Raw genomic sequence first — 66,466 nt, 5'->3', positions numbered from 1 at the left:
CTTCTGTGTGTGTGTGTGTGTGTGTGTGTGTGTGTGTGTGTGTGTGTGTTTGTAGAAGGAGCTTGTTATCTATCGGAATCTAGAACCTGGCTTCCATGTAATTGGTCAGGAAAGAAGAAGAGAAGGAACAAGGGGAAGAGAAGGGCAGCATAGCCGTACCTCAGGCCTTCTAATGGGTGACTAAGCTTTTTGGAGCCTCATTTCCTCAGGTGAAAACAAGAGTCTCAGCATCCACTTCAAAAAGTTATTTGGAAGATTCAGAAAGAAAATTGACAAGTTTTTCAACTACTAACTTAACTAACTGTGTTTCGCTTCTATGCTGGGTCTTGGAAGTTTTCACCTAATATCTGAGTTCCCTTGCTGAGCTTCCCTGCCTTCAAACTACTTTCTGAGTTTCCCTCTCCACCTTTTTGCCATCTCCAACTTCGTTAGTCTCCTCTTCAACCTGGGCAGCAATCACTGGAGTCCAGCTTTGGTAGTCAGTTCACAGGTAAACACCACAGGCACAGAGACTTGATCTGTCTGAGCCACTGTCTATCTCTGGGCTTTGGTGAGTTTGGCACACGGTAGGCCTTAAATATTTGCTGACTGCATCTATTCGAGGATCGCATCACACACATGCCCTGTATCCTCTCCTTCCTTCCCCATTTTTTTCATTCCTACAAGCCTTCAGGCTGCCAGGTTCCCTCAACCCTCATACTCTGGGGGTCCACGTGCATCTAACCCGGAGTGTCAGTTAACTTATTTCTGAGAGCTCTTCCTCTGCTAGCCCACCCTGAGCACAGTGCCAGATTCATTCTCCTAAACTTTGACTGTTCTTCCTTACTCCGTGCCTGAAGGGCTATGTAAAGCCATTATTTTGGCTTTCTGAGCCCTGCATCAGAGAGGCAGTTGGGTTAGCAAAAAGCCTTGCTGTCCATCAAAACTGATTTCTACATGTCTTTGTGTTCCCATCTCCTAGCCTCAGATTCCTTGTCTGTGGAATAACACTTATTCTGGAGTGTGATGGGTGCATCACATAGCAGTACCAGTGAGCAGTAGCCAAACCTTCATGCTAAGGAGTCTGCGCTATTTCATTTAACTCTCACATCAGCCAGGCAGGCGCTTTGGTTCGCATTTTACAGATGAGGAAATGAAGGCTTATAGAGGTTAGTCAGGCAAGAAGTCTCCAGTTTATCATCTCGGCACTTAGGAGACCCTGTCTGGGAAAAAAAAAAAAAGTGGTGTTGCTGGAGTCTATGCCACTCTCCTGCCCTGCTGCCTGGGACATAGTCTCCCTGTTGTAGGAATGCAGTAAACACGCATTAATATCTATGCTGAGCCTAATCTGGTTTGTGCCTTGATGTGAGTTGGCGCATTCTCTCTGGTTTCCCACTGCGGAACCACTCTCCTGATGTTGCTCTTTCCATCTTTGCCTCTCCTGACAGCATTGGGCACAGTTGATCTTCCCCCTCCTTTTGAGGGTTCCTCCTTCACTTCTAGATGCTGTCTCCAGGAAGAGGAACAGTCTCTCGGCTTCCCTTTCTTTGTGACTGTTGGCAGAGGTTGGGCCTGGGTTCTTCTCACTCTCTGCACCCTATCAGATTGGCATCTCCACACTCACAGAATTCAGTCATTCCACAGTTTGTCCACATCCATATCTCTCCTGAAGCCCAGCCTGCAGATCCAATTTTGTGTGGGACGTCTCCATGGGGAGATCTCAACAAGTACTTCCCAAATGGCTTTTCTTCTTCAGGACCCTAATAGCACCACCTGACACCCAAGTCAGAACCCCAGGAGAGTGTCGAGCTTCTCCATTCCTTCAGCCTTCCTGCAGAGCCCTCAGCCAGGTCCTGTCCGCTTCGTTTCCTCCCATCTTCCGTATCTCTGTTCTTTCAGCTCTCCCCTCACTAACCTGTGTTATTACTGACTCCTCATACCTGGTCTCCCTCTTCCTCCAGATTCGTTGCCCTCACCATCCTGCCGGGGCGCTCCACTCAGCTTCCCTGCAATTTCTCCCCCTGTTTTTCCTCTTCTAAGTTGCAATGCTGCATGGAGTATGTATAGTCCTGAGATCAGATTAGGGAGACATTAACTCAGGAAGATTGTTTTGCTCTGAGCCTCCATTTCCTCACTGGGAACTGGAAGCCGGGATTCCTTCCTTGCTGGGTTGTTACGATGATTAAATGAGATACTGTCTGTGAACTGCCTGGCACGGGGCCCAGCACACAGTGAAAGCTCAGAAACAGACCCTCCTCTGCTTTCCTCTCCCTTCCTCAGCCTCTCCCTGGAGTGCCTCTTGGAAACACATCCTTGGTAGGACAGAGCCAGGCCTTGGCAGTGCCCTGTCCATTGCCTGGGGTAGGGGTGGGTGGCGATTGTCTTGTGGATGTCCAGAAAGCTACTCTAACAGCCGTCCTCTCCCACCACCTCTCTCCCCGTTCTGCTCCCTCCCCAGCAGCCCTGGTTTGACTGTTCCTGCTTCCACTCCTTCCTTGGTTGTAGAATTTGCTCTCTGATGGGCCTACTTCCTCCATCCTCCCACCAGAACTCTCACCTCTCCTCCTTTCTTTATGCCTAGCCTGGATCCACATCTCCCTCTGCTTACTGAGGCTTCTCTCTTGTTCTTCCACTTCTAGCTCAGCTGCCGTTTATAGCCCCCCTCCTCACCACTGTTGTCTTTCTGGCCCTGCCCATCGCTGGCCCTGGGACAGGAAGTTGAGGGAGGAGGCCTAGGCAGTGCCAGCTCTCCTAGCATGCTTCCCCTTCGGTACCTCTGGGCCACTCCTATACTTCCTCCTGGAGAGATTCTTCCTTCCCTTGTGGTCCCTCTGGTCCTCCCCACAGCCCACCTTTCTTTCCTCTCCCATGTTTCAGCTTGCTCCCAGGCCTTGTAGACACACAAGCTGGGGACAGAAGGGGGGAGCTCTGTTAGCAAGGGGGGAATTGACATCACGTTTCAGGCCCCAATGAACAGTCTTGCCCCTCCCCCTCTTAATGAGAACCAGCTGTGGTTCCAGAGGCCCAGATGTGGGGATAGAGGGGGGAGAGCGGGATGGAGTCAGGACCAAGTAACAGGACTGAGGACAAAGTGAGGGCATGTGGTGAGGCAGCACTGGGTGGAAGAAGAGATGTAACAGAGCTTGACAGGAGGCAGGACAGACTGGTGACAGAGGCAGAATAGATAGGACAGACCTGGAAAGGAAAGAAAGGAGAATCGGGAGGAGGAGCATGTGTTAGGGAAAAGACAGTGAGAAACACTGGGCAGATGGGAGGCATGGTGCTCCAGAAGAGGCTGGAGAGAGGATGAGACGGTCTCCAGAGAGAGTCTGGAGTTCGAGTTTGGAACTGGAAGCTGTGGAGCAGGAAGTGATGAGGCATAGTCCAGACAGAGGCCCTAGGGACCTGGAGGTCACAGCTGCAGCCACAGAGCTGACCACGAGTGCCCCGGCAGCATGTGTGAGAGCATGCCTGCGTGTGGGTGGGTCTGCAAGTGTGTACGCGCGTGCCTGCTGTGTCAGTCCCCATGAAGTAGTCAGTGGGTTTGCCCGGGCAGGGAGAAATGTGTGTATGCGTGTGCTTGTGTGTTTATTGAGAATGTGTATGTGTCTCTATGTATGAGATCCATGCAAAAGTGGCTTTCTCTGTACATGTGGGTTATATATGTCTGAATCAATATATGATTGTGTATGAAAATGGGTTTCTGAACGCATGTGTTGAGGGGTATCTATTTATAACCTGGTTGTGTGTTAAAGTAAATCTTTGTGTAGAAGTGCATGTTGAGTATGTCTCTAGCATGTGAGCAGACTGGCCATGAAAAGCTCTGTGTGAGCCTCTCTATCAGTGTTCTGAGTGTGCTAGCATGTGTAGGGGCCTGTGTTCTGTGTGAGCCTTTGTGTATTCAGAGTTGAGAGTGCCCTGGGGGAGTCTGCAGTGGCTAGAGGTCTATATTAGGTAAGAAGAGGTTGTAGAAGTCTGTAATTTGGAAGAAGGGGCTATTTTTACACAGGGGATCCACCTGGGCCTGTATCCCTCCACTCCAAGTCTACTTCATGGGAACTTTTACCTCCTACGATTGACTTATTCTATCAATTCAGAAAATTTGTTGACCGTGTATTATGGCCATATTCCATATAAATGTGAGTAAGACAATCTTCAGTCTCTTGTACAAATTGAATAGAAAGACAAATCTTTGCAGAGTGTGATAAGAACATGGAACTCATTGTGCATGATCTTCTCTCACCAAGATCTACTTACTGCTTTCTGTCCAGTGACTGATGAAATGAAGAGAGCTGCCCTTAACCCTTACCAGTCTCTGCGCTTAGATCCAACCATTTCACAAACTAATAATGAGACTGGATTCAAAATCTTGCTCTTTAAAAATACTGTGTGTATGAATGTGTGGTATATGCACACGTGTCTGTGCAGGCACATGTATGTTTGCATGCTCTATCACTCTCCTTCTTGTTCTTTTGAGACAGGGTCTCTCACTGGACCTGGAACTAGGTTGGTGGCCAGCAAGCCCTGTTTCTCCTCTTGTCTTTGTTCCCCACAGTTCAAGACTTAGAGGCACATGTGTATTTTTTTAATGTGGGTTCTGAAATCTGAACTCAGTTTCTCATGCTTGTGCAATGCTTGTCCTGCAAGCACTTTTACACACTGACCCATCTCTCCAGGCTCCTTACTCACTCCCATGTTTTTTACTGCCTTATGAATATGGGAGAGATGGGACTTACAAGTGTAAGTTAAGGTCACGAACACACCTATCTTCAGGGACTAGGAAGTCAGAGAGAAAAGCAAAATCCATAGAGACTAAAGGGCACACTTCTTTAGCCGTAGGACAGATAGAACCCAGGGTCGTGGGTTCATGTGTTCAGGTAAGTCATCTGAGTTCACACACCTATAGGCATTTCTCTGAGTGTGTGGGGGGGTGAGGGGTGATGTGGAGCATGAAACCCTGACCACTCCTTCAGCACTGATTGCCTGCTTGTGATATACCTCTACTAAATCCTGAAAAACCAGAGACAAGACCTGCCTGGCCTTCAGGAGCCTCCAATTCAGTGCAGGAGTAGACACATGAACACATCAGAACTGTTGAACAGCTTATTGGCTGTAATTGAAGCCCAACAGAGTACGCTGGTGCATGAGGGCAGGGGTGGGGTATGCCAGAGAAAAAAATCCTCAGGAAGTTTAAACTGGATCTTGAATTTTTAATAACAGATAGCCCCATGGACAAGATTTTTGGGAGGTATCTTAGTCTGAGAGAATACCACTTATAAAACAAGAAAGAATCGAGGGGCATATTAACATAAAATTTGGGAATGCAAGATGTGGTGGGAGAAACTATAAGCAGGGAACATGGAGAGACTGGCAGAGCTCAGGGTGTGAAGACACTAACAAAAATCAGACTTTATGATGTGGGTCAGAGATATTCTGCCTAGAGCAAGTCACTCCTGAAACTTCAGCCACAGCCTGTGCATATGTGTGTCTGTGCATATGTGTGTCTGTGCATATGTATGTGTGCATATGTATGTGTCTGTGCATATGTATGTCTGTGCATATGTGTGTCTGTGCATATGTATGTGTCTGTGCATATGTGTGTCTGTGCATATGTGTGTCTGTACATATGTATGTGTCTGTGCATATGTGTGTCTCTGAATATATGTGTCTGTGCATATTATGTCTGTGCATATGTGTGTGTCTGTGCATATGTATGTGTCTGTGCATATGTATGTGTGTACATATGTGTGTCTGTGAATATGTATGTGTCTGTGCTTATGTGTGCCTGTGCATATGTGTGTGTGTGCATATATGTGTGTCTGTGCATATGTATGTGTCTGTGCATATGTATGTCTGTGCATATGTGTGTCTGTGCATATGTATGTGTCTGTGCATATGTGTGTGTGCATATGTGTGTCTGTGCATATGTGTGTCTGTACATATGTATGTGTCTGTGCATATGTGTGTCTCTGAATATGTGTGTCTGTGCTTATGTGTGCCTGTGCATATATGTGTCTGTGCATATGTATGTCTGTGCATATGTGTGTGTCTGTGCATATGTGTGTCTGTGCATATGTGTGTGTCTGTGCATATGTATGTGTCTGTGCTTATGTGTGTGTCTGTGCATATGTATGTGTCTGTGCTTATGTGTGCCTGTGCATATATGTGTCTGTGCATATGTGTGTCTGTGCATATGTGTGTGTCTGTGCATATGTGTGTCTGTGCATATGTGTGTCTGTGCATATGTGTGTGTCTGTGCATATGTGTGTCTGTGCATATGTGTATATCTGTGCATATGAATGTGTCTGTGCTTATGTGTGCCTGTGCATATGTGTGTCTGTGCATATGTGTGTGTCTGTGCATATGTATGTGTCTGTGCTTATGTGTGTCTGTGCATATGTGTGTCTGCATGCCTTTTGAGGTAGAGGCGCAGCACTTTACTGCTGTCAGGAATCAGGAATCAGTGAGAACCCTCTATAGACTAGTTAGGAAAGCATATGGATCTCTCTGGCGAAGTGACGACGGAGCAAAAAAGGGTCCAGGTCAGAAGCAGGGAGATCAGAAAGGAGCTGTTGCAGAAATAGAAAGGTGAGCTGACAGTGCTTCAGCTTAAGACGGCAACCATGTAAATAGGCTAGAACTGAGGCATGCCTGGGGGAAGTAGCCAGGCTTTAATAACAAAGTAGAAATTAAGACTGAAGAAAAGTAAAAACAAACAAGCAAAACCCAAATAGAGCTTCTAGATTTTTGACTTTAAAGCATGAATGGATGATGTTTCTATTCATGGGAAAGAAAACAGGTGAAAAATCAGACTGAGGTGACGGCTACTACTTCCAGAGCTGGGGATTGAGAGATCACTGACAAATAGATTAGACATAAAAATGATTGATGTGGTTGAATCAAAAGCACAAGAGTGGGAAAGCTGCCAGTCAGACTATGAGGATAGCAAAAGACGGCCTAGGCCAGAGTCCTGAAAGGACTGGACAGAGGAGAAGAGCTTGTAAGGAGGATGGGGAGGTGGACAGGGAAAGCGTGGACAGAAATGGTGGTAAGGCCCAGAGGAGTAGGCTGCAGGATTAGTGGTCAGCGGTGCAGAATGATCCAGTAAGAGGAAGCAATGACTGGCTCAGTAGGAGAGATGTCACGGAGAAGGGAGCCTCTCCATGGAGGGAGGGAGGTGACCCAGAGGGCAAATGAAGCAGCCTTACAGGGAGGCGGAACTTGGAATGGTCCCCATTCCATCCTGCAGCTGCCTCCCATCAGCCTCTGCTCCACCTTGTCACTGACTCTGCTCTTGCTCATCACCCATAGGCTTCCTTCTCCTGGAACTTTAGCCACTTTAGAAACCCTTGTTTGCTTAGAGGGTTCCCAGAGGCACCTCCCCTCACTGGTTTTATTTCTCGGTGTCTGACACCTAAGGATACTTTGTCCAGTTGGTTTTCCACCAGGAATTTGCCCATCATCCTTAATATCTCCGTCTTCTCATCCCCTGCCTTTAAGCAGCCATCAGGCTCTGATCATTCTTCACTGCTTGCTGACCCTCATCTAAATTAGCATGGAAACACTGCCATACCAGTACTCCTTCCTGTCCTATCTTCATTATGCTGTGTGTGAGGCCCTGCTTCTGTATACACTCTGCACCAACACAATACCTCACCGGTGGGCAATGCTTCCCAGCTACCCCCAGATATCACAGCCCTTCTTCTAGTGTGGACTCTAAGCTCTTCCGAATTCTGTTCACTCTTCCAGAATTCTTCTTCCCATATCCCTCGTCTCTGCCCACCATTGTGTAGCTAACACCTGGTAATTGTTTGGCTCTTGGACTTGCATGTTACTTTGGCTCTCCATGATGATGTGAAGTCCCTTCCATCCTCTCCTGCTTCCAAGACTTCTTCATAGCCCTATCATATTTGTAACAACTGTTCAACTCCTGGTTATAAGCTCCATGAAACCAGGAGCCATTCCCTTTATTCATTGTTTGTAGTTGGCACTTCACTCTTGTAGATTAGAAGGTGAAGTGGGGCTACGGAACACAGGATATTTAAATACCAGTAGAAGCTCTAAAGGATTGACATTTCAAGCATGGTTACCACATGCATGGCTATTGAGGCTAGAAAGGGAGTATTAGTCCTCAGTGCAAAGAAGAAATGTAAGCGAAGGTCAGCCGTTTTAAGTTTAGAAATAGAAAAGGAAAGTTTGTAGGCATTTAGTCCTGAAAAATAGGAGATGTTATAATCTGCTTAGAGACAAAGTTCAGGTTTTGCCAGGGAGCAGACTTGAGGAGGCTCAGGGGAATCCTGAAGTAGATTCCCAGGGAGGGATAGAAATGGATGAGCTGCGGCTGGAGCCCCTGCAGTTCCTGTGCATGTCTAAGATTTGGTGTGTTCAAATTCCCAGTCTCTCTGACCTCTTAATCCTCCCTTGTAATGACCTTTTCCTTCTGCTTTTCTCTTAGGTCAGGGAGCCTGAACTGCAGCTAGAGCCCAAGTTGGATCTGATCCAAACCCTGAAATCAAGCTGGACTAAGAGTCTACTGTGGAGCTGGAGCTTCAGCTGGACTGGCCCTGCCATGCAGAAGGAGCTGAGTGTTGCACTCTCCTGCCCTGCCATGAAGAGCCTCAGGACTCTGTTACCATTGCTGGTGCTGTTGGGGGCTACAGTGCCAGGGAGCTGGGGCCAGGCTGGGAGCCTGGACCTACAGATAGATGAAGAGCAACCAGCAGGCACACTGATTGGAGACATCAGTGCGGGGCTTCCACCAGGCACAGCACCTCCTCCCATGTACTTCATCTCTGCCCAGGAGGGCAGTGGCGTAGGCACAGACCTCGCTATTGACGAGCACAGTGGGGTGGTCCGTACAGCTCGAGTCCTGGACCGCGAGCGGAGAGACCGTTACCGTTTCACTGCAGTCACTCCCGATGGGGCCACCGTGGAAGTTACAGTGAGAGTAGCTGATATCAATGACCATGCGCCAGCTTTCCCTCAGGCTCGGGCTGCCCTGCAGATACCTGAACATACAGCTCTTGGTACACGCTACCCACTGGAGCCTGCCCGTGATGCAGACGCCGGCCGCCTAGGAACCCAAGGGTATGCACTCTCTGGTGATGGGGCTGGAGAGACCTTTCGACTGGAGACACGTCCTGGTCCCGGTGGAGCTCCAGTGCCTGAGCTGGTAATTGCTGGGGAACTGGACCGGGAGAACCGCTCACACTACATGTTGCAGCTCGAAGCCTATGATGGTGGCTCACCCCCCCGGAGAGCCCAGGCCCTGCTAGATGTGACACTTCTGGATATCAATGACCATGCCCCAGCTTTCAATCAAAGCCGATACCATGCTGTGGTATCTGAGAGTCTGGCCCCTGGAAGTCCTGTCTTGCAGGTGTTTGCATCTGATGCTGATGCTGGTGCCAATGGGGCTGTGACTTATGAGATCAACAGGAGACAGAGTGAAGGTGATGGACCCTTCTCCATTGACGCACACACAGGGTTTCTGAGGCTGGAGCGGCCACTGGACTTTGAACAAAGGCGAGTTCATGAACTGGTGGTGCAGGCACGGGATGGTGGGGCTCACCCAGAGCTGGGTTCAGCTTTTGTGACGGTGCATGTGCGAGATGCCAATGACAATCAGCCGTCCATGACTGTCATCTTCCTGAGTGCTGATGGCTCCCCCCGCGTGTCTGAGGCTGCCCCACCTGGACAGCTTGTTGCCCGAATCTCTGTGTCAGATCCAGATGATGGTGACTTCGCTCACGTCAATGTGTCCCTAGAGGGTGGAGAGGGCCACTTTGCCCTGAGCACCCAAGACAGTGTCATCTATCTGGTGTGTGTGGCTCGAAGGCTGGATCGGGAGGAGAGGGACGTCTATAACTTGCGAGTCACAGCCACGGACTCAGGCTCACCCCCCCTTCGGGCTGAAGCTGCCTTTGTGCTACATGTCACTGATGTCAATGACAATGCACCTGCTTTTGATCGCCAGCTCTATCGTCCTGAGCCTCTGCCTGAAGTTGCGTTGCCTGGTAGCTTCGTGGTACGGGTTACTGCCCGGGATCCTGACCAAGGCACCAATGGTCAGGTCACCTACAGTCTGGCTCCTGGCACTCACACTCACTGGTTCTCCATTGATCCCACCTCAGGCATCATCACCACAGCTGCCACATTAGACTATGAACTAGAGCCCCAACCACAGCTTATTGTGGTAGCCACAGATGGAGGCCTGCCCCCTTTAGTCTCCTCTGCCACAGTTAGTGTGGCCTTACAGGATGTGAATGACAATGAGCCCCAATTCCAGAGGACTTTCTACAATGCCTCACTGCCTGAAGGTACCCAGCCTGGAACCTGTTTCCTGCAGGTGGGTTGGCCCTGCCCACAGTGCATGGGCAACAGTGGGTCTGAGGGTCACAGAGGACCCCAGGACAGCATCCTAGCTTTGCAGGTGTTGACAGTGACTTAAGCTGAAGGGTTTGGTCCTGTTCTGTGAGTTCCAACGTCTGTGTAGTGTAATGAGAAGATGGGTGTAGAGTGCAAGAGTTGAGAAATCTTGGCAGTAATCTTGATAAGATATGGAAGAAGAGTGTTATGTAGTGTCAGGAAACAAAAGAAACACTCCGCAAAGTCTTTAAACTGCAAAGATGGAGTTTTTGTACACCCACATGGCTTCTGTTTCACAAGGGACGGACCAGCATTTACAGAGTGCTCTATGCTTAGGCCGGTGTCACACTCTGCTGGAAGAAGCCTCTATCCCTTCCCTTGGATGGGAGCCTTGATGGGACACATGGAGTCAAGGGCAAAGATAAGAACAATCTAGTAAGATCCTAGTGTGCAGAGAGGGAGGACCTCACAAGGGATGAGGAGAGAGATGGTGAGAACAGGAGCCTAAGCATGCAGTCTGAGACCATATTGCAGAAATCTTGGGCCACCATGTGTTACTGCTTTTCCTGGGAAAATAACTTTGAACTTTGAGTTAGGAAGGGCATGATTAGATTATTTGTTTGCTTTTGGTTTTAAAGTAGCTAACTGTCTTTAAGGTTGAAGGGATTGATGTGTGGGCACTGTAAGCCCAGCAATGTGCTCAGAGCAGAGAACAGGGGAAAGAGATATTCCTGTTCTCGGGCAGGAGATACAGCAGTAACTAGCACTGTAGCGGGTGGCACATGCTAGATGTGCGCAGAGACACCTGGCCTACAGAAAGCTGTTGGATAAACACCACGATGTTAAGCCTACAGTGTTCGGGCTGGTCTCAGTTATAGAGATGAAAAGGAGTTTCTGGGAGAGAAGACAAAATAGTTAACAGGCTAGATCACAGGCTTTGGCTTTTCTTAAAAATCATAGGAAGGCCAGCTTGTCTTTTGGAAAGATGGCTTTGTGACCCCATGAAGTATAGCTGCCATAGAGAAGACTGAGGGCAGAGAGGTCTCATCAGAGACTGTAGCATCTTCTCAGGGGCTGCCTACTGGCCCAGACTTCTAGGCTAGTGCCTGGGTCTGGCTGATCTCTTGCCTTCTGGCCAGATTCTGGATATTTGCCTGCTTCTGCTGTCTGGCTCCACCACCCACTCTCACATGTGTGCACTCTCTTGGCCAGGGCCAGTGGATTATTGCTTCCAAACTTTTCCTCTCCCGGCTAGTTTCCGAAGCCCAAGAACAACTCTCCAGGTGGTTTCCTAGAGTTTTTGCTGTTAGAAACAATGAAGGAAAGACAAAAATGACCACTGGGAATTCATAACTGCTACAAAGGCTTAACATTTGATTTATGCAATGTACATTTATTAAACATCTGCCACATATGCCAGTCACTGTATTAGGGATACAGAATGTAGTAATGAATAAGCCCAGGTTGAAATAAGCCTTAATTTACAAAGAAATAGCTTGTCGCGTTAAGAAAACTTCCATAGTAGGGTAGTAAGCAGTGCAGAAGTTTCCCCAAAGCACAGGGACTTGAATGGAGAGCTAAAGAATAAGAGAGAGTTCGTGAATGATCAGACAGGTGAAAGGTCCCAGGCCAGGTGACACATACAGAGGAGTGAAAGAACCTGACTTTGTTAAAGGGCTCCGAGTAGTTCAGTATTGCTGAAGCTTGAGATGTGAGATGAGAAGGTGAGACTATACAGGAGGCCAGCCAATCAGAGCCCAAAGCAAGCCAAGCAAGCCAATGTTTTCCCTATGTAAAGCATTGAAGCTATTTATTTACTTATGTGAATTGGTGTCTTTACCCAACAGACTTCTGTGTGAGGGTGTTGAATGCACTGGAGCTGGACTTACAGACAGTTGCGAACTGCCATGTGGGTGCTGGGAATTGAACCCGGGGCCTCTAGAATAGCCAGTGCTCTTCATCACAGAGCCATTTCTCCAGCCCTAAAGTTTTCTTGTTTTTAAGTACAGGAGGAATATGATCAAATTTATCTCTCAACTTGTTGTCAGCATAGGGTAGTGGTTTACAGCTGGGGGCTGTTTTACATTCCAGAGGAGACATTGAGCAATAGTTAGACATCTAGTATTGTTAGAAGTGATGAGATGCTCCCAGGATCCAGTAGGTAGAGACCCCGGGATGCTGTTAACCATGATGTAATTCACAGTAGCATCTAGCATTAAAAAGGGGGGAAAGGGGAAGAAAGAAAAAAATCTAGCCTAAAATGTCAGGAGTATGGGTTGATGGGTCAGATATCTTTAAGAAGGGGATCAGAATAGTCCAAGGGAGGGATGGCTCAGATGGAGAGACACTCAATGTAGGGGTGATAATGACGACTTATCGAATCTCAGGTTGATTGATATTCCAGGCAAGGGAAAAGGAAGAACTAACTTCTGGCTTAAGTAAGTGGATGGAAGAGTCAGCAGGCTTGAAAGGATCATGGGTTTAGTGTTGGACAGTTTAGATTTAAGGCCACTGTGGGACATGCAGGTGGAGATGTTGAACAGGCATCTGGATGCACAAGTTTTCAGCCTAGGGGAATGGTCCCCTAAGCTTAGAGCTTATTAGAGATAGTTCCTGGGGCTGGGAAACTGAAAGAGGCCTGCAGGATGAAAAAAAAAAAAAAAGGCCAAGGAAAGAGTCCAGGGAACAGGATGAACCAGGAGCCAGTAGGAAGAGAAGCAGATTATTATAGTAGCAAGAGATCAAAACAGGAGGCACACCAAGGAGGGGTGTCAGGATGGGACCATACAGTAATTTTAGAGTCTAGTAGGAAGGTTCATAAAAAACGGTCTCTCTTTTGTCCTTGAAATAATGCTTCTGCTGAGAGCCGGGGTCAAGTGCAGATATGAGAAGAGGCAATGAGGTTTCTAACAGCGTGGGAGCATGGGAGAACCCACTGAGAACAGTCCGCATTTACCGAGAAACCCCTGAGCAGGGGTTCAGGAAATTCACTTTGTCTTGGTCATTTCCAGTCAATGGCCCCTGAGCCTTTTAGGGCTCACTTCCTGACAACGCCCCCCCCCCCCAACTGCTGTTTATTGCTTTTCTTTTTCCTGCAACAGAGTCAGGGACGAGGTGTTTGACAGCTCCTGAAGGTAGCTGCAGCTGTGCTGCTCCCTGTGGGGATAGACGCAAGGGGGAAGTCCGTCTCCTGGGATATCTGGGCCCACAGCCACTGGAAAGAGTTGGAGCTGTTTCCAGGGTTCAGCCATGGCAAGGTCTTAATGTCTCTCAGGAGGATAAACAATGGCACAGATCATTTCTGTCAAGGGCCTGGGCAACAATCAGAAATCCCTGGCCAGCTTTCTTTCTGAGCACATTTTCTGGCTGAGAAGGGGAACTCTGCAGCTTCCTCCTGCAGCATATCATGACCCTGAGGTCACTCTGCCCACAAAGAGCACTTTGTCACTGCCTGCAGCAGTCAGCCACCAGCTAGCCCACTATGGAGGGCCTAGTGTGCACCCAATGAGTAAAACTTAGCGTGAAAGAAAGTTTTGTTACAAAGCAGGGTGATACGATGCCTATTCATTCTATGTACAAATGTGCACAGAGCCTGTACAGTGTACCTAGGCTAAAAGTGCACAAGCCACATCCAGAAATCCCAGAGCAGACCCTGTAGTGATGGGATTCAACGGTGCAATGAATGCTCTTTGTAAAGATCAGACATATATGCTGGGATTGACTAGGACATACTAGCTGGGGGAGGTAGGAGGATCCTGAGTTTAAGGCCAGCCTGAGCTGCATAGTGAAATCCCCATCTTAAAACAACAGGACAGGACAGTTGATGAGGCTAGCAGTTTCCTGTGATCCTCTGGAATTAGGGGCTGCTGTCCTTGGCACTTGACTTTGTACTTGGTCCTCATTATATGCAGATTTGCTACTCTCTGTAAAATGTATTTGTTAACCCCCCGTGTAGAGACGAGTCACCTGATCTGTAGGTTCCTACGGTGAGGCTGAGGCGGGTAACTTTTTGCTTCCTGTCACAGTTCTCATCCTGTGATCAAGTGAACTTGATTGAGTTCCATTTCAGTGACACTTTTTGTGGCATGCTTGTGCTTTTTACTAGTGATTCTGTCACTCAAAACAACCCCCAAGTAGATCAGTAGTGTTTTACTGAGTGCAGTAGAAGGCTGTGGTGTGCCTTTTAGAATAAAATGCATGCTTAGATGAGCTTTGGTCAGGCATGAGTTTTAGTACCTAGGTGTACTGTGGCTGCATTGTTACTGTATTGTGTCTGGGAAGGCAATGCTAATGAATCAACACTATATATTAAAGTGCCTTCAAACACACATCAAATAAGGTTACCCATTGATGAGTGCAGCTGTGCTGCTGCCCACAGGGATTCATGCTGAAGAAAGTCTGTCTCCCAGGATATCTGGGCCCACAGCCACAGTAAAGAGCTGTTTCCAAGGATCAGCCTTGGCAGGGTCTTATTTGCTATTTAACAAAAAAACAATTGTAACCAGAGCCTCCCAGGAACCTAAGTGGTGGGATCTGGCTTGGGCTTGGGTTTCAGCTCAGGTTCTAGTCCTCTGTGCATCTCCATTTAGCCCTTCCTTTTCTGACCAGCAAGAGGGAGCATCACTCACCCCAGCCTCTCCCCAGGTGACAGCCACAGATGCTGACAGTGGCCCATTCGGCCTCCTTTCCTATTCCTTGGGTGCTGGGCTTGGAGCTTCTGGATCTCCCCCATTCCGCATCGATGCCCACAGTGGTGATGTGTGTACCACCCGGACCCTGGACCGTGACCAGGGACCTTCAAGCTTTGACTTCACGGTGACGGCTATCGATGGGGTAAGTAAACAGACCTTGGCCAAGGAGATTGGGGTAGAGTTCTTACCAAAGTTAGACAAGGCCTACTGACTGATGGCTACATGTCCCACCAGGGAGGCCTCAAGTCCATGGTGTACGTGAAGGTATTTGTGGCAGACGAGAATGACAACCCACCTCAGTTTTATCCACGGGAGTATGCTGCCAGTCTGAGTGCTCAGAGCACACCAGGCACAGCTGTGCTGAGGGTACATGCCCATGACCCTGACCAGGGACCCCATGGACGACTCTCCTACCACATCCTGGCTGGCAACAGTCCCCCACTCTTTGCATTGGATGCACACTCAGGTGAGGATCCTCCTATCACCAGGACCTGCTACCAGCCTCCTTTCCCCACTTACCTAAATAATATATTGTCTCCTATTTCCAGGACCTTCCACTATTCATTTCTCCGTCTACTTTTGCTTCTCTTCCTTCTCCAGGGCTGTTGACAGTAGCCTGGCCCTTAGGCAGACGAGCTAGTTCTGTGGTGCAGCTGGAGATCGGGGCTCAGGATGGAGGTGGCCTGCAAGCAGAACCCACTGCCCGAGTCAACATCAGCATTGTTCCTGGAACCCCCACACCACCTATATTTGAGCAACTGCAGTATGTTTTTTCAGTGCCAGAGGATGTGGCACCAGGCACCAGTGTGGGCATAGTCCAGGCACACAACCCACCAGGTATCAGAGAGCCCTGTACAGTCTTCTGATACCATCTCAGGGTGACCCTAGAACAGCATACCACAGGGAGCTCTAATACAAAACAATATGGCACACGAATACCACCCTAATGCCAGCCAGTTTCCCTACCAACACCTGCCCCTTTCTGAATATTCTGTGAAGCACAAATGTGGGACCTGGCCTTCTTGAGATTAACAGGTGACCCCTACCTCTTTCCTAATGTCTCTCTCTTTCTTCCTAGGTCGCTTGGGGCCTGTGACCCTCACCTTATCAGGTGGGGACCCCAGAGGGCTCTTCTCCTTAGATTCACCATCCGGGCTATTAAAAACACTTCGCCCTCTGGACCGGGAGCTTCTAGGACCTGTCCTAGAGCTAGAAGTTCAAGCAGGCAGTGGAATCCCCCCAGTTTTTGCTGTGGCTCGGATCCGTGTGCTGCTGGATGATGTGAACGATAACTCTCCTGCCTTCCCTACACCTGAAGACACTGTATTGTTGCCACAAAACACTGCTCCAGGGACTCCTGTCTATACGCTTCGAGCTCTAGACCCTGACTCAGGAGCTAACAGTAGAGTCACCTTTAGTCTACTTGCTGGGGGTGATGGATTGTTCACTGTGGACCCTACCACAGGCCATGTCCGCCTCATGGGACCTCTGGGGCCTCCAGGGGGACCAGCCCATGAGTTGGAGGTGGAGGCCCGGGATGGAGGCTCCCCACCACGCACCAGCCACTTTCGACTTCGTGTGGTGATACAGGATTTGGGAATCCATGGGCTGGCTCCACGATTTGACAGCCCTACCTACCGTGTGGACTTGCCCTCGGGCACTACCACTGGAACTCAGATCTTGCAAGTGCAGGCCCAGGCACCAGATGGGAGCCCTGTCACTTACCATCTTGCAGCAGATGGAGCCAGTAACCCCTTTGGCCTAGAGTCACAGAGTGGGTGGCTGTGGGTACGGACGGCACTAGACCGTGAGTCCCAGGAGTTGTACACTTTGAAGGTGATGGCTGTGTCCGGTTCCAAAGCTGAATTAGGGCAACAGACAGGCACAGCCACAGTGAGGGTCATTATCCTCAACCAAAATGAGCACAGTCCCCGCTTGTCTGAAGGGCCCACCTTTCTGGCTGTAGCAGAAAATCAACCCCCAGGAACCAGTGTAGGCCGAGTCTTTGCCACTGACAGAGACTCCGGTCCTAATGGGCGTCTGACCTACAGCCTTCAACAGCTTTCAGAAGACAGCAAGGCCTTCCGAATCCACCCCCAGACTGGTAAGCACTTAGACCTCACAGCCTCATCTTCAGACTGGCAAATACCCAGACAGGGTCCCTAGCCCAGATGTTGGCTGTAAGGATCAGGTAGTCCCCAGGCTCTGCATCCTTAAACATCCCATCACAAATCTCCATCTTCACTTCCAGGAGAAGTGACTACACTCCAAACCCTGGACCGAGAGCAGCAGAGCAGCTTCCAGCTGCTGGTGCAAGTGCAGGATGGGGGTAGTCCGCCTCGCAGTGCCACAGGCACTGTGCATGTCGCAGTGCTCGACCTCAATGACAACAATCCTACCTTCCTGCAGGCTTCAGGGGCTGCTGGTGGGGGCCTCCCTGTACAGGTATGTAAAGCACCAGGACCATGTTCTGAAGTAGTATAAGAGAGATGGGGAGGGGTCTCCCTATCAAGCTGTGAGTATAGGTAAGAGAGACCACCTCCTAGAACAGGTATAAGACAAAAGGAAAAAAAAGTTGTCCCTATGTATAGATGGATGAAAGCCAATTCTGGATTATTTTAAGCATTGGAAGAAGACGACTGTAAGTGAGTTGTGTTCCCACAGGTACCAGACCGAGTGCCTCCCGGAACACTGGTGACAACTCTGCAGGCCAAAGATCCAGACGAGGGGGAGAACGGGACCATCCTATACACCCTAACTGGTATGGGAGCAGGATGGAGGGAGCCTGGGAGTGATCAGAGCTCTCATGGCCCGCTTTGCTCGAGCTGCCAAAACTTCATCTTTCCTCTCTGCTTGTCCCCAGGTCCTGGCTCTGAGCTCTTCTCTCTGCATCCTCACACCGGGGAGCTGCACACAGCAGCATCCCTGGTTAGAGCTGAGCGGCCTCACTATGTACTAACTCTTAGCGCTCACGACCAGGGCAGCCCCCCTCGAAGTGCCAGCCTCCAACTGCTCGTGCAGGTATGACTGCCTTCCCTAGAGTCCCCTGGTCTGGCCTCAGGGTCCCCTCTTATAGATCCATATTCTTGAGATTCTCTCTTTGTCAGTCCACCCTGACCACCCTTCCCTAAACCAGCATGGCACGCTTTTCCACGGATCCTTCTGATTCAGTTTCCCTGCTCTGCAATGCAATAGGTGCTTCCCTCGACTCGTATGGTGGAGTCACCAGATCTCATAGAAGCTGACTCAGCGGCCGCAACAGTGCCTGTAGTACTGACAGTGACAGCAGCTGAGGGGCTTCGACCTGGATCCCTGTTGGGTTCGGTGGCCCCGCAGGAGCCAGCTAGTGTGGGCGTATTCACCTATACTCTGGTTGGTGGCGCGGACCCCGAGGGCACCTTCGCGCTGGACTCAGCCTCAGGTCGCCTGTACTTGGCGCGTCCCTTGGACTTCGAGGCTGGGCCGGCCTGGCGCGCGCTCACAGTGCGCGCCGAGGGGCCGGGAGGCGCAGGCGCGCGGCTGTTGAGAGTGCAGGTGCGAGTACAGGACGAGAACGAGCACGCGCCCGCTTTTGCGCGCGACCCCCTGGCCCTGGCGCTACCTGAGAACCCCGACCCCGGTGCCACGCTGTACACTTTCCGTGCATCGGATGCGGATGGCCCAGGTCCCAACAGTGACGTGCGATACCGCTTGCTGAGGCAGGAGCCTCCGGTGCCCGCCCTGCGCTTGGACGCTCGCACCGGGGCGCTCAGCGCTCCTCGTGGTCTGGATCGGGAGACCACACCCGCGCTGTTACTGCTGGTGGAAGCCACCGACCGGCCAGCCAATGCCAGCCGCCGCAGGGCAGCACGCGTTTCGGCGCGCGTCTTTGTCACGGATGAAAATGACAACGCCCCGGTCTTCGCCTCCCCATCAAGGGTGCGCCTCCCAGAGGATCAGCCGCCCGGGCCCGCAGCGCTGCACGTGGTAGCTCGGGATCCAGACTTGGGGGAAGCTGCCCGTGTGTCCTATCGCCTTGCGGCTGGAGGGGACGGCCACTTCCGGCTACATGCGACCACTGGTGAGAGTAGGGCCCGGGATGGGGAGGCGCAGAGGGTGCTGAAATGCGAGGAAAGCTAAAGCTGGCTACCAACCACCTTACTGTTGCCTAGGAGCGCTGTCCGTGGTGCGGCCTTTGGACCGTGAACAACGAGCAGAGCACGTACTGACAGTGGTGGCCTTGGATCATGGTTCCCCGCCACGTTCATCCACTCAGCTCCTGACCGTCAGTGTTGTTGATGTCAACGACGAGGCACCCGCTTTCCCTCAGCAGGAGTACAACGTCATCCTTCGTGAGAACAGTCCACCTGGCACTTCTCTGCTCACTCTGAAGGCAACTGACCCTGACCTTGGTAAGACCTGTGGGAATGAATTTTGGCAGGGATGGAATTGGGAGTGAATTCTAAGAGGGATGGAGTGAGGAAATAAAAAGTATACTTACCCTCTGATCGTCCTCCGTGCTGCCTCTCCTCAGGGGCCAATGGACAAGTGACTTATGGGGGTGTCTCTGGCGAGAGCTTCTCTCTGGACCCAAACACTGGAGTTCTCACGACTCTGAGGGCTCTGGACCGGGAGGAGCAGGAGGAGATCAATTTGACAGGTACACTGACAGAACCTCCAAAAGCTAGAGGGTTTGTATACAACACAGCTCCTGTTACATTTTGGGAGCATCAAGGTAGACTGTCAACACTAGTTCTCCAGTGCATATTGTCACCACCAGATTATACTGCAGCCACTCAGCAGAGAAGTATATCTGTATTAGCAGAGAGGTTAAGCGACTTGCTCAAATTCACAGGATTTAGAAGTATCAGGGCTGAGAGTTGAGTACAGGCCTTGATACCTAATTTACTGTCTTTCCTGTCACATAGCCTCCAACTGAAGCTGTATCTTGCATGTAGTCAGCATGAGACATAGAAAGGAAAGAACGTTTTCTGCCATGTGTTGTGTATGTCCATGTATGTGCCCCAAGATAGATGTTTTCTGTTTTATACATGCACCTGGTGAACATGTGTGAACACTGTGGTAAGGGTTTGTCCATGGCACCGGGTAGGATACATCTTGCTGGCTTTGTTTCTCCACAGTATATGCCCGGGACAGGGGCTTGCCGCCGCTGTTAACACACGTCACAGTGCGAGTGACTGTGGAGGATGAAAATGACCATACCCCAACTTTTGGAAACACCCACCTCTCCCTGGAAGTGCCTGAAGGCCAGGACCCCCAAACCCTTACCACACTACGAGCCTCTGATCCAGATGGGGGACTCAATGGACAGCTACAGTACCGAATCCTTGGTGAGAGGCGTCCAGGGCCACAATAGTGCCTTGCCTGACAGCACCTACTTGCCCAGTTCTTGCTGCTTCTTGGCCCTCACCAGTTTCTGTCAACATTTTTGTGTCTGTCTTTGCTTCCTCTGTGTCTTTCCTGAATGTCAGTGTGTTTGAGGTGCCTCTTCTGGCACTTCCATCTCGTTACCTTTCTCTACACCTATTTTCTTTATCCTATTTATTTTGTGCTTTATTCTTATATTCCTTTTATTCTTATATCCTATATTCCTTATATACCACACAGTCAATTATCCTCAAACATTTTGGGTCTCAGAGACTTAAAACTTTGTGTGTATGTGATGGCATTTCAACTGTGTTACTCAAGTGTTATTAGTTCAGTCTTGAACTCATGAATGTCCAATTTCAGGCTCCAGAGCAACTGGGATTATATCACTAACCCAGCTACACTCTTAAGTTTTGAGACTCCTAAGGAGTTTTATGTAACATATTTTGGATCAATATTTACTGTGTTTCATATTAAAATTTACCAAAAAATTAAATATCATGAAGGAACAATTAAGGCTATCACTTGTTATTTCTAAGTAGGCGCAGGAAAATGTTAGGATTTCAAACATATTGTTGAACAGTATTGAGGTTTCAGTGATCTTAAGTGCCACTAAAGGTAGCCAGAAGGAACTGAATTTCTGATAATACATTTATTTTTTTCTATCTAGAATATTCTGTAAAACACAGCACACAAATACAACTTCTGCCAGCCAAGTAATAGTGTCATACAGCGATCACAAACCCCACTTTATATTTGTGAAATGAGAGTGAAAAGACAAGACAGTGTTTTAGGAAAATACTTTGATCTTACATATAGTGAAAGAGTCCGAGGCACTAGGGGGGCTCCAAGATCACACCCTGTTTGTTTATCGTGTCTTTCTTTGCCCTTGATGTTTCTTTTTTCTCTTTATCTTTGGGTTTCTTTTTCTTTCTTCCAATCCCTTTTACTGCTTGATCCCTGCTGTTATCTACGAAGCACCCCCACCCATGGGCTAACATGTACATGTCTGTGTGTTCATATTCTCTGCAGATGGGGACCCTTCAGGCGCCTTTGTATTAGATCTCACTTCTGGGGAGTTTGGCACCATGAGGCCACTAGACCGGGAGGTAGAGCCAGCATTCCAGCTGCAGATAGAGGCCAGAGATGGAGGCCAGCCAGCCCTCAGTGCCACCTTGCTTGTGACAGTGACAGTGCTGGATGCCAATGACCATGCGCCAGCCTTTCCTGTGCCTTCTTACTCTGTGGAGGTACCTGAGGATGCACCTGTAGGGACCCTACTGCTGCAACTACAGGCTCATGACCCGGATGATGGGGACAATGGCCGTGTGATGTACTACCTGGGTGCAGGTACAGCTGGGGCCTTCCTGCTGGAGCCTACCTCTGGGGAACTGAGCACAGCTACAGCCTTGGACAGAGAACACTGTGCCAGCTACACCTTTTCTGTGACCGCAGTGGATGGTGCAGCTGCTGGGCCTCTGAGCACTACAGTACCAATCACCATCACAGTGCGTGATGTCAATGATCATGCACCGGCTTTCCCCACCAGTCCTCTGCGCCTTCGCCTACCCCGCCCAGGCCCTAGCCTCAACAAACCAACTCTGGCTCTGGCCACGCTTCGAGCTGAAGATCGAGATGCTGGTGCCAATGCCTCCATTCTATACCGGCTGGCAGGCACACCACCACCTGGTACCACTGTGGACTCTTACACTGGTGAAATCCGTGTGGCTCGATCCCCTGCAGCTCTTGGACCCCGGGATCGAGTCCTCTTCATTGTGGCTACCGACCTTGGCCGCCCAGCTCGCTCTGCCACTGGTGTGGTCATTGTTGGAATACAGGGAGAGCCTGAGCGTGGACCCCGCTTTCCCAGGGCTAGTAATGAGGCTGTGCTCCGTGAAAATGCACCACCAGGTGGGTCCCTGGTTACACTGAATCCCTGGGAGGCCAGGAGGTTAATCATTGGCACTGTAGTGACCATAGTTCAGCCAATACCACATTTCCTCTCTTGTCTTCCCTACAGGGACTCCAGTTATCTCCCCAAAGGCTGTCCATTCAGGAGGCTCAAATGGACCAATTACGTATAGCATTCTCAGTGGGAATGAGAGAGGGATATTCTCCATCCAACCTAGCACAGGTAGGAACAGGAGCAGAGGAGGGGGAAAGGCCCCTGGGGAGTAGGTTCTCTGGGCCAGAGGACTTCTTGGTGGGAGGAGTTCCCTTTAGAGAAAGAGGCTCCAGAACAAGGAAAGGAGCTATCACTGATGCGGCCCATCCCCCACAGGAGCCATCACAGTGCGCTCAGCAGAGGGACTCGACTTTGAGACAAGCCCACGGCTACGGCTGGTGCTACAGGCAGAGAGTGGAGGAGCCTTTGCTTTCTCCGTGCTGACCCTGACCCTTCAAGATGCCAATGACAACGCTCCCCGTTTCCTGCGGCCTCACTACGTGGCTTTCCTGCCAGAGTCCCGACCCTTGGAGGGACCCCTGCTGCAGGTGCGGGGCGTGATGGGAAGATAAGGGACAGGGCTGGTCAGGCTTACCTGTGGCCAAGCCAGGGTCAGCAATCTTCTACACCCACCAGGTGGAAGCAGATGACCTGGATCAAGGCTCTGGAGGACAGATCTCCTACAGTCTGGCTGCATCCCAGCCAGCACGGGGCTTGTTCCATGTAGACCCAGCCACAGGCACTATCACAACCACAGCCATCCTGGACCGGGAAATCTGGGCTGAAACACGGTGAGACCTGGCACCTGTGGGTCCGAGACCCCAAGTCTGTATGTATTCAAGCTGTGTCTCGGGTTTCTCTCAGTCCCCAAGTCACACCAATGCTTTGTCCTGAGTCCTCCTTGCCCTTCCCAGGGTTCACTCCTATTTCTAGGCCCTGCTCCCTGACTATGCTCTGTGTCTAGGCTGGTACTGATGGCCACAGACAGAGGAAGCCCAGCACTGGTGGGCTCAGCTACCCTGACAGTGATGGTCATCGATACCAATGACAATCGCCCCACCATCCCCCAGCCCTGGGAGCTCCGAGTGTCAGAAGGTGAGGGTTGAATAAAACAAGAGGTACGAATGGCTCCCCGGGGTGAGGATATGTCTGCAATCACCTTTCCCTTGGGTTTTGCAGATGCACTGTTGGGCTCAGAGATCGCACAGGTGACTGGAAATGATGTGGACTCTGGACCAGTGCTATGGTATGTGCTGAGCCCATCTGGACCTCAGGATCCCTTCAGTATTGGCCGGTATGGAGGACGTGTCTCCCTCACGGGACCCCTGGACTTTGAGCAGTGTGACCACTACCACCTACAGCTGCTGGCACATGATGGGCCCCACGAGGGCCATGCCAACCTCACAGTGCTCGTGGAAGATGTCAATGACAATGTACCTACCTTCTCACAAAGCCTCTACCAGGTACCAGCTCTGTCTGGATGTCCCCATACCTGGGTCCGGGGTTCTTCCTGTTGGAGCAATGGGACAGAGGTAGAAGTGGCCAGAATGGACTGGATGTTAAGGTTGATCTTAGGATGGGTGGAGAGAGTCCCATTTTAGGCTGGCTTTCCAAGTCCTAGGAACGGCATCCAAGTTCTGCATCCAGTGGTGAGAAGGGAGAGAGTGGGCAGTTCTCGCTCTGATGCTAAGGTGTATGGTCCTAAGCTGGACACCATGCACAGTTCATAGGACCAAGCTCCAGCTCCTAGGCTAAGGGGTAGGGCAGCCGGGAAGCTTGGCGGTGAATACTTTCTGTTACACCTCAGGTAATGATGCTGGAGCACACCCCTCCGGGGAGTGCCATTCTCTCTGTCTCTGCCACCGACAGAGACTCCGGTGCTAATGGTCACATATCCTACCATCTGGCTTCTCCTGCTGAGGGCTTCCGTGTCGACCCCAACAATGGTATGTCTTTCCCATAATCTAATCCCTTTACCATTGATGCTATTGGTTTATATTTGGCACTCAGGTTCTAAAATTGGTTACTTTATCATATTATTTCCTGGATCTCTGTCCCAGCAAGGGCATCCACTCCACCCTCTCTTTAATGAAAAGTCCCTCCTGACTGTATGTCTAGAAGCTGTTTCCTGAACTTTGAATACTTGAGGACACTGCATGCTGTCCCAGCACATGGGCCATTTCTACCGAGTCTGACTCCCAAAGCCATTGCCTGGAGAATAGCTCTTGTTGACACAGTGACATTGCTGAATTCTTGTTTCTTTCCCTCCCCTTCTCATCTCAGGAACTCTGTTCACAACAGTAGGGGCAATGGCCTTGGGTCATGAGGGACCGGGAGTGGTGGATGTGGTGCTGGAAGCCCGAGACCATGGGGCTCCAGGCCGGACAGCACAGGCCACGGTGCATGTGCAACTGAAGGACCAGAACGACCATGCCCCAAGCTTCACATTGCCACACTACCGTGTCGCTGTGTCTGAAGATTTGCCCCCTGGTTCCACCCTGCTCACCCTGGAGGCCACAGATGCTGATGGAAGCCGCACCCATGCTACTGTGGACTACAGCATCATCAGTGGCAATCGGGGCCGAGTTTTCCAGCTGGAACCCCGTCTGGCTGAGGTCGGGGACAGCGTTGGACCAGGTCCCCAGGCTTTGGGTTGCCTAGTGTTGCTTGAGCCTCTAGACTTTGAAAGCCTGACACAGTACAATTTAACTGTGGCTGCAGCTGATCGGGGACAGCCACCCCGCAGTTCAGCCGTGCCAGTGACTGTCACTGTACTGGATGTCAATGACAATCCACCTGTCTTTACCCGAGCATCCTACCGTGTGACGGTACCTGAGGACATGCCTGTTGGAGCTGAGCTAATGCATGTGGAGGCCTCTGATGCTGACCCCGGACCTTATGGCCTTGTGCGTTTCACCCTTAGCTCAGGCGACCCTTTGGGCCTCTTTGAGCTGGATGAGAACTCTGGTGCTCTGAGGCTGGCCCGCCCTCTGGACTGTGAAACCCAGGCTCAACATCAGCTTGTGGTGCAGGCAGCTGACCCTGCTGGAACACACTTTGCTTTGGTACCAGTGACAGTTGAGGTCCAGGATGTGAATGACCATGGCCCAACCTTCCCATTGAGTCTGCTCAGTACTAGCCTTGCTGAGAATCAGCCTCCAGGCACTCTTGTGACCACACTACATGCAATTGATGGGGATGCTGGGACTTTTGGTAGACTCCGATATAGCCTGTTGGAGGTAGTGTCAGGGCCCGAGGGTCGTGAGGCATTTTCACTGAACAGCTCAACAGGGGAATTGCGGGCACGGGTGCCTTTTGACTACGAGCACACAGGAAGCTTCCGTCTACTCGTGGGTGCTGCTGATGCTGGGAATCTCTCAGCGTCTGTCACTGTGTCAGTGCTGATTACTGGAGAAGATGAATATGACCCTGTATTCATGGCTCCGTCTTTCCATTTCCAAGTGCCAGAAGGTGCCCAGCGTGGCCACAGCCTGGGCCATGTGCAGGCCACAGATGAGGATGGAGGTGCCGATGGTCTGGTGCTCTACTCGCTCACTACCTCTTCCCCCTATTTTGGTATCAACCAGACAACAGGTGCTTTGTACTTGCGAGTGGACAGTCGGGCACCAGGAAGTGGAACGACCACCTCTGGGGGTGGGGGCCGGACCCGACGTGAAGCACCTCGGGAGTTAAGGCTGGAGGTAGTAGCAAGAGGGCCTCTACCTGGATCCCGGAGTGCCACAGTGCCCGTGACTGTGGATATCACCCACACTGCTCTAGGCCTGGCGCCTGACCTCAACTTGCTATTGGTTGGGGCTGTGGCAGCCTCTTTGGGAGTTGTGGTGGTGCTTGCCCTGGCCGCTCTGGTCCTGGGCCTTGTTCGGGCACGAAGCCGAAAGGCTGAGGCAGCCCCTGGCCCTATGTCACAGACAGCACCCATAGCCAGTAGCTCTTTACAGAAACTGGGTCGGGAACCTCCCAGTCCTCCACCCTCTGAGCATCTGTACCATCAGACTCTCCCCAGCTATGGTGGGCCAGGAGCCGGAGGTCCCTACCCTCGTGGTGGCTCCCTGGACCCATCACATTCAAGTGGCAGGGGCTCAGCGGAGGCTGCAGAGGATGATGAGATCCGCATGATCAACGAGTTTCCCCGTGTGGCCAGTGTGGCCTCCTCCCTGGCTGCCCGAGGCCCTGACTCCGGCATCCAGCAGGATGCAGATGGATTGAGTGACACGTCTTGTGAGCCTCCTGCCCCTGACACCTGGTACAAGGGTAGAAAGGCAGGGTTGCTGCTGCCAGGTGCAGGAGCCACTCTGTACCGAGAGGAGGGGCCTCCGGCCACTGCGACAGCCTTCCTGGGGGGCTGTGGCCTGAGCCCTGCACCCACTGGGGACTATGGCTTCCCAGCAGATGGGAAGCCATGTGTAGCTGGAGCACTGACAGCCATCGTGGCTGGTGAGGAGGAGCTCCGTGGCAGCTATAACTGGGACTACCTGTTGAGCTGGTGCCCTCAGTTCCAGCCTCTGGCCAGTGTCTTCACAGAGATTGCTCGGCTCAAGGATGAAGCTCGTCCGTGTCCTCCTGCTCCCCGTATTGACCCACCACCCCTCATCACTGCTGTGGCACACCCAGGAGCCAAGTCTGTTCCCCCAAAGCCTGCAAGCACAGCTGTAGCCCGGGCCATCTTCCCACCAGCCTCGCACCGATCCCCTATCAGCCACGAAGGCTCCCTCTCCTCAGCTGCCATGTCCCCCAGCTTCTCACCCTCACTGTCTCCTTTGGCTGCTCGCTCTCCCGTTGTCTCACCATTCGGGGTAGCCCAGGGCCCCTCAGCTTCAGCACTCAGCACAGAGTCTGGCCTGGAGCCTCCGGATGACACAGAGCTGCGCATCTAACTGTGGCCCTAACTGGGCCCCGACCTGGGACACGTCCAGTGTCCCCAAAGCAGGCCCCATTCTCAGCCTGCCCTGGGCAGCCTCGGACCATGACTGGCCACGGGGAGGCCACCACCAGTCCCCAGCTCTCCACCCCAAACTCTTACAATTGGGACAGGTCCCACATTTCTCCTCAATCTCCTCAGCACTAGGACCACAGAGGGCCTGTTTGGTCACTGACCTGTGGCCAGATCCAGTGTGGAGAGAAATAAGAATGAGGCAACAGCCTTGGGTTCTCTTCAGCCAAGACTTCCTGCCCTGCACCAGCACCCTGTGATGGAGCTGAGACTTTATTTATTGGGGGGTAGGGGGATGGGGGGGTCCCTCCAACCTGTTTGGGCCCAGCTCTCTTGGGTTCTTCTGACACCCCTGCCCCTGCCCAGAACAAGTGCCAATTCTCACTCTGGAGCCTTAATAAACTGCAGTTTGTATCCAGCCTCTGGCTCTATTCTGTCAGGGTAACCAGAAGTCACTGGCGTAGCCCTGTGGATAGCTGGCACAGTAGCCAAGGAGGCCCAGAGAGGGAAGGCAGACATCAGGACATTGGGAGTAGAGTTGGCATTGGGAGCTCAGAAGCCAGCCTTGGGCTCTCTGCAGCTTTTCCCTCTAACGTGGTCAGGACTTGAACTGCAGTGATTTCCTGCAGAGACTGAGTAGGAAGCAGTCTAGAGTCCTAAGCCTGAGGGTCTGGAATAAGATGTGGTTAGTAAGAGCAGGTAAGTGAAGAAATCCCCAACCTTATCCCCCCCCAACACACACACACACATACACCTTGGGACCATGAAATGTCTACATTCATAAGAGCTCAAATTAGTTGAGTTCTTGCCAGGTCAGTCTTGGCTCCATTTGCTTGCTTTATTGCAATGTCCATTTTTACTCCCAGGTATGAGGCACATTGCTTTTATGTAACAGTCATTGAATTTTAAGTGAAGAAACCTAGGCTCCGAGAGCTTGTTTTTCCAATATTATACAGCCAGGAGTAGCCCATACCTATGGGGGGCTTTGGAGCCCACTCCTTTGTGATTTCTGGAGAGACAAACTTGGGCAGCAGGTGAGGAGGAGCCCTGCGCTTAGATGCTCAACACAGCGTAGAATTCTAATAGCAGCCCCAGCATTCAGAACAGCTCATTTGGGAGGGAGGAGTCAGTAACGTCACTAGTTACTAAGAAGGGAGATGGGGGGAGGTGCCAGACCGTGCTCATGTGACTTATCACATGACTACAGATCTGCCTGAAAGCCAAAATGGGACTCCAAGCCCGGTGAGAAATTGAGATGGGGAGGGTAGCTAAAGGGGATTACATTAGAGGGATTACATGTCGTAGAGGGAATGCAGTAAGGGTTCAGCTCCTGATGAAACCCACCTGCTGTCCCTGCAGCCTCCTAGGGCTCTTTGCTCTCGTCATCGCCGGCGAATGCACTTACAGTCCCGAGCCAGACCAGCGGTGGATGTGAGTTGCTTTAGTACTGCAGGTGCTTTCTCCATACCTTTCTCTGCAGACGCTTGGTCCTAGCTTACCTCATCCTCAGCTGTTCCTAGTACCCACTCTGTAGCCCTACTCGCCACCCCCTAGGCTTAATCTCTGGTCGTGTACTTCCTATGATCCTTATCTGCATCTAGGATTCCACCCAGAGTCGCAGTTCTTAGTCCCAAACTTTCCTTGATCTGGATTTCCCATCCATGGCCTAACCAAATCATGTCCCTGACCCTGTAGGCTGCCTCCAGGCTGGGTGTCCCTGGGCCGAGTGGATCCCGAGGAAAAGCTGAGTCTCACTTTTGCGCTGAAACAGCAGAACCTGGAAAGACTCACGGAGCTGGTGCAGGCTGTGTCGGATCCCAGCTCTCCTCGATATGGTGCCTATCAGAAGTCGGGGCAGGAAGTGGGAGGCAGGACCAGTCAGGCACTGGCTGGTGCAGATCATGTAGGGCCATGTTTCTGGTATGACAGACAAATGACAGTAACTGCCACATTTATATACATGCACACCAAGATTTCCACCTGAGTTCTTCAGACTTAAAACTAAGAATAAATCTAGGCCTAGGAGCATGAGGTAATAATCCTAGCTACTTGGGCTAAAACAGGAAGGTTTTGAAATCAAGACCTGTCTAGGCAGTGTAGCAAAATTGTCAAGATTTAAAAAAAAATTTTTTTAGAGGCTTAGCTAGCTCATTGATAGGGTGCTTATGAAGCTTATGAAAAACCCTGTGTTCAAATGCCAGTAAGATGGTGGGTGTAGGGTAGTTGTGTTTAGGACCACGTGATTTATAATCAGATCTAGACTGAAATGTTGCCTCCTCCTTACTAGCTATTAAATGGAGAACTAGCACTTCGTGTGTGTATGTGATCCTCAAATCATGGTCCTTCCGCTGTCATGGCTACTCCCACACTCTCTTCTGTTGCTAGCTCAAGTCCTAAATGGCCTTTGGATTAATCCACTCTGGCTGTCTCTCTTGCTACCAACTCAGTTGTTTATTCTCTTTCTGGACTACTGCCCAGCACCCTGAAGTCTCCTCTCCTTCACCCCAGTCCCCTCTATTCCAGAGCACTCTCTATGATGCTCAGGCTGGATTGAATCCTTCCCATGCTGAAAGTACTGTATGGTGAGGCAAGGAAGGGTGTGTGTGCATGTGTGTGCAGGCTCGTGAGAAGAATGGCGGCAGGAGGGGGAGGAGCATCCTCAGATCACCCAAGAAGCTCCTCAAATGCAGGAAAGAGTGACTCACCATTAGGTTGTTTAAAATCAACAAGTATGAAGAGCTGAGCTAAATTGGCTCCAAAAGTTTGGGGAAATCTTTTTGAAGATAAGCTTAAAATGGGACATTGAAAGTTTATTAACCTCTTTGAATTTTTGTGACCGTGGTAGTATATGCTGTGCGTGTTTCCCAGCCAGGACATTTCATGTCTCTGCAGCCTTTTCTCCCCTTTGACTCCCAACATGCCTAAGCGCCTACACAGTCCTCCTAGGGAAGTTTTGATGTCTTCTGATTGAGGTCCACACAGACAACCCAGGAGAGCCTCAAATGAAGACAAGATCCTCTTCTGAATCCCTGCAGGAAAGTACCTAACCCTAGAGGATGTAGCTGAGCTGGTCCAACCTTCAGCCCTGACCCTCCGCACTGTCCAAAAGTGGCTCTCAGCAGCTGGAGCCCGGAACTGTGATTCAGTGACCACCCAGGACTTTCTGACTTGCTGGCTAAGTGTCCGGTGAGAAGTAATGATTGCCCCATAGAATCCATTGTCCTGCCAAAGAGACAAAATACCCCAAATGGAGGAGTTTAAAGCTTGCTGAGAGCCTGTGGGTATAGCTAATGCATATGAAAATGATGGCTGGCTCTGCTAAGTGGGGCTCAGGCCAACTCCTCTACTCCTTCCCATGGTTTCCGTTTTCTTACTTCCAGGCAGGCTGAGTGGCTGCTCCCTGGGGCTGAGTTTCATCGCTATGTAGGGGGACCTGCAAAGACCCATGTTATAAGGTCTCCACATCCCTACCAGCTTCCCCAGGCCTTGGCCCCTCATGTGGATTTTGGTAAACCCAATGGGGTTGATGGAGGTTGGGGGAGGGAGATCTATAAGCTGAAGAAGTTTAGATGCCTCAAGACGCATGGAGTCTTTCCAGTAGTGAAGTGGGCGGTAGTGGCTGTAAGACCTCCTTAAGCCTGACCCCTTTCCACAGTGGGGGGGCTGCACCGTTTCCCCCCTTCATCATCTCCAAGACAACGCCCAGAACCTCAAGGGGTAGGAACTGTTGGCTTCCATCTGGGAGTGACTCCATCTGTGCTCCGTCAGCGATACAACCTGACAGCCAAAGATGTGGGTTCTGGCACCACCAACAATAGCCAGGCCTGTGCCCAGGTGAGCCATGCAAAGCCCTGAGGTCATCACAATCTCCTTAAGGTATCTTTAGTGCCTCACTACCCTGGCCCTCACTCTCTGATCCACAATTCCTGATTTGGATGTTTCCACAGTTCCTGGAACAGTACTTCCATAACTCAGATCTGACTAAGTTCATGCGCCTGTTCGGTGGCAGTTTTGCACACCAAGCCTCAGTAGCAAAAGTGGTTGGAAAGCAGGGGCGAGGCCGAGCTGGGATCGAGGCCAGTCTTGATGTGGAATACCTGATGAGTGCTGGTGCCAATATCTCCACTTGGGTCTACAGTAGCCCTGGTATTGCTAAGAGAATTAGTTGGGGGATGGGAAAATGGGTTGGAGTAGACTGTTGATCTCTGCTTCATGTCATCAAGGGGATGCCATGGACTGAAGGGAGAAACTAGCAACCACCCGATGGCCACTCGTATCCCTTCTTTTAAAACAATTCAGGCCGCCATGAGGCACAGGAGCCCTTCTTACAATGGCTCCTGCTTCTTAGCAATGAGTCATCCTTGCCACATGTACATACTGTGAGTTACGGAGACGATGAAGACTCCCTCAGCAGCGTCTACATACAGAGAGTCAACACTGAGTTCATGAAGGCTGCTGCTCGGGGTCTCACCCTCCTTTTTGCTTCAGGTAACCTATCATAACTTTAAGACTTCCCACCTAACCTACCCATGTGGCGGGCTTTACCCCAACTGACCCTTCAGCCTGGTTTCTGGCTCATATTAGGAACTCAGAGTCTTGATAGGGTCTACTGACTGATCTTAGTACTCTGAGGTGGCATCTACATTTCTTCTCTGGTATACATAAGCCTACACCCCAAGCTCTTCCCAACTAGTCTGCCTACTTAATATGTCTTTCCCAGGTGACACTGGAGCTGGGTGTTGGTCTGTCTCAGGAAGACACAAGTTCCGTCCTAGCTTCCCTGCTTCTAGGTAAGTACCGCACTCTTTCACTTGTGACTCTGATGCCACCCGGAGCTGCTATAGCTCAGCCTTCAACATTACCTGTTGTGCTTGCTATGATCCCTTTTCTGCCTGTATATCCCAGGCTGCGAGAGCAGAATGTGGTGTTTCTTTTCCTTAGTGGCTAGAGTTTGTTGTTTGTTTTTCATGTAGACATGTAGCCATGTCTTGAAGGCTTCCAGTCTATCAGTAAACTCTGTATACAGGCTTCCAGAGTCTTACTCCATTTTCCAGTAAAACCCAGACTATTCCCACCTCCACACATCTTGGAGGTCACCCATTGTCTTAGTTGGGGTTTTATTGCTGTGATGAAACACCATGACAAAAAAAAAAAAAAAAAAAAAACAAGTTGGGGAGGAAAAGGGTCACAGATCACAATCCATCATTGGAGGAAGTCAAGACAGAAACTCAAGCAGGGCTGGAATCTGGAAGCAGAAGCTGATGAAGCAGCCAGGGAATGCTGCTGCTGCTGCTTACTGGCTTGCTTCCCATGGCTTGCTCAGCCTGCCTTCTTATAGAACCCAGGATCACCAGCCCAGGGATGTCACCATCCACCATGGGCTGGGTCCTCCTTCATCTCTGACAACTCTAACTTGGATCAAGTTGACACACACAGCCAAGCAGCCAATACACTCGCTATCTGAATACTGTCTTCTCCTTAGCCCCTATGTCACCACAGTAGGAGGAACCTCCTTCAAGAATCCGTTTCTCATCACAAATGAAGTAGTTGACTATATCAGTGGTGGAGGCTTCAGCAATGTTTTCCCACAGCCTTCCTACCAGGTTTGTGGACATTCATGTGGATATATGGGGGTTGAGGGTTGGGGGAAGGGGGACTGTCCTCAGTCCAGCAGCTTGCTGAGCAGGCTACTGGACAATACTCACACTCAGAAATGCCCTTCAGGAGGAAGCAGTAGCCCAGTTCTTGAAATCCAGCTCTCATCTACCACCATCCAGTTACTTCAATGCTAGTGGTCGTGCCTACCCAGATGTGGCTGCACTTTCTGATGGCTACTGGGTGGTCAACAACATGGTCCCCATTCCATGGGTATCTGGAACCTCGGTGAGAATCAGCTTTGCTGTAACTCCTCTATTCAGGAACGACCCTCACTCCTCTACATACAAAATCTTGAACCCAGAACCCCTGACTCCTTAGAGACTTCTGATCTTTGCAAGCATCCTCTCTTGGAAGTCTATTTCCTCTAAAACCCTGACCTATTCTTGCATCTTCATCTTGCAGGCCTCTACTCCAGTGTTTGGGGGAATTTTATCCTTGATAAATGAGCACAGAATCCTCAATGGCCGCCCCCCTCTTGGCTTCCTCAATCCTAGGCTCTATCAGCAGCATGGGGCAGGACTCTTTGATGTAAGTATTGGAGGAAAGAGGATGAATGTTGTCATAGGATATGACGAGGGCTACCATGAACTTGGGCACTTTTGCTATATGTGATTGCCTCTGTGATATGAATATAAATAAGGTACAGTCTAGGAGTACTGGTACCAGCAGGCCCAGATCTGATGCCATCATCTCCTCCCAGGTAACCCATGGCTGCCATGAGTCCTGTCTGAATGAAGAAGTGGAGGGTCAGGGTTTCTGCTCTGGTCCTGGCTGGGATCCTGTGACAGGTTGGGGAACACCCAACTTCCCGGCCCTACTGAAGACTCTACTCAACCCTTGACTGTTTCCTGCTGTGACAAGAAAGCAGGACTGTTCCCTGTACTAAAAGGGAAGGCTCAGTTTCTTGTTATTTCTCGATAGAAGCCCTGCTGAACTCCTAACCATTACCTGCTGCAGATAGCTTCTCCCTAGCCCTCAGACGCTGTGAGCAGGACTTGGCATTGCGCAATCAAACGCAGGTCTCCAAACTTCTACTTCGAGATCCACAACAAGATGCTATAACCAGCATACTTTGTCTCACCCCAACCGCATCTCCCCTTCCTCTTTCCAGCTTGAGATGTAAAAGCAGGGCGAGAAGGTGTGGTCTTCCATTACTGACACTAGCAGGCCCATCCAATGCTTGCCACCTCTGCACTGACCGTTTGCTCTGTTTCTCTTCAAGTTTGCTTTTCCATTCACTGAAATGAGACCTTTGGCTAATCGTTTAGTCTTTCTTCCTCTGGCACTGAAATGCAATGGTCTCCCTGACGTTTTATCCAGTTACACACTTTTCAGTGTTTGTTTTATGGGCTTTCTTGTTTGTTTAAGAACAGGTTGGCAGCAATCTATATAACTATTCTAAGGAAGGTTAAAATTTGAAAGCTTAAAATGTTTTAAATATGTTCTCAATGACAAAATTCCTCAACAAAATAAATAGGACTTTATAAATTTTGCTTTAAATTTTTGCTTCAGTGATTTTTTTTGTAAATTGTCTTTAATTTTACATTTATTTTACATTTATTTATTTTACATTTATTTAGCTACACCAAAGCAACATTAAGGTTTTAATTTCAACTGTCAGACATTCTGTGAACCTGGGTGTTTGCTCCTTCCATCAGTTTCCCATTTATCCTTTTTCCTCAGTGACCCCCACCACCACCACCACACTAATCTGCCTCCTTTCCTGCTAACTCTGGTGTTCATTGCCCATCCTTAGTTTTTTTGCCCTTATCATTTTATTATCATCCCTTGACAGATCACTGACATCTATACCCACAGTGATTGATACCTCAATGTGAGATACCTCATTACTTCATCTTCCTCGAGCCCTCCAGCCTAGACCTAAACTATTTCATCTCTTAGTCTGTGATATGCCTCTTTCAAACAAGCCAGAAACCTCTAACTCTTAACTCTCATTCTTTTCACCTCCTTACTAACTTCAACAGGTTTTATCGACTACCTCTCAAGTATATCTTTATCAGCTAGTGTGGTGGTGCTGACCTTTAATTCCGGCACTCAGGAGGCAGAGGCCAGGCAAGCCAGGCCTACATAGTGAGACCATGTCTCAAAAATACACACATGTGCATGCACACACACATGCACAAAATACTGCATTATCTTTAAGCCCATGTTCTTTGCCCTCTAAACTGTAGGAAGCACTTGGGTAGAGGAGAGGCTTCCAAATCCCCTCACCATCCTTGACCATGGGCAAATCATCTTCCAAACCAGGCAGCATATTTATTTGTGCAAATCCTTCAAAGATTACTGGGTAAAAGTCAGGGACATTGAAATCTGCCTTCAAAGTCGGGAAATAAACATTGCTAATGCCTGACACTTGGAATTAAGCAGCTGATGTTAGTTCCCCTTTCTTCCTTGCACTGTACCTACATGTAGCTGGGAAACAACCCCACAGTATTGAAATTGTCCATTTGTTTGCCTTCCTTTTCGAGACAGTTGGTGCAAGTGAACTAGAATCTGATTTTTTTTTTTTTTTTTTTTAATAGCCCTGGCTGTCCTGGAACTCACTCTGTAGACCAGGCTGGCCACGAACTCAGAAATCCGCCTGCCTCTGCCTCCTAAGTGCTGGGATTAAAGGCGTGTGCCGCCACCACCAGGCCTAGAATCTGATTCCTAACGTTGTATTCCTAGGTCCCAGCCCAATGGTTGGCAAATAGAAATTAAATAAATGACTGTTTGAAAAAAATAAGTGACTGTTGAATTGCAAATGTGCTTCACATATGACTTTGGCATGTTATTTCTTCAGGGTGAAACACCCATCTCTACATTTACAGCAGTACACTCCTAGGACCTTTGTGGGTGGGAGGGACACACACCAAACCCACTGCAACCTTTAAAAGACCGTGAAAGGGAACTACAAAGAATGAAGACTGTCAGGAGACTGGTAATGAAGTGTCTGACGGATGAGTCCCCAAGCCAGGTCTGTGCACCTAGAAGGTGTGTACAGTCCTGATGCTCTGCGGCCCCACCCGGACGGGGGTGGAGCCGCAGGGTAGCAGCTACGTTGTACAGCTCGCCTCCGCCTCGCATTCTACACCTAATCGGCCAACAGCCAACCTAAGGTCGCCCGCGGCAGCCTGGAATGGTGGGCGGGAACTGTAACGTCACGCAACGTGCGCCTGGACGAGAGGAAGCGGAAGCGGCTCTGTTCGCCGCCTTTCCCACCGGCCCCATGAGCTGCAGCGGCTCCGGCGCGGACCCCGAGGCGGCGCCGGCCTGTGCCGCCTCGGTCGCGGGACCGGCGCCGCCGGTGTCGGCTCCCGCTGCGCTGCCCACTAGCACGGCCGCGGAGAGCAAAGCCAGCCCCGCGGGGACAGCAGGGGGCCCCGGGGCTGGAGTCGCCGCTGCAGGCACGGGCCCCGTGGCGGCACGGGCAGGGGAGCCGGCCGAACGGCGCGGGCCAGGTGAGCGCCGGGCCGGGTGAGGGAGGAGGGAACTCGGAGTAGGTGCCGCGGCAGGGGAACCCTGCGCCTCTCACCCTTGTTGTTGATTCTCCTTCAGCTTCGGTGGCAGCGGGCGGCGCGGCTCCTCCTGAGGGGGCAATGTCTAACGGGGTTTACGCCCTGCCGAGCGCGGCCAACGGAGAAGTGAAGCCCGTAGTGTCCAGCACACCTTTAGTGGACTTCTTGATGCAGTTGGAGGATTACACACCGACGGTGGGCTTCCCGCCTGAACAAGGCCACCTGGCTCGCTGTCATGCCTTTCAACCACACCTTCGTGCTTTCAAGCTTTCTCTGCCACGGAGCTCTCTCTCTATTCCTCCTTCCCACCCGGCCTGTCAGTAGGCAGAGCTAAAGCTGACGGCTGTTTGATTTGGTTTTTCAGATCCCGGATGCAGTGACTGGTTACTACCTGAACCGTGCTGGCTTTGAAGCTTCAGACCCACGCATGTGAGTAAACTCAGAGCAGGTTAGACTGTTGAGTGCTGGGTGGAGTTTGCTAAATAATCTCATTACCACCACCCCCTTCCTCTCCAGAATTCGGCTCATCTCACTAGCTGCCCAGAAATTCATCTCAGATATTGCCAATGATGCCCTACAGCACTGCAAAATGAAGGGCACAGCCTCTGGCAGCTCCCGGAGCAAGAGCAAGGTGTGAGAAGCTCGCCTTCCACAGCAGTACAGGCCTAACTTGTCCTGAAAGCCCTTTGGGGAAGCAGCATCCTAGGGGAGGTATTGGGCCTACTCAGGGTCACCCACAAAGGATTGGAATCTGGACTTGCTGTGCTCAGCTGGTGATCATCCCTCTTTTCCCCAGGATCGCAAGTACACCCTAACCATGGAGGACTTGACCCCTGCCCTCAGCGAGTATGGCATCAATGTGAAGAAGCCGCACTACTTCACCTGAGCTACGAAACCCAGATGTATTTGTCTTTCCCTCTGTCCCCACACGAGCCTGTTTTCATAATAAACTTTATTGTGACAGGCGGGGCTGATCCCTCCCATGTTGGGAGACATCATGTGGCAAGTGACAAAGCTCTGAGCCCAGCCCCTTTTGGGGCTACAGTGGTAGGGATGGGAGCAGGGAACAAGCCCCATAACTGGGGTAGTACCATGATTAGAGACAGGGGAGGCAACCAGAGGCCTTCAGCTTTGGGGAAGTGCACTCCCCCAGCCATGTTTTGACACTTCTGGAGTTTGAGCAAGGACCTTCAAGTCCTACTTGTCCTGCATCTTCTCCAAGATAGGCACAATCATGTCAAACTTGGGTCGCTTTGCAGGGTCTTCATTCATGCAAATCTTCATGAGCTTACACACATGGGGGGAAATACCTGGTGGGATGGTAGGCCGAAGGCCTTCCAGTGCCACCTGCAAATTATAAGGAATAAGGTGAGCTTCAGAATTTGAGTTTATCATATGACCCTTGAAGAATAAGATTACTATTTATCTGTATAAACTGCAGGAAGCGCTTACCACAGTGCTTATCAGCACCACCACCCCTGTACAAGCATCTGCAGTTGTGTGCTCACCTTCATTCCAATCTCCATATTAGAGAGGTCAGCAAAGGGCACCTCTCGTGTCACCAGTTCCCACAGAAGCACTGCAAAACTCCACATGTCTGCTGAGCGTCTGTTTGTGTCCTCAGGCTTCTTCTGCAGGGCTAGAAGGAAAAAGGCTTGCTATGCCAGCTGCCTAACCTGTCTAGTCTGTGCCTCTTTTACTGTTACTGAGCTGGATCTTCTCAGTTTCCCATATGATGCCTTTACCTACCTTCAGGGGCCACCCAGGCAGGCGCATACATGCGCCCAGGGCACTGGAAAGAAAACTTAACATCAGCCATGCTGATTCGGGCAGTCATATCTTCATCAATCTGAGGAATAGAAGTTAAGTTCAAAAAGGTGGGTCCTATTCTAGGCCAGCAAAGGGCTTTGGGGACCAGAAGTGAACCGTGGTCTCACCATTACACTGCGGCTATTGAGTGCATGCCGAGGTATGAGAGGCTCTAGTGTGTGAAGAAAAGCCATGCCTCTTGCCATGTCCAAAGCAAACTTTACAGCTTGGCTCTGATCCACAACGAAATCTAACAGGAAGCAAGAATCATTGGTTTAGAATCTCCTGCCCCTATTCTAGCCCCTCCCCAACAAGACCAACATCCTTACTGGTGCCTTCATGTAGAACATTGTAGAGAGATCCATATGGCATCCAGTGTGTGATGAGGGTTGGGTGGGGAGCTGGGGGAGCCTGGCAAGCACCTAGTACTGGAAGCACGTTTGGATGTGAGAAAATCCTGGGAGAGGAAAAGAGTGGTGAGACTCAACAGAATTTCACTTTACAGTACTATTTGGGGTGACTTGGAAACAACAGCTTTCGATTCAGGTGTCCCACCTGAGCCGGGGGCATTCCTCATTGAAGTCCCTGCTTTTCCTTGTACTCCAGTCTCGAACCTTCAGCACCTTCACAACAATATCATTGCCCTGCCAGCGGCCTTTCCATAGCTGACAGACAGAGGTTAGGAAGCATTAGCTCAGGCTGTACCATTTCTTTTCTACTAACTTGAAGAAAACCTTAATTAGAGATACAGACTGGGCAGTTTGTGGGTGTTAGGAAGGGAGAAACAAAAAGGGCGGGGATCACCTCTCCAGAATGATTCTCATTGAGTTTGGCCAGAAAGTTGAGCTGTTTGAAGTCAATACCGGAGTGTTTGTTCAGGGTCCCATTTCCTAAGAATAAGAGCAGGTCAGGTACCCAGCTTCACCTTAACATAACCCCAATAGCCCAGGAATCTTGTGTTGCAGCCCCTCCCCCCCACATAGTGACTCACGGGGCCTTGTGCGAGTAGTCCCCTTCCAGAATGTGTCCTTGTATGGAATACGGTTGAGATTCTGGCCCATTTTCTCTGCCCGTTCTAGAGAAGAAGAATGATCTTAACCTTAATTTCTATGAAGGGAGGAGATGCAAGGTGGGACAAGAGACAAGCTAGGGGTAGATAATGAACCTCGGAGAAGGTCTCTAAGAGGGGCCTTGGCTTTGTCCACAGGCATCTCTCCATACTTGTTACAGATGCTCACAAGAGCCCCGTTAGCCACCAGGTCCTGAAAAGAAAATTGTTCAGGGGGCCAGTCACAAGAATGAACACACAAATGCAGTGCACAACTCTGTAAATGTCACACAGAAGGACTGACAGAATAGATTGATGGTTCCATGCTCAGTTTGCTTCCCATTCATCATAGGACTTGGGGTCTGAGTACTTACCTCTGCCACCTGGTCTTGACCCCAGAAACACGCATAGTGAAGGGGTACATTGCCATGCTCATTCACTGCATTGATGTCAGCCTTATATTGCAACAGCTGCGTCCCATGGCCCAGAAAAGAAAAAGGCAGTCAGTCAGTCCCTGTGAGATACTTGTGTCCAGGCACGAAGAAAGAAAGAATAGCACACATTCTTCACATGACAGTGCCTGTTACTGGTTTCATAGTGTGTATGTGAGATGTGGGTGGGGAAGGGCTTGCATGTACCTTCTGTACAATGTCACGGTGTCCATGACTAGCTGCCAGGTGCAAGGGGGTATCATCCCCTCGATTCATCACATTGATCCGTGCTCCCCGCATGATCAGCATTTCAACCACCGCAGAGCGGCCTTCTCGGCAGGCCCAGTGCAAGGGGGAGAAGCCATGATCATCCCTTTGAGAAAAGGGCAAGACACTAAGCTGGAGTTGGAAAGGACAAAAGTCACTGAGAAGGCTTGCCTCTTTAGGACTTAGCTCCTACTCATGTTGGCAGTTCCTAAAGTTCAGGTTTTCCCTTGAGCTTCCCAATCACTGTAGGAGATGTCCCAACAACTGTAAGGTTTATCTCGTTAACCACAACTCCTTCCCTAGCAGTTCCACTTCACCAGGTGATGGAACTCTTCAGGAAGAGTCCATCAGGGGTCCTCTGGCTCCCCTGCCTCCTTGTTTTCCCACTGGACAGTGCTAGGAACCATACCCAAGACCTCATATACTTGACACATGCTGTACCACTAGGCTTTATCTCCAGCTCATATATCTTTAGTAACACCTATAATCCTTTGTTTGCATTGTTTTTTGTGCATTTCCCCACTGTAGAGTTAAACTAACTGGATTGTAAGAATCTGTTAATGTGAGCTGTCTTGCCTGTTGGATCGTATATGCTTGAGGATGGGGTGAAAGCTGATGTTCTATGCAGCTTAACAGGGGAGCAGGCTTACTGGAGAAGACAGGCTATAACTTAGAAGAGGAAACAAGCTTACTTTTGGCTTTGTTATTGAAACTAACATCTAAAAATGGAATGGAATTAAAATGTTTTGGAGGGGTACAATGACAAACATGCTTTTAATTACTGACGAGGCAGATAACCACACAAACCAGGAATTCACAGAGAAAAATGTAAATGGAAGCTTCTGAATAAAAACTATATCTGATTTGTATTTTCATCCCCTAAGGACATATATTTTATAAAGAGAAGTGTACAAACAAAACAACTGGATGGGCTGGGTCAAACTGACAGCCTGGATCCATAAAAGGAAATTCCCTCCAGCCCTGGGATGCAGATCTGAGGGGCGGGACGGGGGCGGTCTGTGGCCTAGGCCTGCAGCCTCCAGATGCTTTAGTGCTATGGTCACTTCCTGTGAGGGGACTGGAGGAGGGGCCTTGAGCTGATCCTGGCTTGGTCACCCAGAATCCCCCAACAGCTGAAGGAAGTATGTAGCTTTAAATAATTGTCCCTCTAGTTTGCTCTCATCTGTTAAACTAAGCAAAAGCTTTCCCAGGATGTGAGTATATCCCTTGCGATCAGTTTTGTCTCCCAGATTTTACGTGTTCTGACCAAACAACTTCAGAAGTCTGTGGCCTCAGAGTAAGCCCAAGCTTGAGGACAAATGTAAATGTTTTGCCCACTGTCCCCTCAGGGGCTGAACTTCTATCTCAAGAAAGCCTTCAGGGAGTTAACCACCCCCAGCACCCACGCCCTGTCCCCTCAAGCCACCATAGCTTTCTGGTTTCCCTAATGATACCCTTCACCTTTTGACAGCAAGAACTCTTCCAAGATGCCACTCCCACTAGACAACAGCCTAAACTTCTATACAAAACAGGACAGCTTAGTGTTTACCAGAGCACACAAGGTATGTGAAACTTTGAATATAACAGAGAAATAACATACAGCCTAATGGAAGCTGATGAAACCTGGCCTAGGATGACAGATCATCCTTTCCAACCTAAAAGAAAATGCACTCTTCTAGTCAGATGCAGTGGCAGCAAATGGAGACTCCAGCACTGAGGAGGCTGAGGCAGTAGGATGGAGAGCCAGAGGCCATGCTGAACTACTGTCTCCAAAAGCACACCAAAACTACCTACTGAACTCTTCCCAACACTGCATCGCTTGCTTAGAAAGTGTTCACATTATCTGTTTCCTCTCCTCCCATTCATTTTTCTCCCTGACGGAAACCTGCCATCTCTAGAGTGTAGATTATGTCTGATTCAATGACTCTAGCATCGACCACAAATGGTGTTCCTTATTTGAAGGAATCCAGTGTAATGCAGTTTCCTGTTACTTTTCTGCAATAGCATTCAAAAGATCAAATACATCCTAAATGAAAAATTTTTAAATGCTCATTCATGTTGTTTAACTTCTCAATAGCTCAGGGGTATACAGAGAAACCCTGTCTCAAAACACCAAAAAAAAAAAAAAAAACAAAACAAAAAAACTTCTCAGTAGCCTACAATTAATTAGCCACTTTTCTTTCATTAAAACACTCATTCTCTAATCCTAATCCATTTCTTATTTTTCCTTCGGATGGTTGTTCCCTGTCAGTCAGGCTTCTCAACCTCCGCCTTTATTTTCTACTCTTCTGAGGTACTATTTTCCACATTATAGAATCTTCAGGTATCATTTAAATGCTAATTTGTGGTATCTTGTTCTCCCAATCAGACCTCCAGAACTTTAAGTCTGCATGACCAACAACCTGCCAAGCACTTGCAAGTCACTGTAGTGTCACCAAAACTGTAGTCAGTCCATAATTGGGACATAATTGCAACTGCCAAGTATCCAAGTGCCCAAACCTCCTAAAACCTAGGTCATCTTTGACAACTCCTTTCACTTCCCATACCAACTCAGTTACTTAATTCTTATGACTTTAGGGCTCTCATCTCTAACCCTGTCTCAATTCTTGTATCCAAAATATCACTTTAAGGCAAATGCACTGAGTGACGCCTGACAAATGGGTAGTCTTATCACTACACAGCGTCAGAACTTTAGACCTCTAATGTCCTTTCTCACTTCTACCCAACACTCTAGGGCACAGAAACTCATCCTCCAACCACATGTAATTCCAGGCAATTTTCTGGCACTCTGGTCTGCCTTTGACATGAGTTCACAGAGGCTGCAAAGTTCCCGGGAACCCGATTGTGAAACTTAGTTTAAAAAAAAAAATCAGACAGCTTCCTCCGTGTAGACCCTCCTCTATCAACAGGCTTTGCTTACTACTATTCACACTGCATAGCAAAGTCAGCTACACCCCCGCCCGACATGAGCACCCCAAGTAGCAGAGAGCGGACCTCTAGCGGTCCTCTCTCTCGCAGACGCTTCAGCTCACCCCTGATTGAGGTCGTTCTCTGTGTTGTCCAACCACAAGCGCACAGCCACCGCGTTGCCCTCCCGGCACTGAGTGAAAATGTCGTCCATAGCAGCGTCCCGGCACAGAGACCCCGGGACTGGGGAAGCCTCGGGGGACTGCGGGAGAACAGAGACAAGAGAATGACTCTATCCCTGTTCCCTCAGGACAGAGGTGTCAGTGCTGGGATGGGGAGCGTCGCGAGAGAGACAGTGGTTGTCTGTGAAGGGCTTCGGGCAGCGGACGACCCCTGGGCTCGAGGAGCAGGAGGGTCTGGAGGTGTAGGGGAGACTTTGCTAGTTTCCTGAGTTGGCCTCAGCCGGCTCCGAGTCCCGGCCCTCGAGCACGGCTTGGGGGGAGGGGAGGGACCCAAGCTTGCAAACGCCCGGGGGAGGGGACAGGGGTCCTTGCCGGGCGGCCCCGGCTCAGAACGGTTGCAGAGACCGCAGAGACTGGTTTGCAAGACCAGCGTGGGGCAGGGCGTGGAGTTACCCGCACTCACCGGGACTCGGGCCGCAGGCGCCTTCTCCGGGGAACTCCTGTCCGGCCGCGCCCGGCCCCGCCCCGCCCGGCCCCGCCCTGCTCCGCCCCGCTCCGCCCCGGCCAGCGCGGGCCGCCGTCCCTCCTACTGCCTCTCTAGCTCGCCAGCGGCTACACTCTATGGTGCTCTGCTCCGTGCCGGCCGCTCTAGCAACCACAGAATTTCATTCTACTGCTTCCGGCCGGGTTTGGTTTGGCTCCAGCTGTAGGATTGATTCCCTGACGCGTGCTGCACGTGGGCTCCTCCGGCCCTGCGGGCCACCGGTATGTTCGAAGAGCCTGAATGGGTCGAGGCGGCCCCAGCCATCGCGGACCTAGGGCCCTCGACAGCGCAGGTTCGGCCGGCGACTGCCCCACCAGTCAAGGTGAGCGGCCCTGCACTGGACTATTTTAAGGAGGCGAAGCCGACGCTCCCGCTGTCATGTTGGGTGGGTAGAGGGAGAGCCTGAAATGCAATCGTGGATCGAGGTGGTGAGGGAGTTAGTCATGATCAGAAGATCCGGATAGTCCAAATAGAAATGTGGGATTCGGAGCGTGGAGCGCAGAGCTTGAAAACTTAAAAATTTTTATATACTAAGGGTAGAAATCAGTGGAGTTATTTTAGCAGTGGAGTGGTTTCTCCAAGTTTTCTCTCACCTGGCATCACTTTATATACTAAGGATCGATTCCAGGGCTTCAGCATGGTAGACAAGCATTTATTACTGAACTGCATCCGTAGCCTTGAAAGGGTTTTTAGTTGCAGTATAGAAAGGAAGTATATTAGACAGAGTCAAAGCAGGTGACTGGGAAGGTTGTCAGAATCACTATTCAAAGGAGGCCCAGGGAACCTCCAAGGTAAGGGTCTGGCTGCGGAGCAGCAGCAGCAGTAGCAGCAGGGCTTGAACCCCAAATCAGTGTCATGGAAAACAGGCCTTTTCCTTTGAGCCTCAGATGTGAGGATTTCTGTATCCCCTTAGGGTGTTCCTGACCTTCAGTCAGCCCAGGATCCTCTGTTCATTTCTGTAGTTCATGTCTGCCTGTCTGTGTGCAGCTTCTTCCTAACAGGCTATTCTCTCTACTGCAGTTAGGAACTTTTTTTTCCTGGTTTTTTTCGAGACAGGGTTTCACTGTATAGCCCTGGCTGTCCAGGAACTCATTCTATATACCAGGCCTGCCTCTGCCTCTCATGTGCTGGGATTAAAGGCATGCTTAGGAACATCTTAGACAAGTGTGACATGGTCCTTCCTGTTTCAAAACAAAAAACAAACAAAAAAAACCCTCTGTTACTCCCACTATGCTGTCAGTGGGAGGCAAAGATGGCTGCTGTCTTGCCTTGGTCCTGTTGCTTGTGTGCTTAGCACATTCCTCTAAGGAAATCAGCAGATAATCCTTCACACATTTAGAAAAGCAGAATAGGAACCCTTTCTGCCCTCCAGCTTCCCAGAGGTTGGGATTGCAGCCTCAAAGTTCTGAGCCTGGCCGACTTCACAACAAACTCTTAAACTTTGGATGGGAAGAACCACCAATAGCTGAAGCCCCATCTCTCCTATCTTAGTCTCCGGGCCTCATCCATTCTCACTCTTTCTTTCATCCCTTGTTTGCCTCCAGGGCCGCAAGCGCCGCCATCTCTTGGCTACATTACGGGCCCTGGAAGCAGCATCTCTCTCCCACCAATCCCCCAGCCTACCTGGCAGTGACTCTGAGGAGGAAGAGGAGGAGGAGGTAGGAAGGAAGAAGAGACACCGCCAAAGGCCCTCACTTACCAGCGTCTCAAAGGAAGTAGGGAAGAAAAGAAAGGAGGAATATCAGAAACAGGCGCCATCCATCAGTGACTCTGAGGGGAAAGAAGTAGGAAGAAAATGCCACAGACAAGCTCCTCCTCTTGGTAGGATCTCTGCTGGAGAAGAAAAAGGAAAGAAGAAATGCCAGGAATACTCCTCTTTACACCTAATCCAGCCCCTGGACAGTGTTGACCCAACAGGTATCAGTATATGTGAATATGGGGGTGGGGGCTGTGAACTGACGGCATAGATAACAAAGGTCTTTCTCTTGCATACACACTCACGCACCATGGGCTGGATGGTAAGAGGCACTCTTGTCTAGGCTACAGACTGTCTTAAGGACAAGGGAGTAGCCAGGATGACTTGCTATGCTTCTGAATTTAGGGAATCAAGCCTCACTCAAATGCCTTCTCATTTTCCTCTCCACAGTTCACAATTCCGGGACGAGCGCTGCTACAACTGACCCACCCAAGCCAAGCGCTGAGTCTACATCACCCAACTCCTCACACACCCTGAGCCGTAAGCAGTGGCGGAACCGGCAGAAAAATAAGCGGAGACACAAGAACAAATTTCGGCCACTCCAGACATCAGACCAGGTTCCTCCCAAGGCTTCCAGAGAGGAGACTGAGGTGCCTCCTGCTCCAAAGTCAGATAGTCAAGAGACTCGAGCTGGAGCCCTTCGAGCACGCATGACACAACGCCTGGACGGGGCCCGATTCCGCTACCTTAATGAACAGTTGTACTCGGGGCCCAGCAGTGCTGCCCAGCGCCTATTCCAGGAAGACCCTGAAGCTTTCCTCCTTTATCACCGTGGCTTTCAGAGACAAGTAAAGAAGTGGCCGCTGCACCCAGTAGACCGTATTGCCAAAGATCTCCGCCAGAAGTAATGTGGGGTGGAAGGCACTGTGGACTGTGAGAGGGGTGGTGTTGGTGAGCAAGACTTTGACCAGACCGGTAAGTGACCTGACCCTCCCTTCCACTCCCAGGCCTGCATCCTTAGTGGTAGCTGACTTCGGCTGTGGAGATTGCCGCCTAGCCTCAAGTGTCCGGAACCCTGTGCACTGTTTTGATTTGGCTTCTCTGGACCCCAGGGTCACTGTATGTGACATGGCCCAGGTAAGCCCCTCTGTGTATCTGGTCTTCCCATCCGATTATCCAGTTCAAGCATTTGGTGCTGAATTTCCTCGTCCGACACTGTGTACTCTGTTTAACGTTCTTCTTCCTCAGGTGCCTCTGGAGGATGAATCTGTGGATGTGGCTGTGTTTTGCCTCTCACTAATGGGAACTAACATCAGGGACTTCCTTGAGGAGGCAAATCGAGTGCTGAAGCCAGGGTGAGTCCCTAGAACACAGATGGTTTTGATGTGCATACATGTGTCTACCCCTTCACACATGACTTCCTCCTTTTCCCAGGGGTCTTCTCAAAGTAGCTGAAGTCAGCAGCCGTTTTGAGGATATCCGGACTTTTCTGGGGGCTGTGACCAAACTTGGCTTTAAGGTTATCTACAAGGTGAGGGGGTCCTCAAAGAAGTCTGCCCTTGTTTGTAACTTTTTTTCAGGTAACGGTGTTCAGGATGGGGGCTGTAAACTCAGAGATGGGCATTTTGCTCTTTCAAGGCAAAGAAAGCTCTGGGAGGAGCTGTGAGATGCTCTCTGAGCAGGGGAAACACTGAGACGTGTGGTTGGAGTGAAGATTTGTAGCTCATTGGTATTCTCTGCTCCTAGGACCTGACCAACAGCCACTTCTTCTTGTTTGACTTTGAAAAGACTGGACCTCCTCGAGTAGGACCCAAAGCCCAACTCTCAGGCCTTAAACTTCAGCCCTGTCTCTACAAGCGCAGGTGACCAGTGGACACCCACTGAAAGGGGAGAGCTCAGACTCCAGTCTCAGAACTCTGAAGACTGTATCTACCCAGGCTAGGAGCCAGGATCTGGTACCACCCTCCTCTGTCCCAAGGACACTGTGGTCAAGCCTCCAGCTCAGCTCTACTCTAATGGAGCCTTCTTGGCTACAGAAAGGATGAAATTACTTGGGCAGGCTCAAGAATGAGGTGTTTATTGTGAGGGCATGGATGTATTTGGGAATTGTGGGTCACTTCAGGTGTTGTGGAAACTAGTCGGCTGAGAACTGATGGATCTCTGGCTTTGCTTTCTCTTCTCTCTCAGAAGGCATGTGTGCTCTCCACTGTGTTAGCTTCTGACCTGGATTGTCCACCTCTGCTCATCCATAGTTTCTGCAGCTTCAGGACTGCAGACAGGCAGTTTTTGCCTTATGACAGGTCCCAATGCCAGTTTGCCACTTGGGGCTGGGAGTTATTTAATTTCTTGGTTTCTTGGAGCTGAGAATCATTTCATTTTTTTTCTGTGTTGTTGTTGTTTCGAGACAGCATCTACACTAGTCCAGGCTGACCTCAGACAGAACAAATGGTAATCCTCCTCATTATTAGGAATCACAGGCATGAGCCACCATATTCAGCTTAAGAAATCATTTACTTTATAAATATTCCATGTCTCATTTGAAAAATGTAACCTTCTTTTCTTACAGTATGTTGTATGGGTTCATTGAGGAAAGCTACAGCTAGAGCTGGGACTCGTAAGAGGCGCTGAATAAACCAGCTATGGCTATTGTGTGTCGCCAATCTTACTGTTCTTTAAAGATCACCCCTACAGGTTTAGAGGTTGAAGAGTAAGTAATTTAGATGTGACCAAGAAAGATTGGGAGAGTTGGATATAGGCGTGTAAACAGGCTTATTTGCTATTTAGAGACTTAGTGCATTTGAAGCTTTCCTTCGAAGCCAGTAATAAAGAAGCTGGATTTCTATTCAATAGCAAAAACTGTTTGGGCTGCTCACTGGCAAAGTCTGACCATGGTACCTACCTTGCATGTCCTAGGAAAACTATAGGTACTAAATATACAAGTTCTTGGAGTAGTGCTGAGGGGAGGTTGACATGCTGGGCTCATCCAGGAGGCAGGTGCCTGGAATCCAGGTATATAGGCTTGCTTAGGAATTCATAAGAATAGGACCTAGGAGTTTCCTCTAGGAGCAAATAGGTCTCAGGATTTTGAACCAGTTAGAAGCTTCCAGGCCTAAAGGAATAAGTCCCCAATGAAGGAGCTAGAGAAAGGACCCAAGGAGCTAAAGGGGTTTACAGCACCTTAGGAGGAACAACAACAATATGAGCCAGGGTGGGCTTATACTAAGGGTGGGTACTGTGAGCTAGTGCTCCAAAGGGATGCCAGCAGGAGAGCCTCTAGATAGACTTGGTGGGATAGAAAGGGTATTTGAGAGAAGCTTCAGTAAACGGGACATGCTGGTGTGACTGAACTTGGGGTCTGAGGAGATAACTCAGTGGCCAGGAGTACTGCTATACAAGCATGAAGACCTGAGCTCAGAGCCTTAGCACTCATATAAAAGTGTGTCTGTAACTCCAACGCTTAGGAAGGTGACAGATAGAGACAGAATACTGGGCTTGTCAGCCAGCCAATTTTCCTGAACAATGCTGAGTCCCAGATCCAGTAAGAACCTGTTTCTAAATAATAAGGCAGAGTGATAGAGCAGGGAACTTGTCCTCCTCTGGCTTTTCTACACCTACACATGCATATGCACACACACACCAGCTTAAAGGACAGGAGGCTTGTGTGACCAGTACAGGTTGAAGGAGGGAAAAGAGTATTAAGGGTAAGTGGTTATGGGAGGGGTTAACTGAAAGACAGTGGCTTTCAAACTTTAGGGGACTAGAGTCATCCATGAGGGTCATTTAAAATGCTGCATTCCAAGCCCTGCATTTTCTAGTTCTCTAGAACTGAGTAGGGTCCTAGGAATCTTTTTCTGATGGCTTTGGGTTTTTTCCTTGAAGGAGAGAACAAAACTTCATTGAGAGTAAAAGAGGGGAGAGGATTGGGATTTTAAGGAGAGGAAAATGAAGATCACTTTGAGAATGGAAGAGAATGAATGGTGGCTGGGTGTGGTGGGGCACACCTCTAACCTCCGAAGGTGGAGCTTTGAGTTTGGGGTGAACCTGGGACTACATAGTTCCAAGCCAGCCAAGGAGTACATATTAGACCCTGAACTAAGGAAATAACCATAGAAGTACTGGCAGTGTTAATAGCACATAGGAGGATGGAGTGTAGTTCAGGGCTGTGTCAGAAGCTTGTTACTCCCCCTTACTACTGGTCTACTAGAACCTAGCCTCTGTAGGAAATGGGAATCAGGCTTTTTTTTTTTTTTTCTTTTTTTGGGGGCGTTTTTCGCGACAAGGTTTCTCTATAGCCCTGGTTGTCCTAAAACTCAACTCTGTAGACCAGGCTGTCCTCAAACTCAGAAATCCACCTGCCTCTGCCTCTGCATGCACCACCACTGCCACTGCCCATCTGGAGTCAGGTTTCTAATTACAGTTCCAATTAAGGTCTACTGGGACCATTTAGGAAGCACGAGACATTTATTCGTACTGCTAAAGAATGATGAACTTAGAGTCCTACTCCTGCCCTGGAAAAACACTGGGCAAGAAAAAGCTCACTGGTTGTTTGGACGGTGTGGCAGTGGAGTGCTGCTGCTTTAGCAGTGGCTTGTGTTTCCAGAATGTAGGACAGTAGCACATGAGTGCCTTCTGTGTATCTTGTGCTATTTGCCAGGTAGGCTTGGGTCCTGTCCTGTGGGGACATTTTGAAGAGATAAAGAGACTTCATAGCAAGAAGCAAGGAGTCAGCCATTTGGGCTGGTGGAGTAGTTTCAGGAGACCACCCAGAATAGTGCAGTATCCATCAGAGACTAATGGGATTTCCCTTTTGAATGTCCACCAGGCCTGTTGGTCACAGAATCAACCAGTCAAGCCACACTTGTGTTCCCTTGCCTCTTCTTGTTAGTACTTGTGCCTGGAATAATCAGCAAGGAGGTAGAAAAGAGGTACAGAAAACAGGGAGTTCTCCATTTCTCCCCAAAGCAGGCTTGTTAGTTGAGGCAACACCAGGAGGGGAGAAGGTTTAAGCCAGCACAGGAGCCAGTTATTTATTGCTACTCAGAGTTAGACCCTCTCATGAGGTTATGCCTTGAGCTGATCACAGGACTATAGTTAACTAAGAACATCACAGTGGGCCTGAACAGATCTTTGGGAGCAATGGCTGCTCTTAAAAAGGACCCGGGTTCAATTCCCAGCGCACCCACAAGGTGGCTCATAACCATCTATTCCTTGGGGTACTCATGCCCACTTTGGCTTCTGGTATAACAGGCACACACGTGGTCGCGCAGATGTACCTGCAGGCAAAACTCATAAGACAAAGTAAAAAAAAAAAAAAAAAACCTTACAGGCTTGCTGCAACCTTTCTCCACAGCAGAGAAAGAATAACCCAGCCGGGCGGTGGTGGCACACACCTTTAATCCCAGCACTTGGGAGGCAGAGGCAGGTGGATTTCTGAGTTCAAGGACAGCCTGATCTACAGAGTGAGTTCCAGGACAGCCAGGGCTACACAGAGAAACCCTGTCTCGGAAAAAAAAAAAAAAGAATAACCCTAATCTTTAAGAGGTGTAGGAGACAAGAATGAAGTTGGGTATGGTATCAATCCAGATCTGGTTCAATATCCCTTCAGAGCTCTCTGATCAGAGTGTTCTTGCTTCTGCCATTATTCATGTGCTCCTGATTTTGTTCCTGTAACACAGTCCTAAGAGGGAACACAGTTCCAAAAGAAACAGTGTGATCTTGGCAGAGGCAGCTCAGCTCCAAGCATTCACTAGTTACGTAATTGCACAAAGCTCTCTACAGCTTTTCACAGAGACTGGCAATTAGAGCCTTTCATTTCCAGGCCATCCTCCTTCCCAGGTGAGTTCTCTAACTAGCCACCTGGTTCTAGGACTTTGGGCTACCACAGTGATTGCTATGGGGATCTAATTGCCTTTGCTCCCCAAGCAATTCATTTTTCTTACTGCCAAGTGATCTTTATGAAATGTAAATCAGATTATGTCACCTCTTTGCATAAACTCCTTCAATGGATTCTCATTGCTTGAGAACAGACTCCTTCCCAGGCCCTGTGTGATCTTACCCACTCATTGTTCTGCTGGCCAACTGCAACTTAACTCACTCTACTCAATACTCGTGCTTGAGCTTGCTATTCATTTGTAATGCACTCCAAGCTCTCTTTGCTTCTAAACATGCCCCTCCATCTTTGTACAATATTTTTTCCTGGGGAAGGAATTCCCCCAGTGCCCTCTTTCTGAACTTAAACTGTATTTTTCAGCCTTGTGCATTAGGCAGGATAGTCTGGTTGACGTTTTTATACCACACAAAGAAAATGAAAGGTAAATCAGCTGTTTCCACTTTCTCCCAGTCTCTCCCCTACCTAGGAAGGTGACCTTGAAGGACAGGTTTTGGAGGTGATGAAGTCATAGTATATAAGTTTGGCTATTTTAGGAGAAAATTGGACTCTGAAATAGAATTAAACCCTTAAAATGAATGTGAGCATATTATAGCATTATGCACCCTGGATATGACTTCCTGTCCACCTTATCACAAAACCCTGTTTCCTTTAGGATGCCACTCTTCTTTTCTTTTTTTTTTTTTTGGTTTTTCAAGACGGTTTCTCTGTGTAGCCCTGGATGTCCTGGAACTCACTCTGTAGACCGGGTTGGCCTCAAATTCAGAAATCCACCTGCCTCTGCCTCCCAAGTGCTGGGATTAAAGGCATGCGCCACCACTGCCCGGCTCACTCTATACTTTCTAATTGTCCTACTTTAAAGATTTATTTTTAAATTCCATGTCTTGGGCTTGTTATGCATGTGTGAGTGCAGTGGCTAAGGCCACAGACAGAATTTTTGGGAGCTGGAGTTAGAGGCAGTTGTGAGCTGGCTAATGAGGGTGTGGAAAACTGAACTTGGACCCTCTGCAAGTCAAGTAGTCACTCACTCTTAACTCCTGAGCTATCTTTCCAACCCATTATCCTACTTTTAAATGAAGAAAAAATAATGCTCACAATCAGAAAAGAAATATTTTAGCAATTATTTATTTGTGACTGAAGGAAGATTCCACCGAGTGTTTTAAACATTTTATTTTTTCCCTAATATAGCAAGGGACCTGACGGTTAGTGACTTGGCTTTAGGCTCAGGAGCTCCAGAGTGTTAGGAGTCAGAGCTCTGTGACTTTGTGATTCGCTTGGTGTCTGGATTCTCTGCGTCACAGATGCAGGCTTAACTAAGCAGAGACACCTTGCTCATTAGGCTTCTTGGAGGTCTCTCCAATTGCTGCAGCCTTCTCTTTTTGGTTTCACTTCAAGGATCTGTTCTCTTATTAGTACTCTGGTACAAATATGTTCTCCATGATGACTGAATCTAACCCAGAAAATTAACCCTCTAAATACATTTTCCCTCTCTGTCACTTCCCACATTTCAGTAGTTTATCAGTAGCTCTTAGGGCTCAAACTTCTCTTCAGTTCAGTGGATCAGGGAATATGATCTCTTACTCATTCTTTACCTCTTCTGTTTGTTTGAGGATTGGAATGGAGAAAGGTATATTGGAGAAAATTAAACTTACCCAATTCATGCATCATTGATATGTTTGACCAAGACAAGCATTTGAATATTGGCTCTTGTGGTTAATGTTAAGGTCCTGGGGCTTCCCATGGCGATATGTGCATTAGCTGACTTTGATTGATTCCTATGATATATAAGCCAACTACCCCTCAAATCATAGGTCTTAACCCTGATGGTATATGCTGGTTAGTTTTTGTCAAATAGACGCAAACTGAAGTCACCTGGAAGGAGAACGTCTCAGCTGAGAAAATGCTTCCATCACATGGGGCATTGCCATTCAAGGGCCTGGGCTCAGTGAAAAAGGTAATTGAATCAACCAGGGAAAGCAAACTGGATCCGCTGGAGTACAGCCTCTACTTCAGTTCCTGCCTCGTGTTCCTGCCCTGGCTTTCCTTGATTATGGACTTGTAAGATATAATGAACCCTTTCCTCCCCTAGTTGACTCTGTCAGTATTTTACCAGAGCAACAGGCAGCAAACTAGAACCCAGTGTATCTACTGCCACCTAGTGCTAAAGAGCCTTAACTAGCAAGAAGCCTTCTCAGAGAAGGTCCCAACATATCCTCAGGGCTGGTTAGCTTTCAAGGAGCCCATGGGAAAACCATGCACATTTATCCTGCCAAACAACAGGAGAAAGCAGGCTAGGCAGCAGTAACAGTTCTTTCCTTGTGCTGTTAAGAAGTCCTGGTCCATATGTTTCTGAACTAGTTCCCCATGTTCCCCTAATATTGCATTTCTGGGAAGTCTGTACCATATTTCCTATATCCCCATAAAGTTGTGTGTCAATGGATAATATAGGCAGTTGGTTGATAATGAAGCTGTTGCTTCCAGGCTTGGATCTAAGGAACAATTAATTCCCTTTGTTATTTCCACATTGCCCAACTTGATGCATTTTAGCAGAGGTGCCTAAATCTCGAACATCACCAAAACTAGAGTCACCGTGAATAGGAACGCCTGGATGAGGCTTCACTTCAGTGAGAAGTATATTGCTGGTTTTTGAGGCACTAGTGATCTCTTAAAAGCCCTCTTAATTGAAAGCAACAAAGCACCAATAAAGAAAAATACACAAAACAACAACCCAGACTAAGCAGCACAAGGCTGTGATCACCTAAGGCCACCCCCTGACCCCCCACTTCTCAAACATAAGCAACTTTTTTCTCTTAATCCACAAAATTACCACTACCTTGACTCAGTGTTATTTCCCTGGTCTTCTGCATAGTCTTATTTAAGCTTCCATATCTAAATAGCCTTTCCATGTGTCTAGTTTTTTGCACTCCTTACCATTCATCCATATTACTAAGTACAATGCAACTTTTCATTTTTATTACTGTGAATAAACCACAATTTATTGATTACTTAAACTATTAGTATACATACATCTTACAAAAAATAAAAGCCCAAAATAGTAATGATTTAAGCCAATGTGGTAATTTTAGGAATTTTACAATTTCTTTTCTTTGGGGGGAATGGTGCTACATGTATGCCATAGTATGTGTGTGGAAGTCAGAGAACATTTGGTAGAAATCTGTTTATCTTGGGGTCCCAAGAGATTCCACTCAGGTTGGCAGTCTTGAAGTCAGGTACCTTTACCTACCAAGCCATCTCACCTCCAATGTGATTCTTTTTCCTCTTATCAATATAGATTGAGAAGGACTCTGATCACACTCAGGGACCCAACTAATGGAAACACTATCTGAACATATTCTCTTATAGTCACTGAGACAAGAAAAAGGAACAAAAGCAAAAATCATCTCATTGCCAAAATGGAAAGGAATCCTTTGTGTTCCTACATATGTAGTTGACCAAAACAATTATCAGTGTGAGACATAGCTTCATAGATGGTAAAAAAAAAAAACAAACACAACCCAAAAAGCCTCCAGCCATACCCAAAAGGAAGAGAAAAAACATTTATGCACTGTCTAGTAACTATCCCAATTTTTTTTCTGGTTTGTCATTCCTACAAATAGTGACATTTTTGAAAAATTGCTTTAATGTTTCTTTGTATGTATGTATTCTTACTAGGAACATAAGTAACTAAGTATAACTTGTTTAAACACATAAAAATGTAATCTCAAATTTGTAGATAATACTATTTCTAAATTTTATTAGGAGACAGGGTTTCTTGTAGCCCATTCTGGCCTTGAACTCACTATGTAGCTGAGAATGACTTTGGATTTCTGACCCTTTTATCTCTACCTCCCAAGTGCTGGGATTGCAGGTGTGTACCACCATGCCTAGTCTGTAAATGCTTGAGATAAAACCCAAAGCTTTGTGCATGTAGGCGAAAACTATCAACTAAACTAAATAAGTCACATTTCTAGCTCTGAATATTAAATTTTTCATACACACACTATGGCTTGAATATATTGGAGGTCTGGTCCCAAGCAGTTAGAGTGTTATTTTGAGAAATGGTAGGAACTTTAAAATGTAGTGTATAACTGAAGGAAGTGGGTCTCTGGTGATAGAGCCTTGAAGAACACATCTTGTCTACAGCTGTTTCCCCTGTCTTTCTCTGCTTCCTGACCATCATGACCATGCTTCAGGTCATGCTCGCTGCCTTTGTGTTCAGCCTGTTCACAGGTGCACAGCAATGGAATCAAACATGAACTGAGAGTCCTGCAACCATGAGCCAACACAGCACCTTGCTTACATTGTTTCTTTCAGATATTTGTCACATTGACAAATATAGTCTAACTATAATGGAGAAGTGAGGTTGTTGTGATTAAACCTGACTTTGTGACTCTTTGGGATTGGTTTGAGAGAAGTATAAACTGGAGAGGTCTCAGAATGTTGTTAGAAATGCTTAATGGGTAATTCTGGTAAGAATTTGGAAAGCCAAAATGCTGATAGGAGTGTAGACAATAAAGAAGAGAAGGTCTTTCTTGAGGAACTGGACTACAGACCATTTTTCATCCCAGCAAAAAACTTTATATTTTAGTAGTATCCAGTCTTTGCATGAGGCCAAACTTAAAGTCAGACATACACCAGAGGGCATTTCAAGGCAGCTCGGCATTGAGGCATGGCATGGTTATTGCTAGCTGCTTTTAGTCAAATGCATAGCAAGAATTGTTATCAAAAGCGAAGTGTTGAAGTTTGAAATTCATTTTGAGCAGGAAAAAAAAATAAAGTTGAAGGCAAGAGATATGTATGTGGCTATTGAAGAGATTCAGGCCATTAAAAGAGTAGACTGTGTGGTTGTGCATGTCTACCATTGCCAGCCAGCACTTGGTAGATAAAGAGGATTAAAAGTTCAAGGTCAGTGTAGCTCCATAGCACGTTCAAGTTCAGACTGACTATTTGAAACCCTGTCTCAAAAAACAGAGGCTAAAGCAGCAACTCAGTGGTCAAGCGCAATTGTCGCTTTTGCAGAGGACCTGGATTTGGTTCCCAGAATACATATGGTACTCACAACTTTACATAACACTAGTTCCAGAGAACCCAATATCCTTTCTCACCTTCACAGGACTAGGTATACACATAGTGCATACATACAGGCAAAACACTCATGCACATAAATCTCTAAAACAATCCCCAAGACAAAACAGCCAAAAAAAAATTATCAGGTCTTGGCATCAAAACAACAGAAAAGTATCTGAAGGCATCTCAGAAATTGGCTGTCTGCTACTACCCATAGTAGGCACAAAGGTATAAAGGCTTTAGGTTCATTCAAAAGACTGCATTAAGAGCTGTTCACTTAGGGCCACCTAGGAAAGTGTTTCTCAACGTTCAGCCATTAGAGGCCATTGAAAAGGAGCTAGCTACGGCTTGAGCTGACAACAGATATCGGTACTGCCCATGTAATGCTGAGAGTTTCAAACATGTAGAATTTAAGAGTTGTGGGATTATAGGTTTTCCCTCTGCTTCAAAGCAAAGTCTGGAAGGCCAGTGAACAGCAGAGCCAGAGTCCCCACAGTAAGTCTTTGACAATGTGTGACATGTGAGTGAGTGGAGCTGCAAAGGAGACTCTAGAAAGTTCGAGGGGGCCATGGACATAGAACATCTGCCAAGGGAAGCTTCAGCAAGCCCTAGAGAGAAGTCTAGGGTGCTTCTGGCCATGGCTACAGTTCTGTACTGGCTACAGGACTTTGTCCTGCTGGGTTTTACTCTTGTTCTGGTGTACTCTTTCTTTTGTGTCTTATCTATCCTATCCTCCTGGGGTGGAACTGCTATATTTTGGAATATTTCCTTAGTTTTATACTTGAGTTCGGGTCTAAGGACATGGAATTTGGACCTTTGAGAAATGTGTTTGAGCTGGATATGGTAGTTTGTGACTCTGGTTTTAGCTTGGAGAGTTGAGGCAGGTGTTTGAGGCCAGCTTGGAACATAGCAAGACTCTGTCTCAAAATGGAGGGTCGGAGAGATGCTCTCTCCATTGTGACACTGAGGTCCAGTTGTAGACTGGTGAAGTTTGGATATAATGTATCCCCCAAATGGGTGTGAAGACTTGGACCCTCATGGTGCTGCTAGTAGAGGCTAACTGGATAATAAAGGTACTAATCTCAAAGGTGCATGAATGGGCTAGTAAAAGGTATGGTCTAGTCGCCTGGGGGAAGAGTGCCTTTAAAAGGTATAACCTGTTCTGGAACTTCAGGAACTAGGTTTCCAAGGAAATCAAGAGTTTGGTGCTAAAAGAACACTTCGTGTGGAGGAGTACCTGCTCAGCTGGTTATCATTGAATGCGTGAGGGGTTGTGAATTTCACTTGGCCTTTATTTGGGATATATGACTCATTCAGAGAATGTGGTAAGACAGAACTGGGGCATTCCAAAACATGCTAAATGCCTTAAGCAACTTTCAACTGTGGTGTTCTCCATTCAAAGACACCCACTGGATATTTAGTGCAAGTGCTGAGACCACAGTAGAGAGCTGAGCAATGACCCAGAATTCTGTGTTAGCCATTGCAGGCTTCCCCGTCCCTTTGTAAACATGAAACAGCAGGCCCTGTACCTAAAGTGTCCCCACAGCCTTTGCCCCACTTGGACATCCCCATTCTTCCTATGTCAAGAGTGTTCTTTCCCATCATTGGGCCACTTTTCATGCCTTGTGCCTATCTTTTTCCAAACGCCAGAGGTCATTCTTGATATCACTACAGCTTTATTTTGGTCAGGGCTCAGGTTAAAGTTGGGCTGCACACATGGACTCTCCGTTGAATACACATGTCAGGGCTGAGCCTTGTGGGTAGTGGCAGGTGCATCAGGATGTTCTTGCTATGCAGCTTGGTGATGCCAAGGGGCCCAGTCATGTACACAGGACAGGAGTACATGGCCAGGCCAGCTGAGACAGGTGCATCTTTGCCACCCCTGGCTTGTGTGCTGACACTGACAGGAGGCAGAGGGCAGGGTTGGCTGGAAAAACTGTCCTGCAAGACTCCATCTGTCTGGTCCCACTCAGCATGCTGGAGTTGTAACCCAGTCAGCAGCAGTCCCATCTTAGGAACTTGGGGATTTGGGCCATTTTCCACCTGGGGGAAAGGGGTACCAGAAAACAGTTAGACAAAGCTAGAAAGGTGAATCAGTCCGGGATGGATAGGACTAGATGTAATCAGATACTTTAAGGGTATGAATGGGGAGCAGAAAGGGTAACTTCAGAATACCCTAATATGCAGAGGGTGGTGGTTTAACTCCTGCCATCTAGATGGGAGACTGTCAGAGATAGAGCCTTGGTGACCAGGAAGGTTGGAGCTGGGCACCGAGTACTGCAGGGCAGCCTCCCAACGCAGTGCCAGCAACAGGCGACGGGGGTGTCGGAAAGCTGATAGGTGAAATATGCGCTCTGGTTCGTTGGCATTTTCGCCCATGCCACTGTCCAGGTAGCGAATCAATAGGTGCCCACGGCGGGACAGTTGCCGCAGCCATAGCCAGGGAAGTTGTGGACCAGCAGGCGCATGACATCTCCAAGGCTGAGGTAGGCGTCCAGCCCAAAGAGCCTGGGCCACCTTAGCGCAGCGGCTGGAAGTGCACGGGGTCCCGCCCTTCAGCTGCTGCAATAGGCAGTCAAGGTCCCGCAGCAGCATACCCACCAGGTGCTTCAGTTCCAGCACCTCTGTCTCTAAGAAGCCCTCTAGAGGTCGCCGGGCATTGGGTCCTAACACTGCCCAGGGGGTGACACACTGGCCTGAGCGAAAACGGTTGTTGGTTAATAAAGCCTGAAGTGCCACCAGCCTCTTCTTGGCTTGCACCAGGCGTTGCCGAAATCGCCTTTCTTTGCGCTGGGCAATTCCACCACAAACTGTAGGAACCCATGTGGATGAACACTTCTGCAGCGCATTCAGGAGAGCACGACTTTGGCGTCTCAACAGCCAGGCTTGGGGTGCTTCGCTTAGTCCACAGGTACGAGGTTCAGGTGGTGTGGGCAGTAGGTGTACCTGGGCCTTGCAGTCTGTCCTGGCATCCAGTTCCCCTAGCTCTTAGAATTGGAGGTGAGGGGAACAAAAAATAGATTATCCTACCAGACCGGAGGAAGAAGGCCTTCCTCTGACACCATAACTATCAACATTGCCCGCTCATGTTTTTATTGGTGCAGATAGTCATACTCCTGTGGGGTATGGCAGTGCAATGCACTAGTCCCCACCCCAGCGTGGACATTTGCCTGCAGCTTACCTGGGCTGGGCATCAGAGTGCCCAGGAGATATTGGGGGGTGTGTGGCTGGACCCAGTTCATGTTCCTGGGATCCAGGCAGGTTCTTGTCAGGCTAACCAGGGCCTCTCTGTCCTCCGGGTCCCCCAAAGAACCTCCGTAGAGAACTGAAGCTGCAGATGAAGTCAGAGGCCCTGAGCTTCAGCCCTTCCAGTTTCCACTGGCCCTCAAATCAAAGCTGTGTGTCTATCCATCACATGTGTCAGACTCCCACCCCACCTTTTTCCAGGCCTTCTGGGGTACAGGAGGAGAACCTCACCAGTCAACTCCAGCAAGGCAGCACTGGGGTTCCTGAGACTGGCCCACAGCTGCTCTTGGATCTGAAGAACCCTGGTCAAGGTCACTTGACTCCTGGGTAGGGTGCAGAGAATACAGTTAGCAATACACTGAGGACTCTCCTATCTTCTCTTCAGTGCAAACCTCTCTCCTGAGCTCTAGACTTATGAGGGCTCACTGGCAGGGGCAGTGGTGGCGCACGCCTTTAGTCCCAGCACTTGGGAGGCAGAGGCAGAGGCAGACGGGTTTCTGAGTTCAAGGTCAGCCTGGTCTACAGAATGAGTACCAGGACAGCCAGAGCTACACAAAGAAACCCTGTCTCGAAAAACCAAAAAGAAAAAAGAAAAAAAAAGAAAGAAAGAAAGAAAGAAAGAAAGAAAGAAAGAAAGAAAGAAAAGAAAAACATCTCTGGGGGCTGGAGAGATGGCTCAGCAGTTAAGAGCACTAACTGCTCTTCCGAAGGTCCTGAGTTCAAATCCTAGTAACCTCATGGTGGCTCACAGCCATCCGTAATAAGTCTTTTAAAAATAAATAAATTAACAAGGGCTCACTGGATATTACTGCTTTGCTCCCTATTGCAATTTGTTTTCACTTCCCTCTATAAGACCTGTTATACCTTAGTAAGGGGTACCACCAGCCGCCCAGTTGTCTAAGAAGTCTAGAAGTCAGCCAGGCAGTGGTGGTGCATGTCTTTAGCCCCAGCACTTAGGAGGCAGAGGCAGGCAGATTTCTGAGTTCGAAGCCAGCCTGGTCTACATAGTGAGTTCCAGGACAGCCAGGGCTACACAGAGAAATCCTGTCTCGAAAAACAAAAACAAAAAGAAAAGAAGAAGAAGAAGAAGAAGAAGAAGAAGAAGAAGAAGAAGAAGAAGAAGAAGAAGAAGAAGAAGAAGAAGAAGTCTAGAAGTCGTCCTTATTCTTCATGGTCTCTTCCTTAGAGCCTCCCTCCTTAAAAACTGCCCTTTCCTCCCATCCCACCCCCATTGTCTGTCCCTTACATCACAGCCTAAGTAATGCTTTCAACAGACAGGATCAAGTTTCCTCTCATATTTAAAACTCCCTCAGTGGCTTCCTGGTGTCTACAGAATAACTGCAGGCCTCTTGCCATGGCCCTCAAAGCCCCTTGTTTTAGATCAACTTCACCTTTCTCTAGTCCATCCCTCACATGTGCAAATCAGCCACACTGAAGTCACTCCCTCTGCCCAAAAAGCCCTGCTTCTACCCAAGTTGCTTCTGCTTAAGGCTCAGTTAAAAGTGAGATTGCAGCTGGTGAGATGGCTCAGCTGGTAAGAGCACCGACTGCTCTTCTGAAGGTCATGAGTTCAAATCCCAGAAACCACCACATGGTGGCTCACAACCACCCGTAATGAGATCTGACACCCTCTTCTGGTGTGTCTGATGACAGCTAGAGTGTACTCATTTATAATAATAAATAAATCTTGGGGGCTAGAGAGATGGCTCAGCAGTTAAGAGCACTGACTGCTCTTCTGAAGGTCCAGAGTTCAAATCCCAGCAACCACATGGTGGCTCACAACCATCTGTAACGAGATCTGGCGCCCTCTTCTGGAGTGCCTGAAGACAGCTACAGTATACTTACATTAAATAAATAAATAAGTAAATAAATAAATAAATAAAATTTTTTAAAAAAAGTGAGATTGCAGATAAAGTCTTTGGAGGAGACTTCCTTGCCTTCACTCTTCAGAGGTCATGTGGAAGATACCCAGTGTTTGCTGGATGACTGAGTGGGACCGGTAGATCACTCACCAGCACCCCCTGTGGGCTTGCAGCTTTAACCCATAGAGCTGTCTGTGCACTAGGAGACCATGCAAGAAGAACAAAGGCAGTGTCTGGGTGAGGGGTTGTGTGCAGAGTCCTTGCTGGGAATCCAAACTGTCGATCAAGATACGATCCAGTTCTAAGGACTGATTCCAGAAAACAGGCATGGAGCGGTGGGTCAGCATCCCTGTGGAGGAAGTAGAGTGCCGAGTCAGCAAAGTGTAGTTGCTCTCCCTCTCTTGGACTTGATAGCTTGTAAGGACATGCTTCCCACCTGGCAAAGAAGTACTGGCCTCAGTAGTTGCAATAAGCCAAAGACGGAAATCTCTATGGACAGTGGCCACACTCCTGCTTTCTGGTTCAGCTAGCAGTTCAGAGTCTGAGACCACTAAAGTTAGATAAGGGGCTGAAATAAGTCTTCTGGTAATGAAATGGATTGACCCACAAGTTCAGGGGTCATATTCAAGACTGAAGCAACAGGAATCAAGTCACAAGGCCAAAGGGACAGACAGGCTTTGAATTAGGAGATCAGCCATGAAAGCCTTAGGACTAAGTGTAGGGTATCTGAAGCCATTCCCAGGCAATACACTTACCCTTGGCCCCATCCATCAGTCCCTGCAAGGGCTGTAAGAGCTCTCTTGGCCAAAAGGGCATCAAATGACAGTTATCTAGCACCAGCCAGTGCCCCTGGAGCATAGCCTGGCATAGAGTGTTGACTACAGTTGATACAGGATCCCAGTCTTCCGAGCCCAGTGCTATCACATGCAGACCCTTCTGCTGCTGGGAACCAATAGAAAAGTGACAGAGTGACTCAAGGTGATCTTGGGGGTGATTTGATAGACCCAGTTATGCCACAGTAATCCTGAAGCACTCATGTGATTTAAAAAAAAAAAAAACCTATAAGAATGCTGGGACAGGGCCCCACACTCTATCACAGCCCACAGAAGCCCACACATTCTGGGCCAAGTGAATAGATCCAAACCTTTTCATGATTGGCAGCCAGTTTCCGGATAACAGTCACAGGATGCAGGGTGGCTGTAGGGTGTCCAGGTGGTGGCAGCAAGATCAGTATGGGCTGAGTAGGCTGGATATGTTCAAAGGTCATGGTTGGAGCACCCAGGTTTTCATCTAGGGGCCGACCTAATAGGCTGGTGGTGATGTCTGCTAGGGCACTTGCCAGGCAGTCTGGTCGCAGTACCCGCCATAGAATCAGCTTCTGGAAGAGGTTAAGTGGCTCAGAAGTAGGACCAGGTGCAGGACCCAGCACAGTGGATGATAGTGACAGGTAATCCCGCCACACATCAGAGTGACCTGCCAGGGATGCACGCAGCCCAATAAATGGGGGCAACAGCTCCAATGCTCCACATTCTTCCCAGGCTCTTGAACTGAGCCAGGCTGGCCTAATCACACCAGGGATCTGTGTGTTGTGGCCTGAGCTGGGAGAGACTGACAGTCCAGGCCATAATGCCAATCTCTCTAGCTTTGGTGTCTTCTTTGTCACTTGCAGCATGGCCAAAGCACCGAAGGCACCTACCAAGGGTGTTCTGATCAAGCCTAGGGCAACCACAGTGTTGGTCAGCAGCTGGCGGCCCAGGTGTATTTTCAATCGTAGCAGATGGCTAGACAAGTCTTCTCCATGATAACTGTCATATGGCTTCATGCTGTCTATAGCCCGCCTGATGACTGCCAACCAATTCTGTGATGTCATACAGAAAGATGGCAGCAAGTTCTGTAGTGAGCTTAGAGCCTCTACCATAGCCATTCCATGATAAGCTACCTGCCGGTAGGGTGCCCACAATGCCACCACCTCCAGCTTCTGCTCCTCTATCTCCTCCATTTGAGCGTTCAGTTGACATATCTTTGCCTGAGTCCTCACCATTTCTCTCAAAAACTTGGATGGTTTCTGATGCTTTTGGTTCTGACGTAGCAATATCATCAGCAACTGTTCCTGAATGTGGTAATTTGTTGGATGGACCTGCACCTTTGTGATGGTCCCCAAATATTATCTCTAGCTCTATACTTGAACCCTTCCAATGTTTATCCCACCCACAGACTGGGCCCCCATGCACCTCATTAGCCTTCATAGCTTCATAGATATCTGCTGCTCTGATTTTGAGGTCCTGCCAGCGGGTTTCAAGCTCGGGACGCTCTCTGCACAGGATGTCGTGCAGCATCTGTTCTTCTAGTATTTCCATGTTCAGGCCCAGATCCAGAACATTCATCCTTTTCAGCAGATCATAACCTAGTACTTGAGTCAGAGTCAAGGGTGGAGTAGACAGGGAATTTGGCTCTCTGTCATAGTTCTCTCTGGGCCTACTTGAATGAAAGGCTCCTTAGGGATGATTCTAGGGGCCTAGTCTGTCTACAAAGCTATGCTAGTAACTTAGGCTCTGGTCTCACCTTGGTCCAAAGCATGGATGGGAAAGGTAGTACTCAGAAAGAGACAGAAGCCAGGCTGCACAAAGGGTGGAGTCAGATTCTTCTTTGACAACAGCCATTGAAGTTCTTGGCACCTCAGGCTCAGCTCCACATTGGTCAAGAGCACAGGCAAGCCTGTGAAGGAAGCAAAGTCAACCTGTTCACCACACCAGCATCATGCCACCCAGTTCCTGCACGAGATCCACACAACACCAGCATCATACCACCCAGTTCCTGCACAAGATCCACTTCTCTTGGTTTACAAGAGGGCTCTGTCAAGATTCTTCAACACAGTGAGATATAGGATCAGAGCTGAGCTCAGAATGGGACATATTAAAGGATTGTGGGGCCAGGGAATCAGAAGAAAATGGGGACTGTAGCTCTCACCATTGGCAGCTGCCTCCAGGAGCTGGGTACCCAACTCTGGGTCTGTGCCTGAGAGCACAGTTAGGCGGGAGGGCAGAGACTGAGTCTCAGAGGCGGAACTTAAGCTTGAGCCTGAGCTTGAGCTTGCTGGCTCATTCTCTTTCTCTGTTTCTTGCTCTTCCTGCTCGTTCTTGTCCTCACTCTTGTTTTCCTCTGCTTTTTGTTCTTTTTTTTGCTCATTGGCCTCATCTCCATCTCCATCTCCATCTCCATCTTCATCTTCATTGTTCTCATCTTCCAGTTCATCTTCTGTTTCATCCTCACTGTCTTGGTTTGTCACATGGTACTTTCCTGGGATGAAAAGATGCAAAAGAGTGTTTCTTAGAGGAGGAACTGGGATTTTTAGGAGTCCTGACCACCCAAGGGGAGGGTTCATGTGTGGAGGTCTGAGGAAGACAGGTTAGGAAAGCTGCTTAAGTGATTCAGTATCCACTTCTGAGAATGGAGTTGATATTAGTAATGACCTTATAGAGTTTTTCTGAAGATTTACTGTGATGAAACACAGTTTGGACCAGCACAAGGAAAACAGTAAATGTTGGTTGTCATTATTACTTTGAAATTAGACTAGCTCAAAGAACAGCTAGTCAGCTCTGAAACTAGACCCATTTCTGTCCTTTCTATAGGTTGATTAGAGGAGTCAGTACCCCCCACACACGTCTTTTTTTTAAAAAAAAAAAAAAAAAAAAAAAAAAAAAAAAAAAAAAAAAAAAAACAAAAAGAAAAACAAAAAAAAAAACATAATAAGCTATTCTGGCTGTAACAACTAAAAATTGTCCTCCTTGATATGAAAACTGGTACTGAAAGCAATGACTTGCAATTGAAGGACTGTAAACTATCACACTAGACAAATCATGGCTGGAGTGATGGAACCACACAAAGTGGTATGGGAATAGCTATTCACAATGCTTCTCTCCTTCAAGAAGAGATAAATGTTTGTTTTCTTACGTGACTTTTGTGCAAGTGGAGGCTGCCAGGCCTACAGTTTGTTTCATTCATTCTCTTGCTAAAAAATTGCTGCAAATTTACCAGTTAAAGCTGCCATTTATTATCCCTAAGTATTAAAGCCTAGTAGTACAGCACAGCATGGTCATCTGGACTAGAGGTCCTCCATCAGGTTTAGTGGATTATTTGTTATTTAAGTAAGATCTCAGTTTGTTTCCCAAACTGTCCTCGAACTGTTGGGCCCAAGCCATCCTCATGCTGCGGCTTCTTGAGTAGCTGAATGCACAGGTGTATACCACTAAGTCTGGCTCCTACTGGATTTTCACAGTGTTTATTTATTTGCTCCCCACAGCTGACCTGTCATCCCCATCCATCTCAAGTCAACAACACTTATGAAGTGCTCCCTGGCCTTCTAATCTTTCTGTGTTTTCTCTCCTCTTTTCTTCTCTGAAGGGCTCATTTGATTAGCTTGAGCTCACTGAGATAATTCAGATTAATAACTTTCCTTAAGGTACATTGATTAGTAACCTTTGGTACATCTGAACTTTTCCACATGGGAGGAATACCAGAAGGCAAAGGTTAAAGGCTGAGGATGTAGCTTGGTGGTACAATGCTTTCCTAGTATATACAATCCCCAGCACTTGAAAAAAAAATCACAGGGACAAAAATTCTGCCCAACACTTCTGAAAAATCTTTTGCTTTCTTGACAGAAAAGACATAAATTGCAAGTAGTAACTTTGACATGCTACCCGGTTGGTGGACATCCTGCAACTATGATGTATGGATTAATTTCTGGAATGACTATAGCAACTTTCGATAAACCTAATGTCTAAAACTAATATTCTCTCAAGAGTTGTGGAGACCAGAAGTCTGAAATCAGTGTGCCAGCAAAGCTGTCTTCCCTCCAAAGGCTCTAAAAGGGAAATCTGTCTTTGTCTCTTACATCTCCTGGTGAGTGGAATTTTAGGTATTCCTTAGTTTGGCTCTGTAACTGCCTCTTTCATATAATCTCCCTGTTCATCTATGTCCTCTACTCTGTCTCCTAAAAGATGACTGCCATGGGACTTAGGGCTCACTCATACAAGGACCAGAATG

At 48.8% G+C, this 66,466-nt stretch overlaps 6 protein-coding genes and 1 long non-coding RNA gene across 10 annotated transcripts in view; 4 read left to right on the top strand and 3 right to left on the bottom strand.

Moving 5' to 3' along the window:
• LOC116102740 overlaps positions 1–2,642 on the bottom strand; it is a 3,217-nt gene extending 575 nt beyond the window's left edge. Inside the window, exons 1-3 of one of the 2 annotated variants that reach the window (XR_004123265.1) lie at positions 2,537–2,642; positions 1,048–1,202; positions 160–234 (exon numbers count right to left, since the gene is read on the bottom strand). This is a non-coding gene — a long non-coding RNA (uncharacterized LOC116102740). The remainder of the gene's footprint in view (positions 1–159; positions 235–1,047; positions 1,203–2,536) is intronic. The other variant, XR_004123266.1, reaches the window with a different exon arrangement.
• Positions 2,643–8,434: 5,792 nt separating this feature from the next.
• On the top strand, positions 8,435–27,719 carry Dchs1 (dachsous cadherin-related 1). Its single transcript, XM_031387761.1, has 20 exons — positions 8,435–10,327; positions 14,992–15,180; positions 15,273–15,504; positions 15,639–15,875; positions 16,117–17,142; positions 17,290–17,483; positions 17,703–17,799; positions 17,902–18,059; positions 18,234–19,098; positions 19,190–19,429; positions 19,552–19,677; positions 20,159–20,368; positions 21,438–22,316; positions 22,426–22,539; positions 22,687–22,898; positions 22,987–23,141; positions 23,315–23,445; positions 23,530–23,813; positions 24,158–24,296; positions 24,634–27,719. Exons 1-20 carry the CDS (start codon positions 8,549–8,551, stop codon positions 27,243–27,245), a joined length of 9,879 nt encoding a protein of 3,292 aa, XP_031243621.1. The 5' UTR covers positions 8,435–8,548; the 3' UTR covers positions 27,246–27,719.
• Positions 27,720–28,478: 759 nt separating this feature from the next.
• On the top strand, positions 28,479–34,459 carry Tpp1 (tripeptidyl peptidase 1). Its single transcript, XM_031387760.1, has 13 exons — positions 28,479–28,543; positions 28,661–28,732; positions 28,997–29,136; positions 30,337–30,487; positions 30,682–30,809; positions 30,957–31,135; positions 31,249–31,447; positions 31,601–31,789; positions 32,022–32,091; positions 32,784–32,904; positions 33,026–33,184; positions 33,362–33,487; positions 33,660–34,459. The coding sequence occupies exons 1-13, from the start codon at positions 28,527–28,529 to the stop codon at positions 33,798–33,800; spliced, it is 1,692 nt and encodes a 563-aa protein (XP_031243620.1). The 5' UTR covers positions 28,479–28,526; the 3' UTR covers positions 33,801–34,459.
• A 1,691-nt stretch (positions 34,460–36,150) lies between these two features.
• On the top strand, positions 36,151–37,460 carry Taf10 (TATA-box binding protein associated factor 10). Its single transcript, XM_031387759.1, has 5 exons — positions 36,151–36,420; positions 36,518–36,672; positions 36,842–36,906; positions 36,994–37,108; positions 37,274–37,460. Exons 1-5 carry the CDS (start codon positions 36,189–36,191, stop codon positions 37,361–37,363), a joined length of 657 nt encoding a protein of 218 aa, XP_031243619.1. The 5' UTR covers positions 36,151–36,188; the 3' UTR covers positions 37,364–37,460.
• On the bottom strand, positions 37,413–43,702 carry Ilk (integrin linked kinase). The gene is made up of 13 exons (XM_031387758.1): positions 43,585–43,702; positions 43,065–43,201; positions 39,973–40,138; positions 39,709–39,804; positions 39,452–39,548; positions 39,278–39,361; positions 39,091–39,176; positions 38,842–38,951; positions 38,616–38,743; positions 38,415–38,536; positions 38,227–38,326; positions 37,986–38,116; positions 37,413–37,824 (listed from the first exon to the last, which is right to left on the bottom strand). Exons 2-13 carry the CDS (start codon positions 43,151–43,153, stop codon positions 37,675–37,677), a joined length of 1,359 nt encoding a protein of 452 aa, XP_031243618.1. The 5' UTR covers positions 43,154–43,201; positions 43,585–43,702; the 3' UTR covers positions 37,413–37,674.
• A 14-nt stretch (positions 43,703–43,716) lies between these two features.
• On the top strand, positions 43,717–48,021 carry Rrp8 (ribosomal RNA processing 8). Its single transcript, XM_031387756.1, has 7 exons — positions 43,717–43,987; positions 45,210–45,582; positions 45,812–46,265; positions 46,369–46,498; positions 46,610–46,716; positions 46,796–46,892; positions 47,108–48,021. Exons 1-7 carry the CDS (start codon positions 43,889–43,891, stop codon positions 47,225–47,227), a joined length of 1,380 nt encoding a protein of 459 aa, XP_031243616.1. The 5' UTR covers positions 43,717–43,888; the 3' UTR covers positions 47,228–48,021.
• Positions 48,022–57,971: 9,950 nt separating this feature from the next.
• The window catches only part of Dnhd1 (dynein heavy chain domain 1), a 62,664-nt gene continuing 54,169 nt past the window's right edge, over positions 57,972–66,466 (bottom strand). For 2 of the 3 annotated variants that reach the window (XM_031387751.1, XM_031387752.1), the window contains 11 exons: positions 64,391–64,720; positions 63,986–64,138; positions 63,655–63,833; positions 62,568–63,566; positions 62,179–62,365; positions 61,860–61,973; positions 61,574–61,772; positions 59,793–59,884; positions 59,497–59,646; positions 58,491–59,302; positions 57,972–58,358 (listed from right to left, as the gene is read on the bottom strand). In XM_031387751.1, coding sequence (XP_031243611.1) covers positions 58,008–58,358; positions 58,491–59,302; positions 59,497–59,646; positions 59,793–59,884; positions 61,574–61,772; positions 61,860–61,973; positions 62,179–62,365; positions 62,568–63,566; positions 63,655–63,833; positions 63,986–64,138; positions 64,391–64,720 — 3,566 coding nt within the window. In that variant the 3' untranslated portion in view covers positions 57,972–58,007. The remainder of the gene's footprint in view (positions 58,359–58,490; positions 59,303–59,496; positions 59,647–59,792; positions 59,885–61,573; positions 61,773–61,859; positions 61,974–62,178; positions 62,366–62,567; positions 63,567–63,654; positions 63,834–63,985; positions 64,139–64,390; positions 64,721–66,466) is intronic. The other variant, XM_031387755.1, reaches the window with a different exon arrangement.

This window comes from Mastomys coucha, unplaced genomic scaffold (assembly GCF_008632895.1).
Source record: "Mastomys coucha isolate ucsf_1 unplaced genomic scaffold, UCSF_Mcou_1 pScaffold21, whole genome shotgun sequence".
In the NCBI taxonomy this organism is placed as follows: Eukaryota; Metazoa; Chordata; class Mammalia; order Rodentia; family Muridae; genus Mastomys; species Mastomys coucha.
The sequence above is the reverse complement of the archived record's forward strand: the minus strand, read 5'-3'. Positions and strand labels throughout refer to the sequence as shown.

Bases quoted from the DNA above. Each gene is read 5' to 3' on its own strand.
- Dchs1 (XM_031387761.1), top strand. From the start codon at position 8,549: ATGCAGAAGGAGCTGAGTGTTGCACTCTCCTGCCCTGCCATGAAGAGC. The intron at 17,143-17,289 runs GTAAGCACTTAG...CTTCACTTCCAG, and splicing joins CCGAATCCACCCCCAGACTG to GAGAAGTGACTACACTCCAA. The intron at 17,484-17,702 runs GTATGTAAAGCA...GTGTTCCCACAG, and splicing joins GTGGGGGCCTCCCTGTACAG to GTACCAGACCGAGTGCCTCC.
- Tpp1 (XM_031387760.1), top strand. The intron at 31,448-31,600 runs GTATTGCTAAGA...AAAACAATTCAG, and splicing joins TTGGGTCTACAGTAGCCCTG to GCCGCCATGAGGCACAGGAG. The intron at 32,092-32,783 runs GTAAGTACCGCA...TCTTCTCCTTAG, and splicing joins CCTAGCTTCCCTGCTTCTAG to CCCCTATGTCACCACAGTAG.
- Taf10 (XM_031387759.1), top strand. From the start codon at position 36,189: ATGAGCTGCAGCGGCTCCGGCGCGGACCCCGAGGCGGCGCCGGCCTGT. The intron at 36,421-36,517 runs GTGAGCGCCGGG...ATTCTCCTTCAG, and splicing joins GGCCGAACGGCGCGGGCCAG to CTTCGGTGGCAGCGGGCGGC. The intron at 36,907-36,993 runs GTGAGTAAACTC...CTTCCTCTCCAG, and splicing joins GAAGCTTCAGACCCACGCAT to AATTCGGCTCATCTCACTAG.
- Ilk (XM_031387758.1), bottom strand. From the start codon at position 43,153: ATGGACGACATTTTCACTCAGTGCCGGGAGGGCAACGCGGTGGCTGTG. The intron at 39,177-39,277 runs GTGAGTCACTAT...TCTTATTCTTAG, and splicing joins GACTACTCGCACAAGGCCCC to GAAATGGGACCCTGAACAAA. The intron at 38,327-38,414 runs GTGAGACCACGG...TCTATTCCTCAG, and splicing joins TCAATAGCCGCAGTGTAATG to ATTGATGAAGATATGACTGC.
- Rrp8 (XM_031387756.1), top strand. From the start codon at position 43,889: ATGTTCGAAGAGCCTGAATGGGTCGAGGCGGCCCCAGCCATCGCGGAC. The intron at 46,266-46,368 runs GTAATGTGGGGT...TTCCACTCCCAG, and splicing joins GCCAAAGATCTCCGCCAGAA to GCCTGCATCCTTAGTGGTAG. The intron at 46,499-46,609 runs GTAAGCCCCTCT...CTTCTTCCTCAG, and splicing joins CTGTATGTGACATGGCCCAG to GTGCCTCTGGAGGATGAATC.